A 67,815-nucleotide genomic window follows, 5' to 3' on the forward strand; every position below is an offset into this window, starting at 1 on the left:
GGGCAAGTGACTTGTTGGAAATCATACATGCTGATGCGTGTGATCCAATGAGAATTGAAGCGTGCGGTGGATATCGCTATTTTCTCATCTTCACTGACGATTTGAGTAGATATAGGTATATTTACTTAATGAAGCACAAGTCTGAAACGTTTGAAAAGTTCAAGTGATTTCAGAGTGAAGTTAAGAATCATCATAACAAAAAGATCATGTTCCTACGATATGATCAAAGGGGGATTTTCTGAGTTATGAGTTTGGCAATCACTTAAGACATTGTGGAATTGTTTCGCGGTTGAAGCCACCTGGAACAGCACAGCGTAATGGTGTGTCCAGACGTCATAATCGAACCTTATGAGATATGATGCGATCTATGATGTCTCTTACCGATCTACCGCTATTATTTTGAGGTTATGCATTAGAGACAGCTGCATTCACTTTAGATAGGACACCATATAAGTCCGTTGAGACGATGTTGTATGAACATTGGTTTGGCAAGAAACCACAGTTGTCGTTTCTTAATGTTTGGGGCTGCGATGCTTAAGGCTTCAGCCGGAGAAGCTCGAACCCAAAGCGGACAAACACATCTTCATAGGATACCCAAAGGTGACAGTTGGGTATACCTTCTATCTCAGATACGAGGGCATATTGTTTGTCGCTAAGAACAGGTCCTTTCTCGAGAAGGAGTTTCTCTCGAAAGAATTGAGTGGGAGGAAGATAGAACTTGATGAGGTTGTCGAACCTTTACTTCAACCAGAGAGTGATGCAACACAGAAAGATGTTTTCTGTGGAGCCTACGTCTGTTGAATAGGAAGTTAATGATAGTGATCATGAAGCTTCAGATCAGGTTGCTATCGAACCTCGTAGGTCGACAAGGATATGTACTACTCCTGAGTGGTACGGTAATCCTGTCTTAAATATCATGTTGTTGGACAACAATGAACCTACGAGCTATGGAGAAGCGATGGTGGGCCCGTATTCCGACAAATGGTTAGAAGCCATGAAATCTGAGATAGGATCCATGTATCAGAACAAAGTATGGACTTTGGTGGACTTGCCCGATGATCGTCAAGCCATTGAGATAAATGGATCTTTAAGAAGAAGACGGACGTGGGCGGTAATGTTACCGTCTATAAAGCTTGACTTGTGGGAAAGAGTCTTTTCACAAGTTCAAGGAGTTGACTACGATGAGATTTTCTCACCCGTAGCGATGTTTAAGTCCGTCGGAATCATGTTAGCATTAGCTGTATTTTTCGATTATGAAATCTGACAGATGGATGTCAAAACAAGTTTTCTTACCAGTTTTCATAAGAAAAGGTTGTATGTGATACAATAAAAGGTTTTGTCGATCCTAAGGATGCTAAAAGGTATGCTGGCTCCAGCAATCCTTCTATGGACTAGAGCAAGCATCTCGGAATCGGAATATATGCTTTGATGGAGTGATCAAAGCTTTTAGGTTTATACAATGTTTGCTAGAAACTTGTATTTACAAGAAAGTGAGTGGGAGCACTACAACATTTCTGATAAGTATATGTGGATGACATATTGCTGATTCGAAATAATGTAGAATTTCTGGAAAGCATAAACGGTTGTTTGAAGAGTGTTTTTCAAAGCAAGACCTGGATAAAGCTGCTTACATATTGGGCATCAAGATCTATAGAGATAGATTAAGACGCCTGATGATACTTTCAAAGAACACACACCTTGACATGTTTTTGAAGGAGTTCAAAATAGATCAGTCAAAGAAGGGGTTCTTACCTGAGTTGTAAGGTGTGAAGTAGAGTAAGACTCGAAGATTGACCACGGCAGAAGAAAGAGGAAGGACGAAGGTCATCCCCTATGCTTTTGTCATAGGATCTATACGGTATGCCATGCTGAGTACCGCACCTGATGTGTGCCTTGCCACATGTCTGGCAAGAGGGTACAAAGGTGATCTAGGAGTGGATCACCGGATAGCGGTCAAAAATTATCCTTAGAGGAATAAGGAAATGTTTCTCGGTTATGGAGGTGATAAAGAGTTCGACGTAAAGAGTTACGTCGATGCAAGCTTAACACCTATCCGGATAGCTCTGAGTAGAGATACCGGATACGTATAATGGAGCAACAATTTGGAATAGCTCCAAGTGGAACGTGGTAGCAGCATCTACGATATGACATAAAGTTTTGCGAAATACATAGGGATTTGAATATGGCAGACCCGTTGACTACAACCTCTCTCACAAGCATAACATGATCAAACCCAGAACTCATTGAGTGTTAATCACATAGTGATGTGAACTAGATTATTGAGTCTAGTGAACTCTTTGGATGTTGGTCACATGGCGATGTGACCTGTGAGTGTTAATCACATGGCGATGTGAACTAGATTATTGACTCTAGTGCAAGTGGGAGACTGTTGGAAATATGCCCTAGAGGCAATAATAAATTAGTTATTATTATATCATATTTCATTGTTCATGATAATCGTTTATTATCCATGCTAGAATTGTATTGATAGGAAACTCAGATACATGTGTGGATACATAGACAACACCATGTCCCTAGTAAGCCCTAGTTGACTAGCTCAATGATCAATAGATGGTTACGGTTTCCTAACCATGGACATTGGATGTCGTTGATAACAGGATCACATCAGGAGAATGATGTGATGGACAAGACCCAATCCTAAGCCTAGCACAAAGATTGTGTAGTTCGTATGCTAAAGCTTTTCTAATGTCAAGTATCATTTCCTTAGACCATGAGATTATGCAACTCCCGGATACCGTAGGAGTGCTTTGGGTGTGCCAAACGTCACAACGTAACTGGGTGGCTATAAAGGTACACTACGGGTATCTCTGAAAGTGTCTGTTGGGTTGGCACGAATCGAGACTGGGATTTGTCACTCCGTGTAAACGGAGAGGTATCTCTGGGCCCACTCAGTAGGACATCATCATAATGTGCACAATGTGATCAAGGAGTTGATCACGGGATGATGTGTTACGGAACGAGTAAAGAGACTTGCCGGTAACGAGATTGAACAAGGTATCGGGATACCGACGATCGAATCTCGGGCAAGTATCATACCGATAGACAAAGGGAATTGTATACGGGATTGATTGAATCCTTGACATCGTGGTTCATCCAATGAGATCATCATGGAGCATGTGGGAACCAACATGGGTATCCAGATCCCGCTTTTGGTTATTGACCGGAGAGTTGTCTCGGCCATGTCTGCATGACTCCCGAACCCGTAGGGTCTACACACTTAAGGTTCAATGACGCTAGGGTTATAGGGAAAGTATGTATGCGGTTACCGAATGTTGTTAGGAGTCCCGGATGAGATCCCGGATGTCACGAGGAGTTCCGGAATGGTCCGGAGGTAAAGATTGATATATAGTAAGTATGGTTTTGGCCTCCGGAAGTGTTCCGGGCATCACCGGTAGTGTACCGAGACCACCGGAGGGTCCCGGGGGTCCACCAGGTGGGGCCACCAGCCCCGGAGGCATACATGGGCCAAGTGTGAGAAGGGACCAGCCCCTAGGTGGGCTGGGGCGCCTCCCCACCAAGGCCCATGCGCCTAGAGAGAAGAGGGGGCAAACCCTACGGGCAGATGGGCCCTAAGGCCCATGCCTGGTGCGCCTCCCTCTCCCCCCACTTGGCCGCCACCCCAGATGGGGATTGGAGCTGCCGCCACCCCTAGGGTGGAAACCCTAGGTGGGGGCGCAGCCCTCCCTCTCCCCCTATATATAGTGGAGGCAAAAGGGCAGCCCAACACACGAAGTTCTTCCCCTGTTAGCGCAGCCCTACCCCTCTCCCTCCTCGTTTCTCGTAGTGCTTGGCGAAGCCCTGCTGGAGTTCCGCACTCCTCCACCACCACCACGCCGTCATGCTGCTGCTGGACAGAGTCTTCCCCAACCTCTCCTTCTCCCCTTGCTAGATCAAGGCGTAGGAGACGTCACCGGGCTGCACGTATGTTGAACGCGGAGGCGTCGTTGTTCGGCGCTTAGATCGGAATCAACCGCGATCTGAATTGCTACGAGTACGACTCCTTCATCCGCGTTCTTGCAACGCTTCCGCTTAGCGATCTACAAGGGTATGTAGATGCACTCTCCTTCCCCTCATTGCTAGATTACTCCATAGATTGACCTTGGTGATGCGTAGAAAATTTTAAATTTCTGCTACGATCCCCAACAGAAATCAATTACCATCCTATAACCTGTGATAATTCTTTGTGGAATCAATTCATCTTTATCATTAGGAACAACAGTAATACCACCCTTGTTAGGGACACAATGGACAGGACTTACCCACTGACTATTAGCAATGGGATAAATTATACCTGCCTCCAGAAGCTTGAGTATTTCTTTTCTTACCACTTCTTTCATTTTAGGATTCAGACGTCGTTGAGGATCACGAACTGGTTTGGCATCTGCTTCCAAATTTATTTTATGTTGACATAGAGTGGGACTAATGCCCTTAATATCATCAAGAGTATATCCAATAGCAGCACGATGCTTCAGAGTTTTCAATAATATTTCTTCTTCATGCTCTGAAAGGTTAGCACTAATAATAACAGGATATATCTTCTTTTCATCAAGATAAGCATATTTAAGATTATCAGGCAAAGGTTTAAGCTCAAACATGGGATCACCCTTGGGTGGAGGAGGATCCCCTAAAATTTCAACAGGCAAGTTGTGTTGCAGAATAGGTTCCTGTTTAAAGAATACTTCATCTATTTCCCTTCTTTCATTCATGAACATATCATTTTTATGGTCTAGCAAATAGTGTTCTAAAGGATCACTAGGAGGTACGGCAATAGAAGCAAGACCAATAATCTCATCCTTACTAGGTAATTCTTCCTCACGATGTTGTTTACTAAATTTAGAGAAATTAAACTCATGAACCATATCATCCAAGCCAATAGTAACAACATTCTTTTCGCAATCTATCCTAGCATTAACATGTTCAAGAAGGGTCTACCAAATATAATGGGACAAAAGCTATCTTGCGGAGAAGTAAGAACAAGAAAATCAGCAGGATATTTAGTTTTCCCACACAAGACTTCGACATCTCTAACAATTCCAATTGGTGAAATAGTATCTCTATTGGCAAGTTTAATTGTGACATCAATACCTTCTAACTCAGCAGGTGCAATTTCATTCTTAATTTCTTCGTATAAAGTATGCGGTATAACACTAGCACTCGCACCCATATCACATAAGCCATGATAACAATGATCTCCTATTTTAACAGAAATAACAGGCACGCCTACCATAGGTCTATGTTTATCTTTAGCACAAGGTTTAGCAATTCTAGCAGTTTCACCTTCGAACTGAATAACATGCCCATCAATATTATCAGACAAGAGATCTTTAACAATAGCAATATTAGGTTCTACTTTAACTTGCTCAGGGGGTGTATAAGTTCTAATATTGCTTTTACGAACAACAGTTGAAGCTTTAGCATGATCCTTTACTCTAACAAGGAAAGGTGGTTTCTCAACATAAGAAGTAGGAACAATAGGATCATTATAAGTGACAGTCTTTTCTTCAACTTTAATAGGTGCAACTACATTTACTTCTATGGGAGGATGATATTTAAACCACTTCTCCTTAGGGAGATCAACATAAGTAGCAAAAGATTCACAGAAAGAAGCTACTATCTCAGAGTCAAGTGCATATTTAGTGCTAAACTTACGGAAAATATCGGTATCCATAAAAGATTTAACACAATCAAACTTAGGTGTCATACCTGACTCCTTACCTCCGTCGAGGTCCCAATCTTCAGAGTTGCGTTTAATTCTATCCAATAAATTCCATCTGAATTCAATAGTCTTCATCATAAAAGAGCCAGCACAAGAAGTATCGAGCATGGTTTGATTATTATGAGAAAGCCGAGCATAAATTTTTTGCATATTATTTCTCTCGAGAGCTCATGATTGGGGCATGAATATAACATTGATTTAAGCCTCCCCCAAGCTTGAGCGATGCTTTCTCCTTCGCGAGGCCAGAAATTATATATATAATTGCGATCACGATGAACAAGATGCATAGGGTAATACTTTTGATGAAATTCCAATTTCAATCTTTTATAGTTCCATGATCTTATATCATCACATAGCCTATACCATATCAATGTGTCTCCCTTCAAAGATAAAGGGAAGACCTTCTTCTTAGCAACATCATCGGGTACACCTGCAAGCTTAAATAATCCACAAACTTCATCCACATATATTAAGTGCTCATCAGGATGCTTTGTTCCATCTCCTGTAAAAGGGTTAGCTAGCAGTTTTTCCATCATACCCGAAGGAAATTCAAAAGGAGTTTCATTTTCAATAGGTTCAGTAGGTTGAGGAGCAACTCTTTGCTCTACTGGACGGGGTGAAGATACCCCGAACAAGCCCCTCACAGAATTACTTTCCATAGTAGCAAGTGACAGTAAATTTCAGCACACTATATAAATTTTCCTTACCATATTCCACCTACCAAAGGCGCTACACTCCCCGGCAACGGCGCCAGAAAAGAGTCTTGATGACCCACAAGTATAGTGTATCTATCGTAGTCCTTTCGATAAGTAAGAGTGTCGAACCCAACGAGGAGCAAAAGGAAATGATAAGCGGTTTTCAGCAAGGTATTCTCTGCAAGTACTGAAATAAGTGGTAACAGATAGTTTTGTGATAAGATAAATTGTAACGAGCAACAAGTAACAAAAGTAAATAAAGTGCAGCAAGGTGGCCCAATCCTTTTTGTTGCAAAGGACAAGCCGGAACAAACTCTTATAATAGGAAAAGCGCTCCCGAGGACACATGGGAATATCGTCAAGCTAGTTTTCATCACGTTCATATGATTCGCGTTCAGTACTTTGATAATTTGATATGTGGGTGGACCGATGCTTGGGTGCTGTTCTTACTTGAACAAGCGTCCCACTTATGATTAACCTCTATTGCAAGCATCCGCAACTACAACAAAAGTATTAAGGTAAACCTAACCATAGCATGAAACATATGGATCCAAATCAGCCCCTTACGAAGCAACGCATAAACTAGGGTTTAAGCTTCTGTCACTCTAGCAACCTATCATCTACTTATTACTTCCCAATGCCTTCCTCTAGGCCCAAATAATGGTGAAGTGTTATGTAGTCGACGTTCACATAACACCACTAGAGGCTAGACAACATACATCTTATCAAAATATCAAACAAATACCAAATTCACATGACTACTAATAGTAAGACTTTTCCCCTGTCCTCAGGAACAAACGTAACTACTCACAAAGCATATTCATGGTCATAATCAGAGGGGTAATAATATGCATATAGGATCTGAACATATGATCTTTCACCAAATAAACCAACTAGCATCAACTACAAGGAGTAATCAACACTACTAGCAACCTACTAGCACCAATCCAGGACTTTGAGACAAGAATTGGATACAAGAGATGAACTAGGGTTTGGAGATGAGATGGTGCTGGTGAAGATGTTGATGGAGATTGCCCTCTCCTGATGAGAGGAGCATTGGTGATGACGATGGTGATGATTTCCCCCTCCCGGAGGGAAGTATTCCCGGCAGAACAGCTCTGCCGGAGCTCTAGATTGGTTCCGCCAAGGTTCCGCCTCGTTGCGGCGGAGTCTTGTCCCGAAAAGTTCCTTCTGATTTTTTTCTCATCGAAAGACTTCATATAGCAGAAGATGGACGTTGGAGACCCACCAGGGGGCCCACGAGGTAGGGGGCGCGCCCTAGGAGGGGGGCGTGCCCCCCACCCTCGTGAGCAGGGTGTGGGCCCCCTGGCCTTCATCTTTGGCGAGGATTTTTCTTTATTTATTTTAAGATGTTCCATGGAGTTTCAGGACTTTTGGAGTTGCGTGGAATAGGTCTCTAATATTTGCTCCTTTTCCAGCCCAGAATTCCAGCTGCCGACGTTCTCCCTCCTTATGTAAACCTTGTAAAATAAGAGAGAATAGCCATAAGTATTGTGACATAAAGTGAAATAACAGTCCATAATGCAATAAATATCGATATAAAAGCATGATGCAAAATGGACGTATCAGCAGCATCCTGCAGTAGTGGTAGCAAAGGGGACATCACATGATAACTAAAGGTTCACTTGAATGTCATTCGTGTAATCATAGGGATCGATACGGACATCCACAGTTCCGCTATTTATCATTGAACGAAGGGGTTTCGTTCATGTTTATGATTTACCGAACCTACGGGATCACAAGCTTAAGGTAATCACGATCTCGTGAGTGTTAGTAGGACGAGAGTATTCAGGATTTATTTTTGGAATTGTTTCATTAATATTAGGAAAAGTTTTGAGAGGAACCGGAAGCGCTTTGGGGTCACCGGAAGGGTTTGAGAGTTTATTGGGCAATACCGGGTATTAATGATAAATAATATATAGGTTGAAAATGTTTTTGGTGATGGTAAATTATATATATGTGGCTATAGTAATTGTTAGAGGGCTTTATATTTAATTTAATATCAATGGGGCTTAAAAGGCCTAATGATGGAAGGCAACTTGGGCCACCAAGGCCCAAGTGGAGGTGGCGCCCCCTTTCCTAGGAGGGGAGGCCAAATTAGACTAGGGGGGGATTCCTCACCCCCCCCCCTCTTGGCCGGCTTCCCAAGGAGGGACTTTCCCTCCTTGGTGGCAGCCCCTCGTCTGCCCTCAATCCTATATATACTAGATGATTTTGCCCTTTGGTATACACAAGTTTTGAAGACTCCTCTAGTTCATCAAGTTCTAGCTGGTCCTAGTTCACTAACCTAGTTCCTCTAATCCCCATAATTAGAAGCCTAGTGTGGTTCTATTCTCATCCCTCTAATTCCCCGGCGACAATTAGCTCTAGACGCCGAAGCGCTGCCAGATCATGAATACCGTATGCTTGCAACAAAGTAGAGAGGTTGTGCTTCCAGTCTTCCCTCTGAGGGATCATTTGAGGGCGGTTCGCGGGATCGTCATCGATGGTTAGAGGGACTCCAAGTATGATCTACACCGACTCGTCTACTTCCGTTGCACTCTGTATTAGTAACGATCGTTGATCCAAAGCATATATGCATCTTCATGTTGTTCCTGGGTGATTGTAGGGCGATTTGTTTTTTGTTTTCTACTACGTTTCCCAACTAATTGCACCAACTGGGCTACATTATTTTTTTTTGGCAGCAAAGTAGGATCAGAATGCTACACACAAAATAAATGATTTTACTTTTTCTATTTGGGAAATATAAACTGATTCACGCCAGCCATGTATGGTGCCGTCAGCTTCGTTCCATGAGTAATCCATCCATGATTCGTTGGGTGTACAACATGAAAAGTAATTAGAATGAATCTGAATTTTGCTATGATGTTTTTTAGTAGATATTAGATCGCACCTGAAATCGCCCATGTTTAACACTACCATAGCCGCGCGTGACTTCTACCTTCAACATGGGCGCTTGGCTTCTCCATGTCGTCACAGCTGCGTTTACCTTGCTGTGTCGGCCTCTCAACTTGCCGAGGGCGTGGTATGAGAGGAGGGCCCTAAGCCAACAATCCCAATTCCCTTTGTTAGGAAGGAACCGGACGATCCCAATTACAAGTTCCCCCTATTATGAAAAGGGAACCCGCTAAATGAGTCAGTTGATAAAATATTACATGTTATTTTTCTATTAGCGTTTAAAAAAAGATCCACCAACATTTAGAATGACACCGAGACTCATCACAAAAAATGGACATGTCTAATGACGGCCGAATACGTCGCCAAAAATCTGCATGAACATCACCAAAATTGCCGAGGCGCTGCCCCGGGAGGAAAACACCTGGTGACGGTGGGCCCTCACAGAAAATGATTTTAGGCGACGTTTCATGTTTGTCACCAAGATCTTGTCAGCGAGAGAGTAAATTTTGTAGTGTCTCTAGCCAACCAAACTTGTTTATTTTTTAGAGATTTAGGGAGGAGACCTTGGTCTACACTTTCACTAAAGGAAATTTGATTCCTCGTATTTCCACTTGTCGATCTTGTTACTCTTGAGTGTTTGGACACTCTAGAAGGAAAATGTCACCTCAGGGTAATATTTCATTATGGTGAAGCTCTGTGATGGTGTTGGGAGCCTCCAATTTAATTGTGGAGAGAGCCCTAAGAGCATCTCCAGCCGCGTCCCCAACAAGGCCCTCCAGGCGATTTTTCGGCTGCCGGCGCCAAAAAATCAGCCCAGTCGCGCTCCCAAGGGCCCAATTTTCGTCAGCTCAGGCCGAAATTGACGCTGGCGGATCCAACCCGAACCCGGCGCGCCGGGGGGCGCCGGGCGAATCGTTTTTGGCGCGAAAAAGCCGCGGGCCCTCCTTGCCAGCGACTCGTTTCGCTTCTCGCCGCTTCGTCGTCCTCATCGCCTCGTTTCCCGCGGCGAATCAATGCCAAAGCTGCCGCGCGCTGCCGCGCCGGTCAGCCTCCACCATTGATGCCTCATGGGCGGCGCAGTGAAGGCGTGACGACGCGCGTCCCCGCGCATGCCACGCGTAGACGAGGCTGCCACGCATGCTCGCGCCGCCTCCGCCTATATAAGCCGACCCCAGCGCGCCGGTGGCACGCACAGAGTCTCCACCGCCTACGCGGCCTCTCTCCCCTTCCTCCCTCTCCCCTCGCCATCCCAGTTCAAAGAAATGGCGGAACGATTCCCAGGCGACGGCGCGGCGGCGAATGGCTTCGGCCGCCGCCACCTTCACGAGGACGAAGCTCGGCTCCTCTTCGAGGCCGAGTACCCGGTCCCACCGGACATGCGTGTGCCCGGGGCGTGCAGAATCAGCGCCGACGGGGTCCCGGTGCCACCCGCCCACCGGGGCGACGCGTCGTGCGCAGATCGCGCGTATCCGCGCCTCTCTGCCGCGGGCGGCGAGGGAGGGGCCGCGCTACGTCCCCGACAGCCCGCTTTGGGAGCCGTACTTCCGTCGCCGTCACGCCGAGCAGCTCGAGGCCACCAACGGCATCGTGCCCTCCGACAGGCTCAACTCCGAGGGGGGCGCCGATGGTGGGGCGTGCCCGGCCGCACGCTGGAGGCCGTCCTCGAGTACATTGAGGGCGGCAACACGCCGAGGCTGGAGTACCCCTCCCCCCGTCCTTCTCTCGCCGTCGTGGGAGCTCGTGGACGCCGAGGCGCATGGACCCCGAGGCGTCATCCTCCTCGTCCGGTCGGTCGACCGGCTCTCCCTGCCTCCGCCCCGTCAAGCCGGAGCCACAGGACACGCCCGTCAAGCCGGAGTCCCAGGACACGCCTGTTAGCCGGCGCACCCGCAGCTCCGGTATCCGCATCGCCGACTCCACCCCCGCTTCCGGGCGCCTCATCCTCGTCGCGCCCAAACCGGAGCCCAATCTCCCCCCGGAGTACGAGGAGATAGCCCGGCGCGGCTTCTCCGACGCGGACGCCCTGCGATGGGCGCGCGACGACTACCTTCGGACTGAGATGACCCGGCAGACCCGGGCCCTGGAGGAGATCGCCGCCTGCAAGCGTGGGCGCGAGGACGAGCACGACGTCGTGATCCTCGACAGCGACGACGACGAGGACGCCGCCGAATCGTCCAACCCGCCGCGCCAACCGGGGGAGGGTTGCAGCAGGGACGGCGGCCACGACGGAGGCGGCCACGACGGCGGCGGCGGCGGCGGCGACTACACGCGGTTCTACAGCCTCCTCGGCATGTAGAACTGCAAGGGCGGCGGCCGGCGAGGAGCGGCGAGGCAAGCGAGACGGCGGGCGGGCCTAGTAGTGTGTTTTTTTCTTTTTGTAAAATACTTTAAATATGTATGAGCGGTAGTGTGTGTGCCGTGTTTGGTTGAATTTGATTTAAAGTCGCCGAAATATGCATGAACTCGCCATGTCTGTGCCGTTCAAAAAATCTCATGGGCGCCGCGACTGAGTGGCATCACACCCCCAGCGCGTGTTTTGCGCCGGTGCGTCCCCAGGAGGTGTTTTTTAGCGCCTCCTGAGGGGCCAACGGCTGAAGATGCTTTAACCTTCCTCAATCTCGAATAATTCTTCCTTGTAGCTAGTTAGAATAGTTCTTCCTCAGTCTTGAATTACTTGTTGTAATTCTACTCCCTCCGTCTCAAATTACTTGTCGTAATTACTTGTGATATGGAGCGAGTACTACCCTAGCTAGTTATAAGTGTGATCCACGCTAGCATCTGCGAAGAATGTAAAAATATCTTCCGCGAGCACTATTGGGGCTGTTGGCACCAGTGGCCAGACCAAGTTAACCAAACGGTCCAGACCCACTGAAGAAGCTGGCGACCTGCCTGCCCCAGGCCCTCTGCAGTGTGATGCACGCCGGCAAGGCATGGTACCCTACCCACGCACTCACAAAGTCACAGGTGGAGTACGTGTTACTACCCTACTACAAAACTGAGCAAACAACTCCACTTCTTGCAAGTCGTCATCTGCTCCTGCGGTGCTGACATCATTGCCAAACCGTCAGCAGGAGCATTATTCGTTAGCACTGGAAGTAATATAATTGTTCCAATATTCGTCTCGCCCGCTCCATCGGGTCGCGACGGGGACAGGCCGGAGAGGCGTTGCGTGCGTCATCTTGCGTCGTTCGCAGCTACGTCATGGATGCTGGCGCACGATGAGCTCTGCTCGTCGGACCTTTGGATCGATCCCCGCTTTGCCCCACCACCGACCGGCGCTGCCTTTGCAGTGTGTGACCAGGGCCATCCAACCAGGGGTACTTTCGTAAGGTGGCGGCGATCACTACACTCACTAAGAAAACAAGATTAGAAGAGGACCTCCAATCCCAGTCAGTCAGTCGCGGCAGTGCTTGGTTCTTAAACAGACAGCGCTTAGATGACGTGCGATGCCCTTGGCCATAATTAATATAGAGTACAGTAGATTACATTAGTAGAGAACTCGAGGAGGAAAAAGTACCTAGTGGCATGGCCATTATTTTGAAATTTTGAATAATAGTATAGGACGGCGCTGCAGCTAGTGCTGGCAGGGGGCACGTCCTCGTCCTCCTGGTCGGGGCCTCAAGACCTCAACGCATACAGTGCTACACTTTGACCGCGGTTACTCGGTATCCATAAGCCTGTCAGACACCACAGTGGATCGACTTTTTCATTGCCTAGAGTGGGAAGCTTGCGCTCTGCTCTATTACTGTTTTGTTTATTCTGATGGTGCGTTTTCTCTTCGTCCATGATTTGTCTGGACGTTGCTGATGCTTTACGTATGCGTCGTGCCAGTGCAATGAATCATAAAAGGTCCAAGTGCATCATTGCCACAAGGCTTCAATTTTAAGATCGCAATCTAACATAAATGCCACGCGTAGTATTGAAGACAGAAGCACGTTTCGTTACTCAGTTCGATAATTCTGAGTAATCTGAAATTCTGTAAACCTAGCTGTGGTGTTGCCTAAAATGCAGCATAAAATGTGCACATTTTTTCTCGAGTTAAAATGTGCACATTGTAGCACGTACTACAGTACAGTATATCTCTGTGTCATCCCGAATTGTCTGACGAGCTCACGGACGAAGCAAACAGAATAACATAATTTTGAATGATTATTATGCCCCGCATCTCGCAAAAAAAAGATTATGCCCCGGAAAAAGAAAAAAGAAAAACTTTGAATGATTACGACCATGTGTTCAGAATCTGAACGCTTGCGCTCCAAAATTCCGTTTACATATCGACGCAAAAGGTAAATACGACATTTATAGACATATAATCAAATAACTTGTATAAATATGGAGTATTAACAATTTTTAGCACGAATCACGGCAACCCCTATAAATTCACTCGCCATGCCTCAGACGTTACTCCGCAGCATCAAGCAGCTAGCCATACCTCGTCTCTCTCATCTCACTCCTCTGTTTCTTTCCCGTCGACCACAGAGTGACATTGAGGTTGCAATCCAGCTAGAAGGCCATCCTACAGTCTGCAGCATTGCAATGGACGCCACAAAGACAGCAGCCAAGGCTGTGGCGGCAGGAAACGGCGACGCAGACGCCGCTCCGTCGACCCGGCGGACGGCGGCGCCGAAGCAAGTACCTCGGCAGGAGGAGCCGCTGCCAGGAGACACCGCGGCTGCGGCCGACCCGGCGCCGGCGACGGCAACGACGAGCGCTACTGTCGCGGAGAGCGGCGTGGAGGACGAGCAGGTGGAGAGGTTCTACGCGCTGCTGGCCAACATCCGGGCCATGAGGGGCATGAACGAGAGCGGGGGCGACGACGCCAGCGCGAGCACGGAGGGTGCCAGCGAGGTCTGCGGCGGCGGGAGGAAGCGCGCGCGCTGGGCAGAGCCGCCGTGGAGGCCGGCGTTCAGGATGGAGGACTTCGAGGACGCCAGCGCGTCCAAGAAGGACATGAATTACGACGGTGCCGCCAGCCATCGGCGGCCGGGCAAGGAGACCAAGGACGAAGCGGAGGACGACGTGGCACGGAATGGCCGTGGAGTCGTCACGCCGTCGTCAGAGAGGAAAGTTTGACTCTCTGTCGCCGTGTCGCTGATACTGGCTGCGCGAAACACGTGTGGTCACGTGTTCTCCGTGGGGCGCGTCGGTGGGTCGTGGAGGAAAGCTCCATGCTTGCCAAAATGCCATGTCCATCGACACATTTTTTCTTTTTTTTAGCATCAGTACAAACACAAGCGTTCATATACACGCGCATACACTCATTCCTATGAACGCACACACGCACACCCTATTCTTATGAGCACATTCGAAAGACTGAGCCGACATATCATCTTGAAATTTACGAAGTCACCGTAGGTGCCTCGTCGTCGACGGAAACGTCTCCTCCCACTGAAAGCGCATCGCCGGAAATTCTGAAATAAATTCAGGAATAATGCGAGCACCAAGATTCGAACCCTGGTGGGTTGGGGATACCACCGTTCACCTAACCAACTCAACCACAGATTGATTCGCATCGACACATTTTACCTGCTGTTGAAAATAATTTTATAAATGTTTAAGCCCACGGGTACATGGACGCATGTGCGATTCTTTCCGGAATAAAACTTGCCCTGGTTCACCAGCAAAGCTAAAATCTTTATACTGCACGCAGAAAAGATGTACCCACGGCCCACGATAAGGAATTCGAGGTTATACATGCGTCCACTGGATCAGAGTGTAAGTCGTTTGCGTGTACCTGACGAATCGTATGAATATCATGGGTGGGCTTCGGCAACTTAGATGCTATGGTGATACTAGCTTTTGGGAGGTTGGATCTCCGATCCTATGGCATCCGAGCAATTTTTGTAGTTATTCATAATTTTCAAACTCCCTGAAGGCTTTGCCGTAAAAAAATCAGACATTTTTAGAGCCGCTGGATCTAAAATCCAGGAGGTCTTATGATCGTATCATCTATAGTGCGGGAGCACTGGCATTCTTCCTGCATACCAAAGTAACAGATCATCGTAAGTGGCACCGCTCGGTAGAGCATCTTCAAACGCAATTACCAAACGGACGCCTCAAACGTCTGCGGACATCTAGCCAAGCGAAGGCCATCCAACAATGTTTTTGAAACTTTCCTACTTTTAAATGATAAAACACAAATTGTGGATGAAATTTAAGCTAAGTATGATATACTATTACATTACATGCAAACTAACAAAATTAACGAGTTTGATATATACTACATGCAAACATTCCCAAATTAAACTAAACTAAACTAATTTGAAACTAAGTAGCGGGCAGTGACCTATTAGGCATGGCATCCGAGGCCACATGGACTGTCATCGCTGTCGTCGTTTGTCGTTGTTGCTGTCGATGCCCGGGATGCCACGGGGACGTGCTCGTGCGTCAGGTTCCGGCCTCCGTGTTGCTTCCCGCGTCCACCACCGCCTTACGTAGTCCCTGCTCCTTCGGAGCTCGCGCTCTGACTAGACGCCGCCGAGAAGGAGGACGCCTTCGCTGATCCGCGGTTGCAGGCATCGGTCTCCTTGGTGGTCTTGGACCGATCCAAGGCCCACACCACCACGAGCTCCTCGTCGGAGAGAACTTAGGGGCGGGGCCACCTAGGTCTTGGCGAAGGAGGTCGAGCGCACTATAGGGGGCGCTCCGTCTGAGTGAGGGCCTTGGAGCCCCCGACAATGAGAAGGATGTGTCATGCGACCTGCCTCAACTAATGTAGTACTCGAGGCGGGTGCGCGACTTCGGTGAGGATAGTGGGTCCTCCTTCCAGACGGTTGTTAAGCGTTGCTTGGTGCCTGGCTAGCGACGCTGCAGGGACGATAACTCCTCTTAATGCAACGTCTGGTCTGGATGTCGTGGTTCAACGGTGGGGGCGCTGGCAGCTAGCTCGGAGCGTTGAGGACAGCTGCGGCTAGTCCGGCAAGAGCTGTTGCTCCTACTCCATGGTGTGAGGCATCGACGGCTATGGCCCGGCGGCACCTCCTCGTCTAACCTCGCCATGTTCTCCCAGCCCACGCTGTCATCATCCACTAGCATGTTTCATCAATTTCATTGCCTTATCCATATACAAGAGGAAGATTAGGATGCTCCCAACTTGAGTTGAACCGTAATCGAATGGCTAATAGGTGATGTCAGTAATTTTGTGAGGGTTAATATGGTCTTTGTTCTTTGTATAAATAAGAAAGAAAACAATTATATGAAGTTACAGGACTGTGCTAAGCTAGGAAACATATAATTGATGCCTTGAGGGTGCCACCTTTTCATTTTGGAGTGTCTAATAAACATCTAGCTGATTTTCAGTCATGCAATGCATGCTAGTTGGAGTAGATCAAACATTCAAAATATTTTGAATGATGCCAAATCAAAAAATCAGCTAGCTCAAAGATAAAAAGGCCCATTCCATGTTTTGTTGTTCCTACATGACACGTCCTACCATTGCGTTATATTTCTATGTTGATCATTTTCACCATATTTTTGTTCAACATGTTAATTGCCATTAATCTGCTATCCTTTAAACCTTATTGAGATCTTAGTGCTCACCTAATACCACAGGAAAAAAAAGAACAATTTTTTTAAATAGAACATAAATTCAATTTCCTGTCTGAAAAGAAAACCAATTTCAGTAACCAAAATACTGATGAGAGGAAAATAATCCAGAGAGTTATTAAGACATGAAATAAGCCTTCATCTCACTTTTATAAGTAAGCAACACAATTTAGGGATACAAAATAGTGAGAAAACCGGCTTACAAAGAAGATCAAAGAGAAAACCAACAAACAAAATCGTACAACAAGAAACATGCAAGTGCAGTAAAAACGTCACGACTATGATGCCAAGCCTAAGCACAAAGGAGCATGAGGATGGCGTCACGCCACGTCCTAAGGGACCTGAGCTCCACGGCGACGTCCCATGAGGATAATGACACAAAGTGCCGCTGCCACCAAGTCTGAATGGACGAACATCGGTTTTCACCTGGAGCCCTGGCACGGGGAGGAGAATCGCGACGACATCCTTAATAGGACAACAACACACGCGGCTGTCACCACCGTCACTGCCAAAGTGAAGACCTTTGGCTTTGTGACTTTCCCGTGCCACTACAAAGCACCTAGGTCACCGACCCAACTAGGCGGACCGCCACCCCGACATCCAGGACTCCAACTTGCTCACCACCACCAACTGCTGACCCACGATCATCACAAGAGATGCCTAAACCTAATGGAGGGACAACCTAACCTTAGACCATAGGCACGACCGGTCTGACTAGGCCTTGGACCGTTGCCGATCCCATCTAACCATGTTGGATCAGGAGAACAAACCTCTAGCCTCTTCGAAATAATACATGCCTATTTAAACCAAGATAAAATCATAAGTTTCGGAAACTAAAACTCAATAGTTGGTGTGCCCTGGTGCAGAACCCGACAACTTTGTGGATCGCTAAGCAATCATATGGTCTGTGAGGGCTGGGCATGTGCATGCCCCTGCGAATTTCCAATCCAAAGGTGCATCTTTGTAGACTTTTTCTCATGCCATCAACCTTGGTGAATTCTTCAAAAAAATTGAGGGAACAGTTGAGTGGGCCATAATTCACTCCCTGCTTAAGAAATATATGCACTGAGTTAAATAGCGTTCGAGGACAATATTACATACTATTGAAATTTAAGCACGACTATATTAGATCAAGCAATTGTGGTGAGCTTTAGCACTACTTTTTACTAGTACTAGTAATAATGTACGTGCAATGCACGTTTATATTAGGTAAGATATTAGTTGCACGTTATATTAGGTAAGATATCTCTGTTGCACGTTGGTATTTGGTAAGATATCAATTATTTTTTCGCGGAAATGCTAGGATATTAATTACATGGCAGATTTCAAAGGATAGCGTTGAGTCAAAACGTGTTTATAACCAATGGCAGTGGTGGGTAATTAGAGCGTTAAATGTGTTTGGTGCTCAACATTGAAGCGATTTGAACCGCTAGATAACATGATTTGACGGCTTAGATGGTTTGGATCTGCCCATTTGGGCCTTTTTATATTGATATAGATAAAATACCCATATGTTGCAATTGAGTCAACTTTATTCTAGTGGTTCACTGTAAGAGAATTTTGATTACTATTTTTTGCGGGGATTTTTATTAGGTTGAGATTGAGATATGTTGAGGGAGGGAATCCATAGGCAATGGTAAGAAATATATGATGTGATTGAGACTGTGCGTGTACAACTATGCGAGTTGACATTGTTGTTTGTTTGCAAGGGATTTCTTGCTATTGATGATTTATTTAATTTTTATTGATATCTTTGCAAGGGATTTCTTTCCCTGCAAACAAGGTGGTGCGGGGTCGGTTTGAAAGAAAGAGTTAATTGGTTTATAGCGCGGTTTGAAAAAAATCTATGGAAGGAGGCATGTATCAATGGGAGTTGTGGGGACGATGAAAGAGAAACCAACAAACTCCCTTTAATAGTAGATACTATCATCTTCAGTGCATTTTCCATTATAAATAAATGTTTTATTATATCCAGATCAAGCAAATATTTATCACAACTTTTTAAAACCATTCAAACTATGTATACAACTCATTCATTATACATTGAGGGAAAAAGGTTAAAAACTCCATTCATTGATCACAATTTTTTCTTGGTAGCTTACCAAGTCGACAGCCAATTTCTCAAATCTCAAAAATAAAAAGAGCGGACAACCTGATTGAAAGATCTACCCAAATGATAAGTGACATACGTGTAGCATGAAGTAACACCACCCTGACATTTTCTTGTCATTCAAAAAAAACAAAAAAGAAAACTTGTCATCCAAACAAAAAGTTGTCATGTTTCACAACTAAACTTGCCATCTTCGGGTAACTAAATTTGCCATAAAAAACATCAGGGCAGAATTGTTTCGCGCCACACGTGAGTCACTTATCAGGGTATCATACAGTGAAATCTTCTATAGCGGGTTGATTAGGACTCGTCGTACTTGCACTAACTGTTCAGTTTCAGGATTCTTAGAAAAAAAACTGTTCAGTTTCATTGGGCCGCGACCCAACTAACGGCCCAAAAGCTCCGGATCCCTAATTTGTAGTCGCCCCACTAGCAACGCATCCCGACGGCAGCCACGTTCAAGCGAGGCCATAAAACCCCCTGGCCAGTTCGGCTGCCGCCATCGCATTTTCTAGGGCTTATCTCCGCCTCGATCGCTCCTCCGCCACCTCGGCGCTCCGTCGTCTTCTAACGTGAGCGTGCGAGAAGACACAGGAACCGAGCAAAATGGTCAGACCCTAACACGGACTAGAAGAACGTCCATGCCAACGGATAACATTTCCGTAACTTTAAGAGTTTAATATTAATCATGTTAATATTACATTTAATATTCTCATACATATCAAGTGACATTGGCGATCTTTTTACCATCAAATCTTCACACACACACTCTTTCCGTCCCTCTTCTCCACTGTCTCTCCCCCTCTCCCTCTCTCTCTCTCTCTAACACATGCACATATCCATTTTATTGGGTATGAGACCATAATCCATCTATCTCACATACACACGCTAGTGCATAACAATATGGAGGTGTATTATATTTGCCACCACAACTAAGGGAATTAATTTCATGTAAATTGGCCAGTCACAGCTTCGTGACAAACAATGCATCTAAATTCTCAGCGTTATTTTTATGTAATATGCTCTCTCTCTCTCTCTGATATTATAGGACCAAAAACTTTTACCAATTACCATACTGTAGAACACCACACTCCTTACTGCATCGATGGGTGGTGGGTGGTGTCTCTCCTCTACCGCCGTGGACCTGTGCTGGCTTGAGTCCATGTCCGCCGTTGGCCGCTGCTCGCATTCGTCCCACCCATCGCCCAAGCCGGCATTAGGAGCAAACTCAATAGCCTTGCCCACTGTCATGGCTCCATTCCACGAGATCAAATCAAGCATCATAGAGTTCGGGGAGGAGTAGCATTTCCACCGTCAGCTCCTCGCTGATGTATCAGCGTAGAGTGCGGGGAGGACACGGAACGTAAATACCTGGGGTTTAGCGCTGGTGGCGGGAACGACCGACACGGTCTCCTTGCGCCGCTCCTCGCTGCCCGCCCTGCTTTGGGGATCCTAGCGCCCTGCCCTAGGGTTCCGCGCTGGCGGCGGCGGTGGCGGCGTTTCCCTCAAGAAAAAAAGCACGTCTCATGTCCGGCTTGTGCAGGAATCCATCACCAAGTAGGATCAGTAGTTCTGTCCCGAATCGGTTATGTTGCAAGTCCTAGCTATAGCTATATATACGTATTACCCTGCACCCCTATAAACAGTACACCCAGAGACCAATAGAAAGATCAGCGGGCACGAGGCATGCCTGTGTGTATCAATTGCTTGCGCGTATCCGTGTTGCTTCTAGTAGATCGATACTACATCAACCGTGGTTAGCCAGCTACGTCCAATCTATTCGAGTGTTTTCGTCTGCGTACGTGTTTTTCTGGTATATACTTGAGAATTCAGTCAGTCGGGGGCGGGATGTCTAAGCAAAGAAGGCAGGGGCGAGGAGGATGAGCCCAACTACTACCACGACCGCAGCGGCAACAAGGAGAAGAGCCTCTATCTGGTTCTAGACGACTGGCACAAGGGCTTCACCATCCGCAAGATCGATGCCGACAGTCCCGACCTCAGCGCCCCCCCTGTCCTTCGGCTAGTGTCACCTGAGCGTGGCCGTGCCATGTAGTTCGCAGCCCTGGGCAGCAACATCATCGCCACGAGCAACATACACGCCGGAACCCTCTTCTACGACACTGACACCGCCGGACTGCCCGTCGGCCCTCCCGTTCGAGACGCACTGCTTTGTGGCTCCAATACCTTCCTGACCTCCGGCGCCGGCGACGCGCTGTACGCGTTCGCCTTCCACTTCATGGAGCGGCCTGTGTCCTTTGAGGCGATGGCGAAGCCACCGACGACGGAAGACGACGACCTGCTGCCCACGTACTGGTCCTGGAAAAGCATGCCGACGCCCTTCACCAAGGACGAGATGATCTTCTCCTATGCGCTGCACCCGGACGGGCGCACCATATTCGTGTCCTCGTGGAGCAGGGCGGTCTGCGGCACGTACTCCGTCGACACCAGGAGCTGCAAGTGGAGGCGCCATAGGGAGTGGATGCTGCCTTTCAGAGGCCGAGGCTACTTCGCCGCCGAGCTAGACGCATGGGTCGGGCTGCACGAGGACGGCTACGTCTGCCCCTGCCAGGTTGCCTCCCGCAGCGGCGGCACCACGCAGCAGCCGGAGTGGAAGATGGTCGACGAGCGCAGGATGTGGATCCCGTGGCATCAGCTGGAGTTTCGCCTGTGTCGGATGTGATGGCGCGGGTGGAGTACCGAGGAGTCGCCGGCGTCGGCCAGGGCCTGGGGCACAGAGGAGTCCTCCTAGTCAAGGAAATTGGAGAGAAGAAGATGATGGTGGCGCGAGGACACATGAGGGTAGACGTCGAGAGGATCGGCCGTCCAGGCTCGTGAGGAGGGCAGCGGTGGGAGGATCGAGTTAATGGTACCGTATACAAAAAATCCAATCAAAACAAGTAAAATATACCAGCAATGCTTGATTGATTCTGATTTAATTTTTATAGGCATTTTCGGATTTGTAGGGCATGTGCCCTGATACTCGCACGCTGTACCTTTTTTTGACGTGTATGATTCATGATAAAAAATGAAAATCACATCAATGTAAGGAAATATCCCATCAATGCTTGATTGATTGTGATTAATTCTTTTATATGGTAACTAATCCGATGGCTTTATGTGGGCGGTGAAGCGAAAAGGTATGTGGGAGGGGAGACGAAAAATAACCGGTCAGAAAAAAATGAATTAATTGTTGCCTTGTATGTTTGGTTTTCATATTTGAAGATTGATTACCATCCGTTAGTTGGGTTACCAAAGAAGAAATCAATCACCATATGTGAATTCATTGTATTACCAAATAAACGTTGGGTTTGTCCGGCCAGTGGGAGGGGGGCGAATAAAAAACCGATGAAAAAAAACCGAAAAAATTGGGAGGTGGGAGCAGGTATCAAATAAAACCATGGTAGATGGGACGAAAATAAACCATACGAGGCTACCAACTGCTTCATTAGGAGTAGAGATTGGTTGGTTCGATTTTTTTTGCGTGGAGGGAACTACCTGGAAGGTGGGAGGGAGTACGAAAATAAACCGTCTCGACTGACGAGAGGTGGGAGCAAGTACCAAAGAAGTACCAAAAAAGACCGGGTGAGGTGGAACGAAAATAAAATCCGGAACGCGACCTACCAACTGAGACATTAGGAGTAGAGATTCATCTCTGTGCTCTCCAATTGGTAGTGAACATTTGTCTTTGGTGCTTTGCTCTGCATGGCCTGTTCTTGTTCGATTAGCCTAGTTGACCTGCAATATGTACTCAGTTTGCATTGCCCGTGTCTTGGTCCGATCGGTTGCTTATTTCTTGTCTGAGGCTTTAGAGCACAAGTTCGTTTTTAAGGTGGCATTCTTCTTGAGACAAATCTCTAATCTTCCTGTCATTTTGATCTGCATGTAGAGTGAAGTGCGGTCATTCCTGTCAACAAGATACGTCGATCGACGACCGCTTGGTGTAGTGCATTTTATACGCATGATTCTTGTGATGAGATGTTCTTTATGTGTTCTCGCGCCCTCATAGCCATTTTTAATTCAAAACGTTGATTGTGTGATATACAAGACTAGTCACTGAATCTTCCTCCAAAAAAAAGACTATTCAGTGGATCATGACCGCATAGTGGCGACTGCACTGCCTGTTATGTAGTTCTAAATACCCTGTCTGTCGATTTCAAATTATGACGGATGCAAGTTGGATGAGTATGAGAATTTTTTTTTCCTGGTTGTCCATGCCAATGGGCACTGTTTTTTTCTTCTTCTGAAATTTTGATTGCTCTAGTAAAATCCTAAAGGAATTTATCCAATTAGGATGTTGGGATGGTTTAACAGCCAGTTTCGTTCAGTTTCTGTATTATTTATGTGACGCTTCCAAGCTATCGGGAATAATACACCACTGCTCTAGGGGTAAAGCTTACATCATTTGTGATGTTACCGCCCATTCTGTTGTTCAATCTCTGGTATGGTCTGTAGAAGTAGGACAAAGGTATTAAGTTTTTTTTTCAGTAAAGCAAAACCGTTATTAGCTAGATTGTTCTACTTGTGCTGATGGTTTTCTATGCCATTGAGTCACATAATTAAATGATTAGTCCTCACATAGATAGAAGCACAAGGAAGTAAGGATCAATTTGTAAAGAAATCACTGGGTATACATTTCTCTTTTCTTTCTGTTGACAGGCAAGGGGTCTGAAGAAGCATGTGAAGAGGCTCAATGCCCCTAAGCATTGGATGGTTGAAAAGCTTGGTGGAGCATTTGTAAGTATATTTGATAACTCTATATGATGTTCAAATTTTAAAGAATAACGGGATGCACACATGTTATATTTGCTCAGTACTTATGATAATTTCTATTGAGCAGGCACCCAAGCCGTCTTCGGGCCCCCACAAAGCTAGGGAGTGCTTGCCATTGATCCTTATGCTCAGGAACAGGCTGAAGTATGCTCTGACCTATCGTGAAGTTGTTTCGATCATGATGCAGCGACATATTATGGTTGACGGGGAGGTTAGGACGGACAAGACATATCCTGCTGGATTCATGGGTAATTTTTCTTTCTTGTGATTGATCTAGATTTTCCTTTCTTGCTTATGAGGTGTTTCAGACTCTGTTATTAATTTACTCTGTTCTGCAGATGTTGTGTCAATTCCGAAGACAGGGGAGAACTTCCGCCTTCTTTATGACACCAAGGGTCGCTTCGTCTCCACAGCATCAAGGATGAGGAGGCTAAGGTAAGCATCTGTACAATTTTCCAGAATACAGCTGTTCTTGCTTTGTATGCTTCTCCGTGATATGGTATTTTTACATCGATCGGTGCGCTTGTGTGATATGCTAAATTTGCCACCGTAATTTTTCATGTTTCGTGTGTTTCTTTGATGCAACTACGGAACTTGAAGCCAGATTGTTAGAAGTCCAAGTCATTAAAAAAAATCATACAAAACTTATATATCGATTAAGTTGCTTCCCTAAAGCCGACTGTCATTTTGATTTTTCTAGTTATTTGTTTGCACTATTTTCGGTCCAAAATTCCCAATGCGGTTACATCTGTATACTTTGGAGTATTTAACAAAAAACTACCACAATTCGTGGAACCGTGTCTATAAACTACCACTTTACAAATTTGTGCGAAAAACTACTATTTTTTCACTAATCTTTGACTAAAAACTACCATGTATGAAAAGTGCCCGATTCGACTCGTTTAAACTCGATTATGAAAAAATAAAAATGCAATCAGGTCCCTGCAAAGACGGAAAAAAGCAATCAGGTCCCTGTTGCCGTCAAGCTCATTCCCGCCTCCGCCTTGGCTAGTAGGTCGCCGGAAGATGCCAAACGAATTGTGGTAGTTTTTTGTTAAATACTCGTATACTTTGCTCAGGTTGTTTTCTGTTTTGCTTTTCAAAAACTATACTCATTAAATGGTAAAAAGAACATATTCCTAGTGATGATTATCTTGTGGCTTGAGAATTGTATCACTTTTTTCCGGAACCCTTTTCTGTTATTGAGTTTGTAATCTGTTCTGCAGTTCAAGCTCTGCAAGGTTAGGACTGTGCAATGTGGGCAGAAGGGTGTCCCTTCCCTCAACACCTACGACGGCCGCACCATCCGCTACCCTGACCCTGCCATCAAACCCAACGACACCATCAAGATTGAACTGGATACCAACAAGATTGTGGATTTCATCAAGTTTGAGGTCGGGAATTTCGTGATGGTGACCGGAGGCAGGAACACCGGGCACATCGGGGTGATCAAGAGCAGGGAGAAGCACGAGGGCAGCTTCGAGACCATCCACGTCGAGGATGCCCTCGGCCATCAGTTTGCCACCCGCCTGGCCAACGTCTTCACCATTGGCAAGGACAGGAAGGCGTGGGTCTCTCTTCCCAAGGGCAAGGGCATCAAGCTCACCATCATCAAAGAGGCGAGGAAGCGCATCGCCGCGGCTGCTGCTGAGGCTTGATTTCAAAACCCTCCGAGAATAAATAAATGGATTTGTTGTGAGTCATTTAGATGTGCCTGTTGGAGATGAGCCATTTTTAGTGCTGCGTTTGACTTTTTTGGGAGCATTTTCCGCGTTTGACTTTCATTGAACTGTTCTAGTTGTTGCCTTACTTTGAGCACTGAAAGTGATTGATCAAAAAAATGCGGATCTTTTAGCAATGAGAAGTTTTGTTTGTGCGAAGTTTAATTAGTTCTCGCACAGAAAATCTAAGCTGCCCTGCAATGTTTGTTGATCTATATTATTAGAACATTTGCTATACCATTCCATTTGCATGTGGACTTTGAGGCGGTACACTTTTTTTTGGCAAATACACGTGTTTTCGAATCGTGCAGGAGAACTGTTGAGGATATAACCTCTGAGGGTAAACCGCCCAGGAGGGGCCGGTTCACCTTCAGCTATACTGAAGCCCAAGGAAACCCAGAAGATGGCGCTTTACGGATGAAGCTTAAAGGCCCAGATCCCGCAGGCGATTTAGGGCCCATAATAGTAAACCGCCATGATTGTATAAACTTTCATTGTAAGATAGGAAAGAAAAGACCGAGGCGGACACTTGTATGAGCCAGCCTCGAGACTTTGTAGACCGGCCGGGGTCCTCCTGAGTATATAAAGGGGTGACCCGGCGGCGGTTTAGGGACAGAGAACAATAACTCGAAGCCAGACAAAGCGGATTCGCTCCCTGGCCTTCGAAACCCCAGCAATACCAATCACAACTAGACGTAGGCTTTTACCTTCACCGAAGGGGCCGAACTAGTATAAAACTCTCGTGTTCCCTTGTCCGGTTTAACCCCTTCAAGCTAACCCGTAGCGATGGCTCCACGACTAAGTCCTTTCATGAGGACATCTGCCGTGACAATTCCACGACAGTTGGCGCCCACCGTGGGGCTATCGCACGATGGTTTGGAGTTCTTGAAGGGCAGCTTCGATGGACTCAAGGGATACGCCGTGGGCCGGATGACGAAAAGTCGCCGTGGAAAGCTCTACATCGACAACGCAGGATGGGGTCCCGAGGCCGATTCAATCGAATACGGGTACCGGGTCCCCTTTGGTGGGATTCACGTCTTCATCGGCAAGATCGGCGAACCGGCCCCCGAGCCGGGCACCTACACCGACATCATCGAAACGGCTCGGCGTGCAAGTTCTTCACCGGTTCAGCCCGAGGCAAGGCATGTTTTTCATAGGTGTCGTCCATGGTTCAGGGTACGAGGAGGAACCGGCCTCCGACGAAGAAACCATAATCCACAGCGGTGACGAGTCTTCTGGAGAAACCGAATCGCTTTACCAGTTGCAGGACGGCCGGATTGAGGGAGGATCCGAGGGCAACAGTATTCCGGAGTCCCCCGGCCCGCCAAACCGGTCCGCTGTCTTCATGGCCGGCACACGACCAGCGTCTCATTCATCTACCGCCGCAGCAGTGCTCTCCGGTTCAACGACGACCACGCCAGCAGGGGCAGGAAGCTCGGCGCCGCCTCCGGCCCAAGTCTTGACTGATTTGTTTGACGCTCTAGCGGCACTGATGTCCGCGGAGGTAGACGCAGCAGCCAGGGATCAGCACGATGCGGAAATTCTAAAAGTGAAAGATCAGATAGCCCAGGCTAAAGCGGACCTGGCAGCAGAGAATGCCAGGATGGCCATAGAGTGGCTGAGTTGGAAGCACAGGCTTATCGGATTAGACTGGATCAGAATGTCTCAGAAGAGGTCATGAGACGAAGGTACCGATCACGTCTCCCATCGGTTTACGAGCCGCGGAATCTTTTCAACACGCCAGGTGCAGGAGCTGGTAACCAACCCGCGCCAAACCGGGCGGGGGCACCGGAAGCAGGAGCGCCGGTTCAACCACGCGCAACAGACCTGCCTCGCCAGAACAACATTGTACCATCAACGCCGCCCGGGCATTATTCCAACCTGTTGGATAATATCGTGGCTGCCGCTTCACGCCTTGCGGCCCTCCCAACCGACGGTGAATCACCAGTTGCAGTGGAAGCGCGTCGGGCCAGGGATCTCCTTCAGACAGCATTAAATCAACAGCAAGCGTATTCACACAGTCGTGAGAGGATTCATTACACTCCCCGTCAAAGCCAGAGTTATAGCAGACACGTGGAGGACGAACCGGCCGTGTCCAGTAGCGCACGCCACCGAAATTCGCCACGGGGGAACAACCCGGCCGGGGAGGTACTAATGCGCAAGATGTTGTGGACCATGGCCGCGCACGACGGGAGGCCGAGTTGACAGCTCGACACGAAGCACGACAACATACTCCGGTTCACCCCACTGCCTCCGTGGAGCCAGGGGTGATGTTCAGTTCCCTAGGGGTACCATGTTTAACTCCCGCATTTCGTAATGTGCGACTGCCCAAGGATTTCAAGGGACCTCGTAAGGTACCAAATTACACCGCCGATTTGCAGCCAGAGGCATGGGTGGAGAGCTATGAGATGGCAATGGAAATGTTAGATGTGGATGAGGCGGTATGTGCTAAATATTTCACCATGATGCTGGAAGGGACAGCTCGCACTTGGTTGAAGAGCTTGCCAACCAACTCTATCGATTCATGGGCCGAATTAAAGCGCCGGTTTATCCAGAACTTCAAGGATACGTGCAAGCAGCCGATGTCAATTGTAGATCTGGCCACTTGTGTCCAGGAGGAAGGGGAGTCCATGACCCATTGGGTTAAACTGGTCTCGACGATTTTGCATTCATCAGATCGTATTAATGCAGACACCGCAGTATTAACGTTAGAGGGCAATTGCCGTTTCAAGCCGTTGAAACAGAAGTTGGGAAGGCTCAAATGTCATTGCAACGACATGTCAACACTCATGGCCGCTTTAGTTAAGTATGCTGATTCAGATAATACCAAGGATCCGGATTCAGAGGAGGACAAACCAGAGAAGGGAAAGAAGAACGGCGGTGCAAACGGGCAGCACCACAACCAAGGGGGCCATGGGAATAACAGTAAGCGTAAAGCGGATAATTCAGATTTGGTGGCTAACACAAATATGCAGCGTCGCAAAGGTAAACCGCCCCAGCGTGGTGGAGGGATGAATCTGGAGCATTTGTTAAACCAGCCCTGCCCGAAGCATGGAACCAAGGAGGCCCCTTCAACACATTTTTTGAAGGATTGTCACATAATGAGGGAGTTCAAAAATTCTGATTTATACCGATATGATCAGGATCCACCGGGCGGTTCAGGCCCAGGTTTCCATGGGGGCGGCGGTTCAAGCTCTGGATTTCAGAACAACCAGGGCCATCAGAACAACCATGGTAATAACCAGCAGAATAACCAAGGGAATCAGCAACAGTTAGGTTACCAGAGTCACCCCAAGCAGTTGAACAGCGGACAGTATCATGTGTTCACTACCAGCCTGTGCAAGCGGGATCAGAAACTTCACAAGAGGGCAGTCAATACTGTTGAACCGGTCGTACCACATTATCTACGATGGTCGGAGCAGCCTATTGTGTGGAGCAGAGAGGATCACCCGCCCTGGGTTGACAATCCGGGCCAGCTAGCCTTGGTGGTAGCGCCGCAGGTGGGGGGCTATAAGTTTACCAAGGTTCTGATGGATGGAGGGAGTATTATCAACATCCTGTACTATGAGACTTTCCGTCGCATGGGGTTGACAGATAAGAGTCTTAAACCGTCAAACACTATTTTTCATGGTGTAGTACCAGGTAAATCGGCATACCCTGTGGGAAAGATCGCTTTGGAAGTCGTGTTTGGAGACGAGCTTGATTCTAGGTCTGAGACTTTGACCTTTGAGGTGGTGAAAATCCAGAGTCCATATCACGCGCTATTTGGATGGCCGGCTTACGCGAAGTTCATGGCGAGACCCTGTTATGTTTATCTACAGCTCAAAATGCTGGGTTATAAGGGGACGATCACAGTACATGGGAGTCGAAAGATTGCCTTGGATTGCGAGGAAGGTGAAGCGTCCTATGCTGAATCAGTTTGTGCAACAGAGGAGCTGAAATTCTATAAAGACAATGTTGATCCGGCGGACATGACCCCTCTGAAGAAACCTACGACTGAAGCATGACCCAGCCCTGACGTTCAAACCGGCTAATGAGACTAAACTCGTTGACTTCGTCCCTGGCGATTCATCCAAGCAGTTTAGTATCAGTGCAAATCTGGATCCGAAATAGGAAAGTGCGCTCATCGAGTTCATCCGTGAGAACCGGGACATCTTTGCATGGAAACCTTCTGACATGCCAGGTGTACCGAGGGAACTCGCTGAGCACACTCTAAATATTGATCCTAAGTTTAAATCGGTCAAGCAGTACCTTCGTCGCTTTAACGAAGAAAGACGCAAGGCCATCAGCGAAGAGGTAGCCCGGCTACTGGCAGCTGGGTTTATCGTCGAAGTGTTTCATCCCGAATGGTTGGCTAATCCGGTGCTGGTTCTTAAGAAAAATGGCACTTGGCGTATGTGTGTGGACTACACTTATTTGAATAAAGCTTGCCCGGCAGATCCTTTTGCTCTCCCGCGTATTGATCAGATCATTGATGCAACGGCGGGTTGTGAGCGCCTGAGTTTTCTGGATGCTTATTCAGGTTATCATCAGATTAAGATGGCAGTTAAGGACCAGGAGAAGACAGCTTTCATCACTCCCTTTGGAGCCTTCTGCTATGTTTCTATGCCCTTTGGGCTCAAGAGTGCCCAAGCAACCTACCAATGTTGTGTGCAAAATTGTCTTCACACACAGATCGGGCATAATGTTCATGCATATGTGGATGATATTGTGGTGAAATCCAGGAAGCAGGAAACCCTGATAAATGATCTCAAGGAGACGTTCGACAATCTTCGGGTTTACAAAATGATGCTCAACCCAGACAAATGCGTTTTTGGTGTTCCGGCGGGCAAACTCTTGGGTTTTCTTGTGTCTAACAGAGGCATTGAGGCAAATCTGGAAAAGATCAAAGCAATCACATCCTTGACTAAACCGGCGTGCATCAATGATGTTCAGCGTCTGGCGGGCCGGATTGCAGCTCTCAGCCGATTTATCAGCCGTTTGGGAGAGAAGGCGATTCCCCTGTATCAGATGTTGAAGAAAACGGATAAATTCGTCTGGACTGACGCCGCCAATGCGGTATTCGAAGAATTGAAGCGGCAGCTAGTTGAGCCGCCAGTTCTCGCTGCTCTAGTTGATAATGAACCTCTATTGTTGTATGTGGCTGCCAATGCCCGAGCGGTCAGTGTAGCGATTGTGGTTGAGCGTAAGGAGGCCAAAAAAGAATATCCGGTTCAACGACCAGTTTATTATATCAGTGAGGTACTGATCGAGTCAAAGCAAAGATATCCACATTAGCAGAAGCTAGTATATGGAGTTTTTATGGCAAGTAGGAAACTGAAACAATATTTTCAAGGCCATCCTATCACAGTGGTTAGCTCTGCTCCCTTGGGCGATATAATCCAGAATAGAGAAGCAACTGGCCGGGTTGCGAAGTGGGCGATCGAGCTTGGTCCCCATGGTTTGAAGTATACCCCCCGAACAACCATTAAATCTCAGGCGCTGGTGGACTTCATCAATGATTGGACCGAGTTACAGGCACCAGAGGACAAACCGGATAATACATACTGGACCATTCACTTTGATGGATCCAGGCACCTGGAAGGCTCGGGGGCTGGCGTTGTCCTCACTTCCCCTCGAGGAGATGAGATTTGTTATGTTCTCCGCTTAATTTTTCCTTGTACTAACAATGTAGCGGAGTACGAGGCCTTGCTCCACGGCCTTCGTGTTGCTAAGGAGATGAACTTAAGCCGGGTTCGGTGCTTTGGAGATTCTGATCTGGTGGCTCAGCAAGTTTCTGGTACTTGGGATTCTAAGGACCCACTCATGGCGGCTTATAGGCGCAAGGTGGATATTGTAGCAGGTCACTTTAAGGGTTATCAGGTGGAACACATCGACCAGCGCAAGAATGAGGCAGCAGATGCTCTAACCCGGCTGGGATCTCAGCGTAAGCCGGTACCACCCAATACCTTTCTAGATGTCTTGCATAACCCATCTGTGAAGTTGCCTACAGAGGAGGATTTAGCTATTCCTGATCTGGAGGCCTAGTTGGTAGCCGTTTTACATGCCACTCCAGATTGGACGGTTCCATATTTGGCGTATCTGAACCGGGGCGAATTACCAGAAGACGAACTTTTCGCCAGGCAGATAGTCCGGCGGTCCAAGTCTATGGTTGTTCACAATGGCGAGTTGCACCGTTCTAGCGTTTCAGGCGTATTCCAACGTTGTGTTTCTCCTGAAGAGGGACAAGAGATTCTACGGAAAATCCATGAAGGGGATTGCGGTCACCATGCCGGCTCAAAGTCCTTGGTTGCTAAGGCTTTCCGACACGGGTTCTACTGGTTGACAGCTCATTCTGATGCGGAAGACTTGGTAAAGCGGTGTGACGCTTGTCAGAAATTTTCACGTCGAGCTCATGTTCCTTCTCAGGAGTTACGCATGATCCCCATCACTTGGCCATTTGCTACTTGGGGGCTTGATATGGTTGGACCCTTTAAGCGTTCTAAGGACAAGAAGACCCACCTGTTGGTGGCGGTTGACAAGTTCACCAAATGGGTTGAAGCGGAGCCCGTCAGTAAATGTGATGCAGCCACGGCGGTTCAATTTCTCAAAAAGATTATTTTCCGTTTCGGCTTTCCACATAGCATCATCACAGATAATGGTATGAACCTTTCTAAAGGTGAGATGGAGGAGTTCTGCCAACGAGAGCACATCCGGCTTGATGTAGCGTATGTGGCTCACCCCCAGTCTAATGGTCAAGCTGAGAGGGCGAATCAAGAAATCCTGAAGGGTATCAAGCCTCGGCTCATGGTCCCTTTGAAGCGGACGCCGGGTTGTTGGGTGGAGGAATTACCATCTGTGTTATGGAGCATAAATACCACCCCAAACCGATCTACGGGATATACACCCTTTTTCCTGGTCTATGGGGCTGAGGTTGTCCTCCCAAGTGATATTCGTCACGACTCGCGCCGGGTCGCGAATTATGTTGAAGCGGACAACGAGCAAGCACGCCAAGAGGCGCTGGACCTGTTAGATGAGAAGCGAGACATGGCTTTGGCTCGGTCGGCGATTTATCAGCAAGACCTGCGGCGTTATCACAGCCGCCGGGTTAAGACAAGAACCTTTCAAGAAGGCGATTTGGTACTTCGGCTCATTCAAGACCAGACTGATATGCACAAGTTATCCCCACCTTGGGAAGGGCCTTTTGTGGTCAGCAAAAATCTGCACAACGGATCATACTACCTCATTGACGTTCGAGAAGACTCACGTAGCTCTGAGGTGGAGACCCGGCGGCCGTGGAACATAGCTCTCCTACGGCCTTATTACACTTGAAGCCACAGGCTTTTCATATGTACATATTTCAACAATGTATATATTATGATCAATATAATAAATTGGCATCCTTGCTATCAAGCAAGGCCTCCGCCATTTTTCCTTCAAATATCTGTTAACTTGGGGGCTTCCTGTTCAAACATAGGTGTATTCACCAAATATAACATGGTGTTACTACCCTCTTGATGCGGCTATCACGCCACAACAAAGCTTGGGAGCTTCACACCCAAGGGGCCAAAGAGAGTCTTGTTGCTACGCACAACTCAAACATAGGCACCCATTGAGCACGGCTCACAAAGTTACTTGGGGGCTCTTTGCGTTAAATACCAAAGAGTTTGAAAGGACCCTTGTAGCTGGGTATCGACCCACGGCTTGGAAGCCTGGTGTATTCACCTAAAACCCCGGGTTAACCTGCCTTCATCAAGTAAGCCACTCCTATCCAAGTAATCCTGGCACGACCCTTCGAACGTTTGACAGTTACTCTCATTGAGACCCTGAACTTGTCAAAGTTAAAATGATGATTGGTTAGCTGGAGGGCCATCTTAAAAGGCTTTGTCAAAATGGTTTAACTCAGTGGCCTGGCAGCCCATGAAAAGCCTCGATTTGGGCCTGGCAGCCCTTGAAAAGCCTCGACTACGCTTTTTTGCCAAGTTTTTGTTTTTTCATGAGGTCTACGTTAACCGGAGTTTTTTAACCCGGCATGGCTTATGGATCTTCTGTTAAAGTATACAATTAAAGGTAATCCGGCATCCTTCAAAACCGGTCTGGCTTTGACACTTTGTCTCCAGCAATCGGCCGGTGTTCATCACAACCCGGTTCTATATCATATATATATATACCAACATGGCATGGTGGAAGTTGGGTTTTCACCCTTCTTCAAATCACAATTGGTCAACCAATAGCAATGTTTTATATCACAGGTATGATTTATTATTGCTGCAACCATAGTTGCTTACCAAGTTGTGTTGGGTATTTTTGACCCGTCCGGTGGTAAACCGCCTGGACAGATTTTCCTTATGCAGGCACAGGGATTGCATAATATTGTAAAAATACATAAAGCAGTACTGAAATTCTCATGACAAATCAACGCAAAGTGTATCCCGCTGCACGAGGGCAACAGATCAAAGTATTTTCACTAGCTTATTACAAGGCGCTTGAAGGCCCAAAATATGGTGTTTCCAGCAGAACAAGGTTTATGGAGCATCACTCTGATTGACGGATCAAGTCTCATTACCATGTTGATGCGAAGTTGATGGGTCATCTGGCGTCGGCTCAGCCTCCTCTTCCCCATCTAGCGTCTGGAAGTTTGTAGTGGTCCAGTCAATCCGGGTTAAGGCCTGAAAGATAGCTTCTTCACTAATAAGTTCTGACGGATCAATGTCAGGGGCATAAGTGTGCTTACGGATTCCTGAAATAAGATTTTGCGCCTCCGGAATGACAGGGTTAACCCGTTTGTTGTTGGCATCATAATAAGACCGGTGAACCGTCAAGTTAGCATCTTCTGCCAGCTGACTCGCCAGAGGACGCATTTCCCTTGTCACTCTTTTAAGGGTTGCATCATCGAAATCTGCTCTGTTTTCTTGTGTGCTTGGAAAGCCTTTGGCAAGGTCGACCAGATCCAAATCAGCTATCCACGCTTTGGCTCGGGTAAGTGCCAACAAAGCGCCAGCCCTGGCAGCAGATCGCTTCACCTCTTCTAGTTGTGCTGGTACCATGGATAGGCTTGCCAGAGTGTCCTTGATCAGTGTTGGGGCTGGATTGTCATAGGATGATGCGCAGATAACCCGTTGAGCACCGGTGTATAGTTGTTCAAGAAGAGTATATGTTGCTTTCAGCTTCATCCGTACATCTGAGCCCAGATGGGTAATGCGGCTACCTGCAACGGTTTAAGAATTTCATATTTCAACCGGCTCCTTACAAGATGGATGTTTCAAATACCTTGCCAGGAGTACTTACCAAATACTGCGGAGGTCATGGCGTTCACTTGACGTTTCAACCCAGAAAGTTCTTCTGCCACCGGTTTAAGAGAAGATTCGACATCTTCAGCCCGTTTCAGCAATGTGCCCTTCTCAGTGTCCCAATTGGCACGTTCCATCTTGAATTCTTCCTTCAGTCGTTCTATGGAAGTTAAAGCAGCTCGAAGTTCATCTTTGGCTTTGGACGATTCTTCTTGATGAGATTTGATACTCTCTTGAAGATCAGCAATCTGCGTCCGTTGATGGTTTATGTCAGCCTGTCAACATCAGAGGAGCACATCAATATTTTATCAAAAGTCCCAAGCATACAACTGGTTCTACACTTGGCACTTGAGGGCTAATGCGGATTGCTTCTTTCTTATTGCTTATTCAAAGTCCCAAGGATTAATACAAGTTTCAATCTTGGCACTTGGGGGCTAATGCGGATTGCTTCTTTCTTATTGCTTATTCAAAGTCCCAAGGATTCATACAAGTTTCAATCCTGGCACTTGGGGGCCAATGTGTATTTGTTCAAACTACTTAAAAGTCAACAATGTGCAGTTTGGAAATTCAAAGTCCCGGTTTGGTTTTACAAGCTAAACCGACCCTTGGGGGCTACAGGATACAAGGCAGTTAAAATACAAAGATAAGGAGGAAAATGTTTACCTCATAACGTTCCTTCATCAGATTTACCAAGTCAGCCTCATTGTCTCGGCTTGTATAAAGCCGGTTCAAGAATCCGGAATGAAGATCCTGGGCAGAAAGATTAGCATATTTTGACATATCAGTTTCCGTCTTCTTCTTGCCCATTGAAATAAACTCATCCTTGGCGGTATGTTTTGCCAAGATAACTGGATCGCCCGGAGTGGTATAAGCAGTGCCAGTAACAATAACGTCATCATCTTTGGCTGGGCTTGGCGGATTAGCACTTGACTTCAGTGGATCAGCAACCGGGCTTGCAGGTATAGCATGTGGACTGGAGGTATTCTCATGTATGGCCGGATCAGCTTCCGGCGGATCAGCATTGATGGTTGGCGCTGGTGGGACAAAATCATCCATGAGATTATCAAGATTTTGATCAGGATTTTCAGGAGCTTTCTCCGGTTCAACTTCACCGGTAGGGGCACTGGTCTTGGTCTTCTTACTCAAACGAGCTTTAGCACTAATATCAAAACAAGGATTAGCATGGTCAACTGAGTTATGAAAGAGAAGGGAAGACTACACACTTACCCAGGGACGGTTTTCAGTGGAGGCAGCTGAGTGGTTGATGAACCGCCAAACGAATTAGAAGATGCCTGATAATTTGAATCGGATGAATTGAGAGGGCATCGGAAGAAACCTTTCAAAAGATAACATTTTTCAGGAGAACAAGCAACCTCTGGACGACATTTCCGGTTTGGGGTATGAGGTAAACCGGAAGAAGTGACCTGTTGACCACTGTGCCGGGTTGTGCGACGCCCTTCGTTTTGCTGTGTCTTCAAAGAAAGTTTTTGATCCAAATGAGCAACAGGGTGAGAGCATTTCACTTTCCGAACTACACGGCGAAATCGTTGAACCGGCACAAGTTCTGAGTCAGAAGAAAGATAAATTACCTCAACATGATCTGCATGGCTGGCCTCCGCATCATCCTGGGAGTAATCATTATCAGTAAAATATATGGATAGAAGTCAAGGGAGTCAAACTTTACCTCTTCAGCCGAGTCATCGACATCTTCTGGTGGTTCCGAAGACTCAGCAGTTTTCTTTTTGGCAGCTTTCTTGATGACCTTGGTCTTACCACGAGGAGCCTTAGCTACTTTGTCTTGAGATTTCCTTTTCCAAAAGGAGCTACTAGCCTATGGGATTGCACAAAAGGATTATTATAGCAGTGTCAAAGCGGAGAAGGATCAGGAAAAGTACAAGGTTAAAATCTTTACCGCTGGCGGTTTGTTGGAGGCGTAAAAAGGACGCAGACCAATTTGAGTACATACGGTGAGCGGTTCGTCAAGTATTTTCTTTACACTTTCACTGACTTCATCATCAGTCAGTTCTATTTCATTAAACCGTTGTGGATCATTGGTGTTGCCGGTATATTCAAACATCAATCCGGGCCGGCGGCTTAAAGGAAGAATGCACCATGAAATCCAGCAACGGACGAGATCAACACCAGTTAAACCGTTCGCAAGGAGAGCCCGGAGTTTGGCGAGTTGAGGTGCATAGGCTTGTCGATCTTTGGCAGGCAATCTCTGAGGTAAAGGGTGATTATTGCTGAGCCGGTACGGACGGTAGCCCGGCAAGGGATTCCCTTCAGCAGGGGCAGTATTCTGACAGTAGTACCAGGTTTGGTTCCAGTCTTTTGGATGGCTGTGAAGTTTGGCGTGAGGAAAATCAACCTCTTTCCTCTTTTGGATTGACACACCGCCAAGTTCAGTATTAGGTCCATCAAAAAATTCCGTCCGACGGTTTAAGTGAAAGAGATCTAGAAAGAGGTCGACAGTTGGTTCTTCTTGCAGATAAACCTCGCAGAATACTTGGAAATTGCATATGTTGGACACATAATTTGGTCCAATATCTTGAGGATGAAGTCGGAGCCTGGCAAGAACGTCCCGGAAAAACTTTGATCCGGGAGGACTGAAACCTCGAGCTAAATGTTGCAAGAATACAATCACTTCTCCATCTTGAGGTTCAGGGGGCACTCAGGGCCAGGAACTCGCCAATGGAGGATATTTTTTGAAGCTAAAGCGCCGGTGGTGACATATTCATTGATTTGCATTTCTGTGATCCGAGACGGAACCCAGTTGCAAGCAGCAAATTGCTTTGTCATCCTACAAAGTCTGTAAAAGGAAAATGGACGGTTTACGATTGGCGGTTCGTATGTGTTCGTCAAATATTAACCCGGCAATTCAAGGTATACGTATGAAGTAAACCGGGCATGGCTGTTCAAAGTCTAGATGGTGGTTTAAGAGAGGGGTAATGACATACGACGGATTATCAACATTAAAGGATAAACCGCCCTTTGGAGGCAGAACCCCGAACTGAAATTTTGTTAAGTGTTGTGGAAACAAGTTTCATAAGAAGGTGATATAATTTTGGATCTACCGTTGTTCAAGAGACAAATTTTTCTGAGCTGTACAATGGTGCTAAACAGAACAGAGAAGATTCAGATAATGATTTACACAGGAGCAGTAAGATGCTGTAGTATGGCAGATTAAAAGCCACAGATCCGGCCGCAAGGGGAAATTATCAGGTTTATCTAGATTTAGTATGATGCTAAAGGAAAAAGCAGAGGAAGGGCCGATGTACACTGACGAACACCGAAGAAGCTTCGAAACCCTAATACAGATTCAACAAATAATGGGAAGGAGTATGTACCAGGGACACGCAGCGGCGGAGTATCTTCAGAGATCTGGTACGAACAGGGTGATGCAGCGGCCTGGTTGGTGCGGACTGGAAGATCAACGACGACGGCGGCGGCGATACTTGAGGTCTTCGGGTCGCGAGAAGGAAGACGATGCGGTTTGGAAAGGGGGGAAATGGAAGGCGCCCCGGTCTTATTTATAAGGAAAGTGGGGGAAAACAGCAGGAGCGAAAATCGAGGAGTTGGAAGCGGCAAAAGAGGATGCAGCTGTCGCCTCGATCTTCGGGAACTAATTAAAGAGAAAGGAATCTTTATAAAAAAATTTATACAGGGATGACGTTGCAATGATTTACTACAGTAACAGAAGATGATGTCATGGCGATTCACCAAAGTTCACAGGGAAAAGACAATATGGCGGTTTACGAGAATTGCCAGAAATTTAAGGATTGAAGACTGACATGAACAGGTTCAAATCAATCTGGGGCCTAATGTTGAGGATATAACCTCTGAGGGTAAACCGCCCAGGAGGGGCCGGTTCACCTTCAGCTATACTGAAGCCCAAGGAAACCCAGAAGATGGCGCTTTACGGATGAAGCTTAAAGGCCCAGAGCCCGCAGGCAATTTAGGGCCCATAATAGTAAACCGCCATGATTGTATAAACTTGCATTGTAAGATAGGAAAGAAGAGACCGAGGCGGACACTTGTATGAGCCAGCCTCGGGACTTTGTAGACCAGCCGGGGTCCTCCTGAGTATATAAAGGGGTGACCCGGCGGCGGTTTAGGGACAGAGAACAATAACTCGAAGCCAGACAAAGCAGATTCGCTCCCTGGCCTTCGAAACCCCAGCAATACTAATCACAACTAGATGTAGGCTTTTACCTTCACCGAAGGGGCCGAACTAGTATAAAACTCTCGTGTCCCCTTGTCCGGTTTAACCCCTTCAAGCTAACTCGTAGCGATGGCTCCACAACTAAGTCCTTTCATGAGGACATCTGCCGTGACAATTCCACGACAAGAACCACATGTGATTAATTATAGGAGAAGATAAAAGATCAAAGTCTTAAAAACATACAAGAAATCTGCCACTCACTCAGCACGGCACATAAGGGAAAACACTGTGCCCCCTAGTGGGTGTTTGATTGGGCTTTTACTGGCCTTTTCAATTCAGCTTATAAGCAAAAAAAACACCTATCACGTGCTTTCAGCTTTGGCTTTGATTACCCCTAAAAAAAGCTTTGGCTTTGACTTTGACCTATTTAGAGACAAAAGCCAAAGACCAAAGCACCTAAATAGGTGCTTTTCTGGCTTATAAGCCAAATGCAACCAAATTGACTAAGCGACCAAAACGCCCATGGTGTTTAGCTTCATCCGTCCACTAATCACCAAACGAGCTACAAATGATGGGCACAATTGCTAGGAGACCAATCGAATTGAACACCCTACTCCATCACATGCAAGATACCGAGCAACCCATCAAAAGGTGTTCAAAATCCTCAGGTTCTGTGTTGCTTGACAAAAAAAGACAGACTCATGGGTCGCCCTGGCGGGTGGTTCGGGAGAAGCCCTAGCCGCAGTTGAAAGCACCTCTCCCCGTCCCCCTTCCCTCGCCTCCGTCCAAGGGCATAGTATGGCGATGCCCACAGGGTGTCAATGGCGGTGGGGGTTCAGAGACAACACGGGTCGGCGTACCCTTGATGAGCAGATCGCGGTGCCAATTTGTCTGCGGCGGTCCTCGTACGGGGTGGGGTGACGTTGATCTGATCCCGTGTGGACGGATTTCTACTCTTAGTGGTGCCCTGGTGGCGACGACTGTGCGGCTTTGTCTTATGGGCGGCATGGCGTGGTGGCAGTTGTCCTGATCTGCTGGTGGTGCACGAGTTTGGGGATAGGTGTTGAAGGCCTTGTTTTTCGACAGTGACGGCACCATGGTCGCGTGGACAACGCGTCGGTCAGATTTGGAGATGGTGATTACTTTTTCCAAGGCCAACATTAGTATGGGACGCCCCCTCCAACTCTAGATAGGGTTCGATCAGGCTCGCCAGGTGCTACGCACGACGACTCTTCAAGATCTGCCAAGTCATGCATGTCGTTGGCAGGTGCTACGCATGACGATGACTCATGTGGAGGCGCCAAGTCATGCATGCTGCTAATAGCTGCTAAGCGTGGTGGCTCCTATAGATGTGACAAGTCATGCATATTGTTGCTGGATTGAAGGTGTGTGATGTGAAGGAAGGTGAGGCGCTATGGGACGTTTTTGTTTTCGGTATCTCCTCCGGAGGTATCTGGCTATCAAGGTGTCGGTAGCTGGACAAGGGATGATGGTAGAGGCGGCTTCAACGACGAGTATGCACAATTCAATGGAAACACAACATCTCCGATCATGCAATGTTGGCGCGTGCCTGCATCATCTCCTTGCTAAACATGGTGAATCGAAACTCGGCAACATCATCATCTAGGGTTGGGCTCATCATCATCGGCACACATGCAACGTTTCCTTCTTGACGATTTAGCTTAAGAGTTGTGTACTTTTTGTTTGTTTTGTATTTTATCATAGGGTTAGTGGTTCTCTGGTGGAGCTATTGGCGCAAGGCACACTACCTCGGGTTTTCTTTTCTAGGTCAAATTTATTTGGCTACTCGATTTTGTTTCTTGAATGACATATGGTCGTGTGCATCTTTAAATGGGGAGGGGTTGTCCTCCTTTTCCCCAAAAGAAAAAAAAAGGTTCAATACTGCAACAGACGCAATGTTCATTATGTAGATGTTTCACATACCTTATGTAGTTCTCCCACATGAATTCTAAGCTACCCTCCAATGTTTGATGATTTACATTATTAGAACATTTGCTATACCATTACATTCGTATGTGGACTTGAGGCGGAAACCTTATTTGGCCAATACACGTGTGTTTTATTGATAGAAGATTTGGAAGTGATTATAACTCTTTTATACATATAATTGTTTGTGCTTGAGTTTAGGTATTTGTGCATCTTTACACCATCTAATTTTTTTAGCAGTGTTATAGCAATGTGATGTTATGCCACTTCTAAACATCATGCAAAAATATGAAAAATGATCAAATGTATCTGGACAAAAAGTGGAAAATATTCAACTTAACTTTTAAACATGACATTGTGTGATCAAATTTGTTTTGAGATTTTTCTCACAAGTACATAGACCGTAGATTCAACAATCCACTCTTGTACACGCATTTGCTTCTCCATTTGTAAAGTCCTCCTTGGGTCGCAATATTGTAAAACCACCTCAATTAGTATGAAAAAAAGTAGGATTGGTTTGTCATGACGTATTGAATCCTATTAAAACCTTTTTTGTGGGGTGAATCCTATAAAAACTTAAAATACATGAATCTATTATAAAAGTTGTCTGGTTGCACCATAGGTTAAGGCAATTCCTATATGAACTTTCTTTGAACCAAAAAAGGCTCTAAATTTCCTACATGGCAAACAAATGCATAAGCCAATGTAACCCCCTTTCAATCTATTTTTTGTGCGTGGGTTGTTGCTACATGTGTTCATTACTGAAACCGAGAAACGAAAACCCCCCGGAGTCACCTAATTACGTGTGCATCCTGAATCCCCTCAAACGGCCGTTGGATCTGAGATCCAACGATCCAGGTCCTTCTAGGGCATGGGAGCATATGAGCTGCCGAAGCACTTGATATTGTTTCCTGGCTAGGTCCACTCTATTTTCTGCTTTGGACGCGTCTTCTCGTGGGTTCAGCATAAATGCATAGTAGCTTCTACTACTGGCTAGGAGGCTGAGAGCAGCGTTGCAGCGCCCGAGCACCAGTGCTCTCTATATTTGACTTTTTCAAATTCGTACTTTTGAAGTTTCAAAAAAATGTGAAATTATTTCCCAGGATGCATATACACATTCCGAATACCCGTTGCAAGTTTCGGTACAAATCTCGTTTTGTTTTGGACTATAGAAAAAAAACAAATTTCTGACAGTATATAGGAGAAAAAAGATGCCATTTCTGTCAGAAATTTCTCTTTTTTGTATTTTCCAAAATACAAAGTATTTCTTCTCTAGATTTCTACCAGTCCTTAGGAATATGTGTACGTATTCACATATTTGTTTTCAGATTTTTTTAAGCATCGGAAATATGTTTTTCAAAAAAATTCAAATATCAAGAGCAGCGGAGTTCGGCCTCTTCGGCCACTTTTCGCTAGGAGGCTCGGCTTCCTGCCGAGAGAGCCGCTACGGCTACCTGTTTGTCCATCGGTGACCATACATCCGCTGACCTGCGCCGCTGCCCGACCCTGATTCCCCTTCCGTTAGCCCGCTGTAGCAGTGCCATGCCGCTGGGCTGATAGCCTGGCCTGCCATCGGCTTGACGTGACAAGACTCCTGTTAGCTAAGCAGCCGGCCATAGCTGCACTTGCTCGCGCGATTGGAGGAGCAATGTCTCTCCCTCCCCCGTGGGCTATGGCCGGCCCTACCGTGCTACACGATCGTAAAAGTAGTGTATCGATTCCAGGAGGGTGAAATGAAATCACGGGAACGATTATCCGATGAAATAACGATCTGGTGAGGCTTAATTCAGGTTGTGGCAGAGTCGCTTGGTGATGTAAACTGTCAAATGGTGTTAACCTCTTGTTGAGGGTTCGGCTAGAGTCCTAGAGATGCTCTTAACCTATCGGTGCTCAGTGAAACAGGCATGCCCCTACTATGTCCAGGATTAGGCATTCAGCCTATGACAACTCCTAGTTTCGCTCTAGTAGTACTCCGTATAACATTTCTTTCGAGAAAGCAAAGGCTGAATTTCTGAGCTCTACAGTCTACTGGTGTAGTACCCCATTTACTTGCTTTCAAGTTCTGTTCATGTGGACCCACCATTAAATTCACTGCCGTCTCACCACAGCCTCGGATCCACCATGTCCTTGAGAGGCGCCATACCATGCTGCTAGTTCTACTGCCTGTTTGTTACCACAAGAGACAAAGCTCATGCTCGGCTGCTCAAGCTGCTTGTTGCAATTTGATCCAACATGGATTTCTCACATTTGTTGCCTCTATCCTAACACGCTGTACTAGCAGCAGTAGATGTCTTGAGCTGTGGATGCAAAATCTCTGCTTGAGCATGGTGGCCTCTGGTCATGGTCATGGTCACTCTGCACCACGGCCCAGGCCAAAGCTGGTCTTGCCATGCACTGCCCTCTGCATCATTATAAATGCACTTGCCATGTTGGCTTCAGCATATCCTGCCGTGCCAAAAGGTGAATCTAGTGTTGCTTTTGCTGGGTCATTGCTCTGGTTAGGCCATTCAATGGGGAAGAGGACAGTGTCAACTCGAGCCTTCTCTTGTTCCCTTTTTCTGAAGGCACGAAAAATGAATTAAGAGGGGACAAGTCAGGGTAAATCAGAGGTGAAATTTTATGATCATGATCAGGTTAATGCATGGAAAGTGTTGTCTCGATTCGATGGCAATCAGAAGCAACATGTTCACTTCGCCCTTTACAGTCCTGTCAATCCACATCATGCAGGTTTCTTACGTGACGTAAAACACTGATTCAGCTAAGGCAGTCTTCTGTTTTTGGAGTCGGCAGTTAAGTCGGTCTTGACATGAACATGTTGACCAAAACTGTGATTGCCAAATCATCACATTCCAACCAACTCTCATGCAATCGAATCACGGAGCTCATGACAAACTACCCTTCCTTGAACGTACTTGTTGGCAGTATTTCTTTTTTGGGAAAGTTTGGGAGAAATTCAGGATTCATGCCAAGGCAGCCATCTCACTACATTTGGCAAATAATTTGCATCTAGATACAACAAGAAAATGAAAAGAGGAAAAGATAAACCTGACCAATTAAAGACACTGATGGCCAGGTTACCTTAACAATTTTACAAAGTTGGGTCATCACAAGCACAAGAAATGTCACCTTACAAACTGCTTCGAGCCTGGACTCGCGTGATGAACATCAGAACCTCGTGATGTTTCTACTAGTAGCACAATCTACTAACTATCCTTAGATAGACTCAACTAACTTGACGGTAAATTAAGGTTAAGCCAATTCTTACAGCTCCCTCACATCACGGTGCAGGAGTTGGCATTGTCGTCGCTGAAAAGATCGGCGTAGGAGTAGCGCGCCGGCGAAGCCGCGCCCGTCTGCGGCGCCCAAGGCGACGGCTGCGAGTAGTAGCAGCACGGTGGGTACGTGTACGGGAGCTCCTGCGGCGGCAGGGACCTCGCGTCTGGCGCTGCCGTCGCCGGCGCGGCGGCGTAGTATGCCGCGCTCGCGCTCGGCCGCGCCATGCTGTAGCTCAGGACGTGCACCGAGGGCGGCGGCGGCTGCTGCTGCAGGTGTGGTGGCGAGTGGCAGGTGTGGCTGCCTTGGTCCGATGCTGCCGCCACCACCACCGTGGCGATGGCATCGACCGGTTTCTCCTCCTCCGGCCGCAGCTGCTTCCGCTTCCTCTGGGGGCCGTTGCATTGCTCCGCCGTGGGCTCCTTGCTGCGATGGCTGACATCGTCGACGCCGCCGGCGTCCGCGTTGGTGCTCTCCGTGTCGTCTTGAGCTGGCTTCACGGTCTCGCGGGCGACTTTGTTGGGATCTTCTTCAGGGGTGGCCTTGGAGTTGCTCTGCCCTGCGGCGCTTGTCTCCGCGTCGCCGGACGCCGGCTTGTGGGCGGTGCCAGTGCCACCGGGCTTGTCTGGCTGGATGGAGTCGTTCTTGGTTTCTCCGGGTCTCTGGGTTCCTACGGCCAGCTGCTGCTCCGGCCACTGCTGGGCATTCTTGCCCGACCTGCGGAGCCTCTTGAGCAGAGCGTCGGCGCTGACGTTCCCGCTGACGGCCACCGTCACCTTGTTGCTCCGGGCGTCGATGTCGCATCTGTACACGCCTTCAGAAAAAAGGCGAATCTATGGAATGAGAGGAAAATCCCATTCACAGGAGCAAGCAAAATAATTGGAGAAGTGAAGACATAGTGAAAATGTTGGAGATAGATAGACTAGACTGAGGTGACAGCACACCATCGACGCTCTGCAGCACTTTCTTCACCTTCTTCTTGCATCCCTCGCAGTGGATGGACACCCGGAGCACCAGAGTCTGCACGCCAAGAAATCAAGGAGACCATGAGGGTAAGACTCGAGTAATAATAACACGGCGAGCGAGAGTGACAGTGCTGGGTTTGGGGGAGGTACCTTGCACTGCAGAGGTTCTGTTGCCATGAGGAGGACGGTCTGTTCGGTGGGGAACGAAGGAAGGTGGAGGGGGAGAGGGAGAAAGGGGAAGTGACGCCGGATTGTTGGGAGTACCTTTCCACCTTGAGGAGGGTTTGATTGATGCTGCCTCCGCTGTGGTTGGGTTCGGGAGATATATCGGCCGTGTTTGGTCACTTGCAGTTGCAGATGGAGTAAAATGCAAGAACGGAAGAACCCATCACATATGACAGGTGGGGCCCGCTCGTTAGGAACTGACTTGGCAAAGAAAGGCCACCTGTGTGCGTTGACTAGTCCTCCGCCATCACCACCATCCCTTCCCTCGGGCAGCCATCCCATCCTCTCTCCCACTTCCCGCCGCGCTCCCTCCTCCTCGACTCCCGCCGTGGCTTCGTCTCCGTCGTGCCGCCCTGCTGACACGGCCCGCCGCTCGCTAGCACCCCATCCGCCTTGCCCCACTCTACAGATCAGGCCTCGAACCAGGCACGCACCGCGAGGCCTTACGGCCGGCCGACCAGCAAGCCGCACCAGAGCGAGCACTGCGACTCGTGCACCGCGCGCGCATCACCGTGGTGAGCTCCTGCCGGCGTGCGTGCGTGACGTGTGCTTGTGTGCGCGCTGCCTTCGTGTGCTCTGTTCGTGCTTTTGGGGTGCATGCTGTGATGGGTATGGGGAGGCGACGAGCTGCTCGTCCGTGGTAGCTCGGCGACATGGTGACGGGAGCCAGCTGGGCGGCTCGGCACGGAACCAGAAGTGCGGTCGGGCCCGACGGAGCTGCTACACACCCCTGGAGGACGAGGTGGCGAGTTGTCCCCAATCACTAAGATGAAGCGCGGGAGCCTCGCCTCAACTCGCCATTGAAGCTCGCTCTAGCGGCGGAACTTCGATCAACGTCTCCCTGTCGACCTCCAGCGGCAAAGCTTCTGTCGACGGAAGGTGGCGAGACGACGCGCTCGCGTGCATGTCGTGTTAGTCTAGGAGGAAGCTCTAGGTGCTCGGGCGGCTGCATGAGAAACACCGTTGGACTCTGGCGAAGGCCGCCGCCCCAAACTGCTCCTCAAAACGCACACAAAGTTGTACACATGTAATGCATTCATGCATAACAGAGGGGCACGCACACGTGGCCTTTTTTTTGCCAAGTCAACTCTTACAAGTGGGACCCACCTGTCAGAAAAGTGTTCGGAGCCCTCTAATCCGTCGGCCACATGGTTTACGAAAAATACTTACCATAGATATTTTTTGCCAAAAAAAGAGTCATAAAACCATTCTTTCTACGAATATGTCCCTCCAAGTGGTCGTGCGGGGCCCATAGGGCATGTCTCCGCCGGAACGAGACTTGCCTGCTCCCCCGGCGTGTGCCCATCCGTGCTCCCACGTACGTGGCTTGATTTGATTGGAACAAAATAAGTCCCGGTCCCACCCCCTTAAAATCAGGGGGAAGATGATTAGATTAGAAAGAAAAGAGAAAAAAAAACAACCGTAGGATGAAATGGGAGCACAGGGAGGCAACAGGCAAGCCGGATCCGTCTCCGCCTCTCTCTAGCACTCTTTGTCCTATACTACCTTAAAACTTCTAGAAATAATTGATTTTTCGCTGCCATCTTCAAGGAAGAAACAAAAGGGGGTACTTTACACTCTCGTAGGGCTAATCTGTCGGGGTCCTTCCCCTTCAGGTGGGGGAAGTCAAAGCCATCGACATCACCATCACTCCGTTCATCATGGGGAATATCATCGCCGAGCACCATCTCCATCATCGCCTCCATACACCCCTACTTTCCAACCTATAAAACTATTACCTTGGATTTGTTGTTGAGATCACTTCCTGGTGTTATTTGATGTTTGGTCGTTGATGCTTAGTGGTTTATTGGTGAAAATTTTGCATGTTTATATTGTAATTCATATCATTACCCCACTGATCATGATCAATATGATGTGTTGTGAGTTGTTCGTGACATTCTTGAGGACTTGGGAGAAACTTTGTTGCTTGTAACTTATGAAATTGAGTAAAGTTCAGTGTTATGGCATTATGTTATGGTGTAATTTTCTATTGATGATGTGCAAACATCTATTGCATGTCAAGTCACCTTTATGGGCCTTAGGAGAGCATTACGTGATATGTTTTCTTAGGATGAGTGGTTGGTGGGACAAATATTACCATGTCATGAGTTTGTGAACTGTTGCATGCTCCCCCATCCCAAAATAAGTGTTGTTGATTTAGTACGACTTTGTACTAAAACTATACTACACCATCGACACTTATTTTGAGACAGATGGGGTATGTATTTTGTTGAAGTGAAAGTGCAATCATGTCCTTAATTATATTTTGATGTTGATGACAATCTACATATAGAGGACTAGCAACTTCAGATTGAGATCATGGATCACTTCCGCGCGGTAGGGATCGTAGCACTTTTGGTCATGAAACCAATCATGCACACTTTGCCAAAATGGCGTGCCCTTTCCCTCCGCACCATGAAACAGATCCACACTAGTGACCAACCATGCTTCACACATCAAATCATCTTCCTTGTTCGAGTAGGCGGTTCCTCTCTTATTCTTTAGATCGACACCTGGCGGCCAGTTGTTGTCCGACTCAAAGTATGGCTGCTTAGTGTATACCTACTGAGCGTCCGACGGCTAGATGCCTAGTTGCAACTTTTGCTTCGGTTGCGAGTCATGCACTTGTCCATCTTCGTTGTCGCCTTCATTGTGGATAATGTTCATCATCACCTTGTCATTTTTCGTTGTCGTGCTTGGTTGAGGCATTCTGACAAACAATGACCGGTTACTAATGGTTGAGGGCTCCACAACGGGAATCTGCAACCGAACATGCTTCCACGACTCCGTGAAGATGTAGCCGCTATTGAGTTCAACGATGAATGACGCTCGTCGGCCGAAGTTGAAAGGAGGCCATGGTCTGCTGCGACCATTGTTGCATGCCAGGCGTATCGAGATACTAGGCGGCGTAGTAGTACGACATCTTCAGCTTGGCAGACTAGGCATTGCGATTGGTCGAGCAGCACCAGCAACGACAATGCGCTTTGGATGACGAGCTACATCCTGACCACCCGCCACTACCTTGTTTGCCTTCTTCTGCACTCTGAAGCACCGTCGTTGGTGTTATGCGACGCAACCTTGCAGGCGACCTCCTCCGGTCCAGGGCATGTAGGATAATGAACATCGTCTCCAGCTTCTCCGGTGGCTCCATTGCTGCAACGGATGGAAAGGCGTGTGTGGGGGGTGGCGATTGGGGTGGAAGCAACGGGAAGGGCAGGTTTTCGGCCAGGAGGAGTGGCATGACGCGTGCTCCGACTCAATTTTGGATGGATTCGATGTGGTGGATGTCCAGACTCCCCAAATCTCCCCTCAGTTCGATGCCGTTTGAGGGATCCCAAATGTCCTAACTAGTTTGAACATCTTAGATGAGTTGTGTTAGAGCATCTACAGCCGGACACCCCAAACCCGTCTCAAACGCCCGAGCTGTCCAACCCGGTCATTGACCGGTCACGAAAATGCGACCCAGATGGGCACCTTAAACGGGCCTCAAACGCTCGAGCTGGCTGGCACCCTTGATATCCTGCCCAAATATGGCGCGGATATGGGGGCGCCCGGGCGCGTCCAACACGCTGGACTGACGCCAGGGTTACACAGGAAAACACTCCGAAACCCGACGGTCCGAAGCTCGTTTCTACCGTCGGACCGATGGTGCCGCGTAGCGCCGTTTCGGTGGGTCATGTAGTGCCTAGCCCGGCTATAAGCCGACCGCCCGCACCGAAACCCTACCCGTCCACATTTCCCCCTCCTGTCTGCTATCGCCGCCATTTTCTACTCGTCGTCCGCCGCCACTAGTAGCCATGCCCCCACACCGTCGGGTAAAGGAGCTACCCATATCTAATGCCGGAGTGCTGGATGCAGCTCCTTGAGCAGGCCCGGGCAAGGCGCGAAGCCCAGGTCGCCGCGGGGGCTACTTCTAGATGTGATGGATCCGGAGGAGGATTTGGAGGAGGATGAGATTGAGGAGAAGTAGGAGGAGGAGGAGCCGGAGGAGGACGTGGGGGACGCTGGGGACGCGTATCTGCAGGCGGACCAGTAGGCCATCCTCGATTCCCTCCGCTTGGAGTTGGATGCGGAGGCCATGCGTAGTCGTCGGCAGGAGATGGACGCAGAGCAAGCTGCGAAAGTCGACCAGATGCTCGCATACATGGATGAGGAGGAGCTGGAGCCCTCCTATGCGCCCGTCCATCCGGCGCCCGGCACCTACGTCCTGGACATCTCCGACGACGAATCATAGCTAGCGTGTCGTAGTACGTAGTTTTTTTTTTTTGCGGTTTTGTATGGATTTAGGAGATGAAATGTGAGAGACTCGGATGCAGAGAAGGAAATTTGAGACGTGACCAGTTACTCTCAGCGGATGCACCCGACCGCGTCCGCGGATATTTGAGGGGTTTCGATTTGTCAAGTTCGACTGTATATGCACTAGATACCTCCATATTTAGACAAATCTAGACAAGTAATTCGAAACAGAGGGATTACATGCTAAGAGTGTTCGTACCACCCGAACATTTATGCACAATCGATTTTGGGTGATCCCGTTGGAGTTGGCTTTAGAATCGAGCCGAGCTGAACGGGCTGGTGGCTCTGTTCGGCCCCGGTCCTGAAAATCGAGCCGAGCGTGACTCAACTTTTTAAAGAAAACAAGAACGGAAAGGAAAGCGAGCCTTGGGCTCGGGACGCTCTGAGCTCGAGCTCGGCTCGGCCAGCTCACAATGCCTAGCCACAAAACAAGCCGAGTGCAGCCCCCAACGCGTCTCTCTCTTACTCTGCGCCCGTCCCTATCCCGACCCCCGCCGCCGCGCCCGCGCCCTTGCGCGGCTTCCGGCCGCCGCCGTTTTTGCCACTTCGCGGTCCTCCGCCGCTCCATTGCAGGGCGGGCGCGACTTCCCCTGCTAGCCACCGCTCCCTGACTGCTCCTCCCCTCTGATCCTCCACCGACAGCCGCTGGTGACGTTGCCGCTGGGGGTGCCGCAGCCACCGGCGTCTCACTCCAGGAGATCGATTAAGCTCGGGTTCTGCTGGTTGCCATACTACTCCCCCTACGGCAGATATAGCGTAAGTTGTTTCCCGTAAGTTGCTGTTTTGTGATGATGCAGTGCTACGCTCTGTATCAATCTGGTTGATGGTAAATGGTACAAGTAGTTTTTGTTCAGCGATAATTAAAATTCTGCAAGAAAAAAATTGTGTACTCTAGTCTTGATATGTTTGATATCTTGTAGCGGTCAGGCTGTTGCAGTCCAGAACCTTAACTTTATGTTATAGAGATAACATGTACAGAGATCAACAAGGCCAGAACATACAAGGATCATAGACTAATCTAAGGTGGGAGAAAAGCAATCCACCTGAGCAACCTGTCTATGAACCTAGGCTTAGCCCTATGCACCACGAGAGATATTTCATGGACAAAATTGCAATGCGAGGTTGCGAAAGACGCCTGAATATGTTTGTAGATCTTGGCATTGTGGATTAGCCAAATATGCCAGCATGCAAGGAAAAGCATGTTTTTGTTGTGATAAGATAACTCCATGTGGTTTTTGATATCTTTAGAGAATCATAGTGGTTTGCTGATAAACTGATAACCAATGCTAATCATGCGTATTGCTTTGTTGTGATAATTGATTGATGTTCTTTAGCAATCTGCTCTTGCGATGCTGTGATAATTATGTATTAGGGTCACTTGTTTTGAGGCTTTGCCAAGAGAGCTAAAACCCCCCAAAATGCAGAGCCTCTTATCATTAGAGAATATTTTTCCCACCACCCAGAAAATTGTTGAAACCAGGAAACTGCTCGGACCCAGTCTTCCGAGCTTCTCGCCTCATCAATTTCAGAAATGCCCTCCGAGTTACAAGGAAATTACCTCCGTGGCTCCGTATGCCACCGCTTGCCTCCCTGTTCCCAAACCCGACCCTGCATGGTTATCTCGTTGTTCTCTCACAACATCACGGGTCTCCTACGCTAGGAGATCGACGCTGCCAAATGCATCCACCTCGTCTCGCTACAGGCTAGCTCGACGTCGACCCATGTGTTGCTGCTTCCCAGCTCGTCCTCCACCTCCAGTTAGGTGCTGCTTAGCTCGACCTCGGCCTCCAGCTCACTTCCGACCAGCTCGACTGCAGGAAAAAGTTGGTCGAGGGCACGTCTTCTCCTTTATAGCATCACATGATTGTTTTTATACCTGGGAATCATACTCATGCTCAAGTTAAGCTATTTTTGTTAGAATTTACAAGAATGGCTGTCATCTACTCTTTTTTTTTTTGCATTGGTGGGCCTTGGAGAAACACAAAGTCCCAGCAAAGTACATTACCCTCATCAAGGACATGTACGATAATGATGTGACAAGTGTTCAAACAAGTGATGTCGACACTGATGACTTCCCGATTAAGATAGGACTGCATCAGGGGTCAGCTTTGAGCCCTTATCTTTTTGCATTGGTGATGGATGAGGTCACAAGGGATATACAAGGAGATATCCCATGGTGTATGCTCTTTGCGGATGATGTGGTGCTAGTTGACGATAGTCTGACGGGGGTAAATAGGAAGTTAGAGTTATGGAGACAAACCTTGGAACTGAAAGGGTTTAGGCTTAGTAGAACTAAAACCGAGTACATGATGTGCGGTTTCAGTACTACTAGGTGTGAGGAGGAGGAGGTTAGCCTTGTTGGCCAGGTGGTACCTCAGAAGGACACCTTTCGGTATTTGGGGTCAATGCTGCAGGAGGATGGGGGTATTGATGAAGATGTGAACCATCGAATCAAAGCCGGATGGATGAAGTGGCGCCAAGCTTCTGGCATTCTCTGTGACAAGAGAGTGCCACAAAAGCTAAAAGGCAAGTTCTACAGGACGGCGGTTCGACCCGCAATGTTGTATGGCGCTGAGTGTTGGCCGACTAAAAGACGACATATTCAACATTTACGTGTGGCGGAGATGCGTATGTTAAGATGGATGTGTGGCCACACGAGGAAGGATCGAGTCCGGAATGATGATATACGAGATAGAGTTGGGGTAGCACCAATTGAAGAGAAGCTTGTCCAACATCGTCTGAGATGGTTTGGGCATATTCAGCGCAGGCCTCCAGAAGCTCCAGTGCATAGCGGACGGCTAAAGCGTGTGGAGAATGTCAAGAGAGGGCGGGGTAGACCGAATTTGACATGGGAGGAGTCCGTTAAGAGAGACCTGAAGGATTGGAGTATCATCAAAGAGATAGCTATGGACAGGGGTGCGTGGAAGCTTGCTATCCATGTGCCAGAGCCATGAGTTGGTTGCGAGATCTTATGGGTTTCACCTCTAGCCTACCCCAACTTGTTTGGGACTGCATTCGTTCATTTAATTATAGTTTGAAGTCATCTGAATTTGATTTGGGGGATGTGCCATCACTGCCATGTGATGTATCTGATTCGCATATGACTGTTAATGCATGTATATTAATGCAGCCTATTGTGCAATCGAAAAGCATGTGTGATGCGTGCAACTTATTGCTTACGTCAAAATATGACACAACTGAAATTCTGTTATGCTGAAGTTTTATTTTATTTTGCTTCTGCGGTTAAATAATGGAAAAAACGAAATTATCTAACAAAAGGATGTGATTAAAGTTCAGGGACATTGTAGACTTTACATTAGTTGACACAGAAAAGAAGCCTGAATTCTGTAAGCCAAAAAGAAAATGAAAAACAGTTTTTCAGAGCTTCCCCCTACTGGAGCTTATTTCCACCGCAATCCATAAGCCTGTTTCTGGAGATGCTTAAGCTCAAAAGAAGTAATCAATGCTGTCTTCTGAGGTTGTGTGCAATGAAGGTATGTTTCCTTAAATGTTTGCTAATGATGCATTCTTCATAGGCAAAGGCTAACTGTCTTGTACATATATGCTAAAATATCAATGAAGTTAATGGCAATCTTACTACCAAGTTGACAACGATTCACAATTTGAAACTGAGATAGGCGCTGACTGAGCGACTGTGTGTGTCAGTTGTTTCATTTATGACAACGCACTTGTGTGTCCCATGTTGTTTTTGGAAAAATAAATAAATCAGGAAACAAATATAGGACAAATACATAGTGGTACACGTCATGTTTCAACAATCACCAAACAAAACAATGAGGAAACCAACCACTTATGTGGTTCTAAAAGTCATTTCTGACACGTGAGTTTCTTATTTTCTTGTCTTAACATTCCGGTTATTCTTTACAGGGCTATAAATGGCAGGGAAGCACCGCATAAGTCGCCAGTACTATGAGGAACCGCGAGGATTTCGTGATGGTCCTCCTCCTCGACTTGCATGAGAAAGGTCTATCTCACCACGTCGCTTCGAGGGAGAGCTGTCTAGCCGCCGTGATGAGATACGCAGAATCCGTGATGACAACCAACATCTGGTGGATGAAATTGTTGGACTCAGGCAAGCAATGTCCCATTTGAAAGAAGATCTCTATTCCTCGAGTCAGGCTATACCTAAGCTCCGCGCAGAGAAAGAACTTGAATCGAGGGAGCTGACTCAGAGGAATCTGAAGCTGGAAGCTGAGCTACGCTCTTTAGAACCTCATAGGCAAGATGCCTTGCAGCTACGATCTGAAGTAGGCACGCTGCAGTCTTTGAGGCAAGAGTTGACTGAAAAGGTGCAGGGTCTAACAAAGGAGGTTGAGCATCAGAACTCTGAAAAGCAGCGCATATCTGCCATGGTAGCTGAACGAGATGGTCTGCGACAGGAACTAATTCGTACGAGGTATTGAACCATTCTGGTCTGCGTTTCTGGTTTAGTAGATGCATCATGCTGTTTTTTTGTCAATCTAACTTGGTGGCTCAGATGAGGAATTTAATCCCGCCCCTTCTTACTTTAGTGTAAGAGTAGCTAATTATTAATATCACTGCAGGGCCGCTCTTGATTATGAAAAGAATGCAAAGGCAGAGCTGATGGCACAGGTGCAGGCAGTGGAGAAGGATCTTGTAACTATGGCTCAGGAGTCTGAGAAGCTTAGGGCTGAGATTGAGAAGAGAAGGCCACCTAGTAGGTTTTGTTTCCTCACTTGCATCCAAGTCATCGAAATCTGTTGTGGTTAACCCATATCATACTTATAATTTTAGGTTTCAGCGGACATGGAGCTTACGGACGACCTATGACAACTCCTGGGATGGGCTTGCAAGACATCTACGACAGCGGCTATTCTTACAGAGAGAAACGCTACGATGCTGGACCATGGGACCCCCCTGGCTATCCGCACCCATGATTTGCGCTTTTGATCCTTGTCAGAGTTCATCACCGTCAGTACTTGCGACAAAGTTCCTATCTTAGCACTGAAACTTGTGGTGACTGGTGTTTTCGTGGCGGATTTGAGTTTTGCTATAGCTTTGTTGGCAAATGCGACAGCATTGTACCAGCGCTGCTTATATTGCACCATTCTTCAGAAAATCATAACCGTTGTAGAAGGCGATTGATCACATCATAGAAGGGAATATATAATTTGAACTCTAGAAAATTGCAACAGGGCGTGAAGCCTTCTGAAGGCAGATTGCTCTTTCGTGACCGGTTTGATGCGGTTGCTACTCTTTTGGTTTGGGTCGAGCTCTTGCAAGCTTCGATTGCATGAGGTGAAATATTATCACCTGCCAAAAATGAGGACTGATGCCTAGTTGTGCTTCCTGCATTGCTGCTTTGCTCATGTTGAAGGTGGTGAAAAGAATAACAGCAATCCCCTTTGTCATGTCCCGTCTTATTTTTGAATTTTTATTTTTATTTTGAGTGGTACAGCCATCCCAATTTACATGTCATTTTCATATTTCGTGATTTTTAATTGACCATTTTGACCGAACTATGAATGTCATGTGTTATACAAATGTTTCCATTAGGCATTTTTGTGGTATATAACCCATGTTTTATTGGTTGAATTGATTGTCAAACTTGAACTGGAACACGAACCCATCAACATTATGTTCTAACATAAAAGCAGTTAAGTACTCGTCAACTAGTCAGCCTGTGCGGATCAACATTCTGTTCTAACATAAAAGTGTCATTTTATTTGAATGCTAAGTTTGAGAGTTTTTATCTATTTTTTTGCCAGGGTGTGTTCCCTAAAAGAGTGGAGATGGGGATACTGTGCTTTTGACGTTTCTTATATGTCCAAATCTGAATTATATTACACATGTACATGTAAATTTTCATGGAAAAAAGGATAAATTGTTTGGCTTGTGTGGGGAAAATGATGCCCCGAAAATTGCCTTTTTAGAGCACTGACCCAAAATGCTGCCTCTTCCATTGCTCGGGGGATTGAGGATTTCATGATTTAAATTCAAGAACTGTAACAAGTATAGCGCATTTGGTGTAGAGGCATCATAGTACCCTCCCATGGTACTGACCAGGGTTCGATTCCCTGGATGCGCAACTTTATTTTTTTTCTTTGTGTAGGAAGGTTTTATTAGGCTTGACACTAACATGTCCTTTTTGGACATGGAGTTTCTGCGCGTAGAATTTCATGATGAAATAACGTTCGTGGAGCTCAGGGCAAAAATAACAAAATCGATGCTCCAATAAGTCTTGGTTGCACAACTATTTTTTTGAAAGCTTGATACGCACTATGACTGTTTCTTTACAGTGTCCTTTTCGGACATGGAGTTTCTGCGTGTAGAATTTCATAATGAAATAACGTTCGTGGAGCTCAGAGCAAAAATAACAAAATCGATGCTCCAGAAAGTCTTGGTTGCACAACTATTTTTTTGAAAGCTTGATGCGCACTATGTCTGTTTCTTTCAGTGCTGCAGTTTCAGTTTCTATTGGGCTTGACAATAACATGTCCTTTTTGAACATGGAGTTTCTACACTTGAGCTCAAATGCATCCTTGTGAAGAATGAAATAAAAAATAATAGTAAGCAAATTATAAAAATCTGATTTATTTGGCAACAAGCATTGTCAAATTATCTTCGTGCATGCAAAATATCGTGATGAAATAACGTTCGTGGAGCTCCGGAAAAAAACAACAAAATCGATGCTCCACAAAGACTTGGTTCCCCAACTTTTTTTTGGGTGGGGGGGTGGGGGGGGGGGGGGGGGGGGGAGGGATGGTGTTGATCCTCTACTATGACTGTTTCTTTTAGCACAAACAGTTCTTTTGGGCTTGACACTAACATGTCTTTTGGCCATGAAGTTTCTACACTCGTGCTCAAGTGCATCCTTTTTTTAAACAGAGCTCAAATGCATCCTTGTGAACAATAAAAAATAGTAAATAAATTTCAAAAAATCTGATTTTTTGGCAACAAACGTTGTTGAATTATCTTCGTGTGTGCGAAATTTCATGATGAAATAACGTCTGTGGAGCTCTGGGCAAAAATAATAAAATAGATTCTCCAAAAGCGAAAATGCTAAATGGGTCGTACTGGTAGATGGTACTATTATCTGGGCCGCCGGTCCACCTCGAGATGCCCGCCACTAGTAGTATTTAACGTGGTATTTCGAATGGGCGCTCTGTTTTGCACAGTTCCTGCATGGTTTGGCGCTAGTCCTTAAATTGGCCCAACAACTCTGGCACTCTACGGTCTCGGTCTTGCACCACGCTAGGTGGACCGTTGTACTCTCGATTGTGGGCCGTCACCGGCATCTTCCCCCCGAAGCCTCCGTGTTATTTATTATTCCCCATCGACAGATAGTCGCTAGCCATCCCCACCCCCTCCCCCTCCCCAATCCACTGTGCGACCGCATCCAACTCTGTACCACCCATGGCGTCGTCTTCGTCCTCGATCCCCCAGGCCGTTGACATGGATCCGCTCCCGCTCATTCCCTGCCCCCGTTGCGGTCGTCAAGTGCTCACCGACATCTCGTCCGGTGGGAAGAGGCCTGGGAACCGCTACTACAAGTGCATCCTCCGGAGCGTGAGATCCCTAAATCTTAATCTCCGGATTTGATGTTGAATTTTTAGTTTTCCTTTCAAAGCACATCCTGTTCTTATTCCGTGTTTTTTTGTTTGGTTTCATCCTAGTCTGGCCAGTTCCCCTTCTTCGAATGGCAGGAGTCGTACCGTGCTGTACTAGAGGCCGTTCGCGCTCGAGCTTTGCTCGCCCCGCCATCGCCTCCTTCCACTGGACTACTTCACCGCACTCTTCGGCAGGAACTCGGCACACAGCCTGCTCCATGCGCCCCGCAAGTCTGCGCCCCCGCCACGCCGTCGGCGCCGAGCGGCGATTTGTCCAGGGTTGCTATCATGCTCAGTGCCACCAACCTTATGATCACCGTCATCATGCTGGGCATATGCGTCCTCATTCTGGCGATTGTGTACTTCAAGTGATGTAGTGCACACGCAGCAGCTCACTGAATGTAGTAATGTGGTCCGGGCTTAGTATTAGTAGCGCCGCAAGTGTACTGCTCTGTGTTTAGATTTCAGGGCATAGTGTGTTCGCAGAGTCAGTTTGTCCTCACGTTTGTAGTCAAGTTGAGCTCGCTGTCACTGCTTTATTAAGTTCTAGTGTGATCCCCATGTAATCAGGCTTCATTTGTTAGACGTATTAATATTATGTTATCTCGAATTTGCCACGCTAGAAGTTTGTTTCTGGTTTATCCCATCGTGTACATCTACCTGCTGTCCAGTGCATTTACACAGTCAGGAGACACCTTACTCGGTCCGTGTAAATGCTGCCCCAACCACCACCCACCTCCATCAGTGCTTCTGGCGGTGCTATCTCTACCCTCACCCGGCCTCACCCACCATAGCTCCTCTCCTCCAGGTTGACGATTTTCTTTACCATGGTTTGGTTCCCTCTAACAATAATCCTGCCCCTCCATCCCCGCTCAATTTTTGATGCTTGTCTCTCATGCTTGCTGCGTTTGTTTTGCCACCAGATGTCTTGCTCCGGGAGTTGCGAGGGAGATGATGATGCAGTTGACCAGCACCATGCCCCTCAGATCCAGGGTTCAGATCTGAATAAGGAAGGTGTGACATACACTTCAAGGATCTTTGTGAAGCAAGTCGTCAGTGTCATCGAGGGGTTTACCGAGTACAAGAAGTGGCTGGTGGAGGAGATCAGATTTGGAGGTATACTTAAGCTACATAAGTACCAGAAGTTGAATCTTAGACTTAGTTCTTGGTTAATGAGCAAGGTAGACGTGCATCGGCGTGCTATATGCATCACCGAGAAGAAGGTGTTGAGGTTCTGGGCAGAGGATGTAGCTAAGGTGTTCAGAGTACCGGCTGGCAGTCGCGATGTCAAAGGCCGTGATGCAGACATCAACCCTGATTCAGTTGAGTTCATCAAGCGCACGCTTAGGATGGACCAAGCTGGAGCTCACAGCCTTAGAGCAGCAGAGGATTTCTTGAAGAGGGATATAATAGAGGACTCTGGCAAGCTGGAGAAGGATTGTTTCCAGATAGCTTTTGTCATATTTGCGATGGGACATCTTCTAGCCCCGTCTACGAAGCACAATTACGCCACAATTGATTTCTGGGGGGCTCTAGCTAATCCTGAAATGATCCAACAGTTCAACTGGTGTGAGTACGTCTTGCAATGCCTGATCGACGCGGTTATGAAGCTAAGGAGGGACATTGCTATGGGCACACAGACAATCAATTTGACCGACTGTCATCTCTTCCTGCAGGTACATTTTTTGTCCACAATATCCAATTTTGGCTACCTCCAAGCTGCGAACTGAACTAACCATCTCCTCTGTTTATGTGCCTCCTCCTAGGTGTTCTTCCTTGACAACTTGGATCTCGGGATCTTCAACAAGAAGCATGATGCAATGCCTCGGATAAGTGTTTTTGACCAGGACACGTTACGGCGCATGATCACAATGGCAACGGATGTTGGCTCTTCCCCATATACATACTCATCTGCTCCGGTATGGCACGAACTACTTGTACCTTGTTGCAATTTATTTTTCTTTCTCCTTTAATTCGTTTGCATGACTACGTGCGACAGCTTAGGGACTCTTCACTAGTTTGCTATACGAGGGGTAATTTCACTAGCTCTGTCCACCGACGTCGTGAAGTTGCCCATTCACCACACCGCCCTAAGGATTTATGTGTTTCACATACTATGTCGCGCGTGAATGTTCCGGGCGAGCCTTCTCGGGCCGGGAATTCTGCATCACCGCTCACCCTGGCTCGGAAAGTCACTGCTTCGGAATACAGTCAGCATGTGCAGCGACATTACCCCCAGATGGTAAGACCAGATTCATAACTTGATTTCTCTCTTCTGCCCCAATTATTACATTTTCGATGTAGTTGATGCAGCCCACCTCTTCTTGTAGTTTGGAGATCCTCTTGCCATACTAATGCGTCAACAGAATGCTCGGGCCCTTCTCCACATCAACAATGCCATGCAGAACATTCAAGCCGACATGATACAATTCACGGACAAGGTTTTCGCAAACATACGGTCCCGATGTGTTTGTTGTTCAGCAAGAGGTTTCACAGACTGCCCTATCAGAGATGAGTGTGATTCTTCCGACCGTTACCTTCATCGCTATTCACCAACCGTCGCAGCTACTAATCGCAATACCGAACCGCCATCCGGTGTGAATGCCCAGTTCAGAACCCTAGCATGTAACAAGATCCTAGGCCGGCGCCTTGACATGTTCGATCCAGAAGGTAACTACCGGTCTTTACTAAACTCCTCCTTCTTCTTTCTTCAGTGCGCACTGAACTCTTTTTTCTGGATTGTACACAGTTGACGTTGACTCAGGCGTTTTCAACTCTAACACCAACGCTAAGCAGGCATGCAGCGACCCGATCGCAAATCAAGTCCACAAGAGGGCCAGGCCTGCCTCCACTGACACTGCCCCAGCCGGCAGCGCTTCACTGATGTTCGAGAGCATCAAGAAGTTTGCTGCCTCAGTCGCCCTATCCTTGGTGGACCGTTACAAAAAGCTCCCTCCACAAGCCCCTCATGTTCATCTGTTCGGGACGTCCACTCGAGCCATTCCCAGGAGAAAATATGTAACCGCCACTGGTTTTGCATCTGATCCATGGATGAAAGGATATTTCCCCCCACCAGCGAAAGGGCCCCCCCTCACGCAATCACTCCAGGAGTTCACATGCACCGCCAGTCCTGAAATTCTTAACAGGTCCGTCCGAACATCTGATTCCTCAGTACATCCCGTACCTGCGCTAACCATTCTGTCATTTGGTGTCAGTCCCTGGATCATCCACAATAGCCCACGCCACCTTTCCGTCACAGGTGCTGACGTCAGCCATCAATTACTTGCTGTAATCGAGCTCGATCATGAATTATTTTCTGCTCTCCCGCGACGGTTCACGCAGCTGTACATGGAAGATAACCCCGACAAGCCTTACATGAGCTACGCTCACTTCATGGATCTTGATTTCGCCGTATGATGCTGCCATCGACAAGCTTTTTTTTCGTTCCTACTTCTGTGGACAATACTAACCTGATTTAACTTTATATGTGCTTGCAGACACTTGTTCTGGCAGGACACGACTACACTCGTCTAGCTCACATACAGGACCAGTTCATTGGCTCGGAAATCATGTACCCTTTGCATGCTTGCCAGCTGGTTAACACCTTCCACCTTTCATATGTGTTCAAATTCTTTACTGTTCCAATTTCCATTCTTCGCTAACCTTATCCCTCACCAGTTTTATGTACCATCGTCAATGTCTCATGGTTGCGTCCTATACATCTGGGACATGGTTACGTCAACCATACATGTCCTGGACCCAATGTCTGGATCAGTGGTTGTACTCCTTCAGTTAAAGCGAGGCACGAGGCTGCTATTTCAATACTCCATGACGGGCTGTTTACATGTCTAACAGAGTTCTTCTCTGGGTGGCCAGTTGATAAAGCAAAATGGTCCACTAAGTACCAACGTGTAGCTGACACACTCATCACCAGGTACGCTTCAATTTGCAACCCCGGACCACATCTTGCCCAAATCTCCAAAACTCATTATATCACTCCTGCCGCATTCCACAGGGAAGACTCTGCAGTATGCGTTCTTCTCCTCTTGAAGCATTTCGACGGCAAGAAGTGTAGGGTTCCATTGACCAAGGTGTGGCATGACACTCCCCGCTAACTGCCTTCACTTTCTCATCGTCCCAGTCCGTTTTACCTCCTTATCTCACATGGTTGTCCCTTTGGTTGTTATGTCTAGGCAAACATTGACAGAACTCGGCAGTTTGCATTCTACGAATTGTTCAGGCTGCAAGGGAACAAGTCATCTGTTCCAGCAGACATCATGTGGCGTATCTTGGCACCACCGGAAATGTAGGACCAAACATCCTCAGCAGCCGTGTAGCTCGCCCCCTGATCTGATGAAATCTGCTAATGCTGCCTGCGCCGGCTGAAGCCCGCCCAATCCCTTGTTATCGAGCTTTGTTACTGGCTTGTACAGTTTTTTATCAACCAGACCGCGCCCTTAATTCGCATGCTACCTATCAACGAACCTACTTGTTTGGTTTTATCTGCTTCTTATTTTGCATACGGTGATGTACTCCGGTCGTCCCAAAATTCCGGTCTTCAACTAGTCTACATACGAATTTATCTATGATTGAAACATGACTTCACACAACCGTATGTACAATCTTATATGTCAAGAATTTTGGGACGGACCGACTACATTAATCCATGCCATATATCAACCCTTCCCAACCCGCACCCACCACGGGCAATGTACATCTGTCTGAACTGCAAGGTATAGCAAGTAATCAAGCTCCGAATGACCGTCCGTCCTATCACAATTTTACACTTCATGCCTGCTGTGCTGACCAACTAATTCATTTAAATAGGATAAATGGCCTGGACCGATGTATGCAAATGTCCTGACGATGACGCATGGACTCCCCCTCGGAAGTAATGTTGTCAAATATGTCCGACAATGGACAAAGTCTTACCAACAAGCTCGAGTGCATACCCCGTGCTCCAGGTTAGATTATCCGGGACAAGGTGTCTCAACCCAACTTTTTGCAGATGCATGATCGCATGCGCCATCACGGAGCCATAAGCAAATGTAAATTGCAAACTACCGTCCCACTAAGCACACGACTTGTGCAAGTCTGAATTACCAATATTACAACCACTAGGTCTTAATAAAGGGGGTGTTCGTTCGCTCGCCTATGGTCTACACGGGTACCAACCCGTCGACCAAATATCTACTAGGGGGGGGGGGATTTAGGTTGTCAGCAGAACTTGCAACATAGCTCTAGCTGCATTATGAGAATGCTCTCAACCCCAGTCACGCGTACGCCTTCTCATCGACCATATGCCACCAAAACTATCTTCCAAACTTCGACCTTCAAATTTCCACTTCAATCTTGAGGTTTCAGTCAATTTTGATGAGCTTGCTCTCATCCACAGCCCTTGAAGGCCTCATGCTTGCCATCTTCGCCGGCAGCTCTCCCCTGTTTCGTCGCAGTGTGCACACCTCATAACATAGCTTCTTCCGTAGGTATTTCGCAGTTGCCTGTAAGCACATTTCAAATGTTGTCAGTTCCAAGCTACCATACTCCCCACACCAGGTTACCATGTCATATAGTTCATCTTCAAGATTACCGGGGTTATCTCGTTTTCCAGCCCAACCCCATTGTACTCCTTCAGGATGTGCACGCAGTACATGGCCGACTCCTCACTGCAAGCACACGCAAACAAAATCAGTCAGTTCCCGTTAGGTTCATAACACATTGACTCAGCTTCTGCTTTGCTAGGATTCTTATTTTACCTTGCACAACTTTCGTACAAATCTATCTTGAAGCCAACACTCCACCCGACCCTGTCCATCTCCCAGGTTGGGATGCATTCGTTGATGATCCGAACTAGACCTCTAAGAATTATTTTGCCGTTCTTCCAGTGGATCTCCTTTGTTTTATTCCTTATCGATGTTGCATCGGTCGGGTCCAGGATCTGCAAAACTCTTTCCTTGAGGTCGATTGCATAAACGGACCACGTCTCCAGCAGAGGGACCAGCATTAGCAGCTGCAACCAAAAGTTGTTTGTCAATACACAACATAACACAATGATCTTACCAACAAGACACGGTACATGATTTCAGTCACCTGCCGCACAGACTATAGGTTGTACCCTATAAATTCCTCGCATATCATCGTCCTAACATACTGGAAGTCTATGTTATCCGGGCGCTCTACTTTCATAATTTCAACCTGCGTCAGTTTATCATATATCACATATCTTGCAATAAAAAAACTGGAGCGAATTGTCCTCCTGTAGTTCGGGGTTTTACCGCCAGGTTTGGATTGGGGATCGCACGCCACCTGACGTTTGATCCCTTGTACATCTTGTTCTCCACATACATTACAGCTCTCCAAATTGCTGACATGCCAAGCCTGTCAACAGCTCCATCCGGACCTAGCTGCTCCTTTAGTTCCTCCCCTGTAAGGATCATCCACGTTGGGTAGTCATGGATGAACCATCTCCTGCACGGAAAAACTTATGTCAGCTCCACCAAACTGCCGGAAAAGTTACTTTCTGAACGAAGCATCAGCTTTGTGACAACTTACTTGCCGAGCAGAACTTCATCAGCACACCTCTTGAACAGTGCATAGAAAGCAACGACATGCTCTGCTCTAGGCTGTTCGTGATGAAGACCTAATTCGCCAGGGTACTTACCTTCCATCTCAACCTTCATTTGCTGTAACCCAGGTTGCACCGCAATGGAATTATTTGCCGGGGCAACGGGTTCTGTTGACATTGCTATAAATTGGTTAATTGAACAACTACTAAAAGTTCGAAATCCACAACTTTTTCGAATATCCAACCTTCAGTCGCTGCTGTGCTCTGATGTATCGGAGCTTGCATGGACTCATCATTGTGTAGGTTCGCAATCACGTGTGCTGCATTCAAACCATCACATTACTCTACTACTCGCCACATCCCCTCCCACATATGAATTGCCAAAATAAAGTTACCCCTATCATACCATTCGAAGCTTGTCCATCATCTGATTCAGTAGTTCCCCTCCTCTCATGCACAACAATCGTTCCACTGCTGCCCCCCAGACCTGGGCTACCTGAGCGTTCTTCCTCTGCCTGACTTGTTGATGGTACAGTCACCATTGCCCACCTGGCAGCTACAAGTAACCAACAAGACAACTCTAATGATTCCTCCTGTCACCGATAATAAAAGAAGCGAAACCCGTTGCTATCTATGCTGTTCAACTTACCTTCACTGTCGAGAGCGGGATAAGCTTGACCACAGTCAGTTCCCATGTTGCCATCAGGTATTTCATCAAGGAACCGAACTTTCTTTCTTTCTCTTCTTGGCTTTAGGCGTCTATGCATAGCCGCCCTCTTTGTGCCCACCGCGCCCCCTTTCGTGATGCTTCCTCCCACCTCTGCATCAGCTGACCCCTCATCTCGTGCACCTGCAACTGCTACAGCTTCAGCGCACCCTCATAGTGTTTCACAATTTTTTGTTTCACAGAAACGAGCAAGCCCACGTACAACTCTTATAAAATCAGGGTTACGATATGCTACACACCTGCTCCCTCGTTGACCTCACGCTCCCCTATTGCCTGAGTCTGGATGGTTTGCATCTCCGTTTCGCAATCTCCTACAAAATTTATGTTAGTACCCTTAATTTTAGCAATTTTAATTCCCATATGTTCACCGCGCAGGGCGCCGGCTACCTGATGTTCGTGTCTTCATAGTTGGTGGAGAATCTGCATTGCTGTTGTCATCTGGTTCTCTTCTCTGCTCTCCTCCACCTTCACCACCTAGTTGCATCAGCCCCACCGCGGCCTCTCTTGAGGTTGTACCATGTGGTGCAGAATCATCATCTCCTCCGCCACCACCCCCCGCTCTAGCTGCAGTTCGTCACAACGAGTTTGAGTTCCTTTTTTGCTTTGTAAACACTGAACCTTCCATGATTTCAGGAATACAACAAAAGTTTTTACCTGCTTGTTTCGAGCGTGTCACAGCGGTGCCGTTCTTTCTTTCGGTATCTTCATCTCCTGTTGAAGGAAATCCAGTTCAGGTCAGTTAACTCCGGTTCCGATCACTCACAAATAATGCTACACATAATATCTTCTACGCGGTACCAAGACTAACCTGTTTCCTCTATATCTGCCATACTGCAGCATCCCATGCTCATCAACAGTTTTGTCAGGATGTGCGGCTTCGTGCCGTCGATTGCTTGAAGGGCTTCATCCACGAGCGCCTCCCGCCTACATTCGCTCATCACTGCTTCACCCTGCCCAGGGTTCAGGTCACTTGCTAGTTGAAGTACTATGTTCTTTATCGTGGGAATGACATCCTCGTCCAGCACCCCTCCAAGCCGCACCGTCCTCTGTAATAAATATTTATGTATTTCTTTTGTCACATTGGTTACCAATGAGTAGCTAAATGTTAACGTCATCATCCTTAATCAGGAGTGACTAATTACTGAGAAAGCACGCACCTCTTTTACTGTCCCGGCACTTGCGATCAATGGATGTAATCTTCTCGCTCTACTGGCCATGCTCTCAACACTCCTCGTCTGCAAAACAAGTTGTCCAGATTGTCAGACCTTAATTGTGTACAATAAGCAGTGTTACAATGATTTAGTTACTCCAGCATTGTATTGTACCTTATATCGTGGAGACTTCAGCAACCTGTCTTGCATCTCCAGCTTGATTAGTTCTTTGATCTTCTCAGTTGTATATGCACCAATTTTGGGGACTAAGTCTGTGTCTAGGCTGTGCTTCCTAAAATCTGTCCACTCCAGGCAGTACAGCTGAGCACACACCAAAGTAATTGTTAGCAAAAGGTACGTAACAAATGCAACAGTCATAGATGCAAGGCATTATTCAGGTAAACCATGCACATACCTGCAGAAACAAGTTGGACCCCCCAGAAGTCAGGGATGGAGCTCCTTCATTCATCTCCTGCTGGAATCTCTCTGCACTAGCTCGAAGTACATCTAGTATGTACCCTGCCTAGTCGTACTCACCTATCTCAACTGGATTCTGCACGCAACGTAGTAGTTCATCTGGCACGTTTGCGTTCGCTGCCCTTGGAGAGACCAAAGTGCAGCAGGAAAGCAGGGTGTATGCAGCCAGACATCTCTTCCAAGTCTCCCGGTTAATGCAATAAGCATCACAGATCTGCATAACCTTTTTAAGGTCTTCGACCCTGATGCCCCTGTTTCTGTTCACAGGTAACCCTAGCACACTTTGCACCTTCTCTACTAGCCTACCCTTATCCTTGGGCCTAGTAAGACTAATTTTCCTTTTGCCGGAAGCCACGCCCATGATATTCTCCATATCGGATCTACCTATTTCACGTGTCTCACCGTCACGAAACGCGAAACGCAGGGTATCACAGTCAGATGTGTCAACCCGCACGAGGCAGTCCGCGTAGAAGTTCTTGTCCAGCGGTCCAGAGGCCCTGACGGTGAGCATCGGGGCCAGACCCGTCTTCTCCACCACCGGATAGCACATCGTCCCCACGCCTAGTAGCGGTGCCGCAGAAAAAACTCCACGCATCGATCCGCTTCGCTCCACTTCGGTTGAACCCTCGCCTAGCCCCAAACTCCCCCACGAGCTGGCTCGCTTCGGCGTTGCCGGCGAGCGCATCCGCCTCGTACCAGCAGCCAACTCTGAAAAGGACGCCATCGACGACCAGCTTGCACATGCCAGCAAGACCTTGTTAGAGTTCTCCCCCCAGTGCCCCCACCCCACCCGCGCAACAAATGTAGAGACTACTAGGGAAGGTACTCACCAGGGCTTCTGGCCGGTCCTCCCGCGCAGATGTCGCCGGCGCTCACGCCGGAAACCTAGGGTTCCTGTAGCAACCTCGCTTCCCCCCTCTCTATTCCCCTGCTTTTCTTTCTCCTGTGCTTGAGAAAATGGCTACTGTTGAGGAGGCAGAGCAGCCCCTCGTCTCTTTATCGCCACCCCAGCCCAGCTACCAATTACTCTTCCTCTCTCTCGCAGCACTTACTGGCCCCGCCTACCGCGCCATTGCCTGCGAAAATACCCCGCGCTTTCTTGTGTGTGAGCCGCTGCTTTTTTTCGACACGTCTCATAGCACGACATGCATGTCTGCCCGAGCAATGCAGCCCGCCACACACCATTCGTAGCTGTGCTCTTACGTGCATTTGCTCCTCCCGTTTTTTCAATCCATAACACCCGGTTCACGTGTCAGTAGAGCCATATGGTCCTATCCACCGGCTGGTTCCAGATTAAACGCTGACTACCTGCGCGCACTCCCAATGCAGAAATGGGTGCCTCATGGGGACCAGTGTTTTTGCCTGTTTTAGGAACTGAACTACTGTTCGTACTGTTCACCCGACACTGCTACAGCTCCATGACAAGAAAATCGCATGTCTCGAATCAATCCAAAAAGCGTTAACACCACATCCCAAGCCTTTCTTGCGTACTTTAGCCTGCATGCACTCATTGAGACTTTTCGTCCTTTGCTTTTGGTCCCACTAGCAGTTGCACGATACTACATGCAGCTTTCACAAAACAATTATTCCTGCATGCATGCATACCTTCCATGCTCCAGCTTAGGAAATGCCACATTTTTTAATTGCAGACTATAGTTGCACTCTTTTC

At 47.5% G+C, this 67,815-nt stretch overlaps 4 protein-coding genes and 2 pseudogenes across 5 annotated transcripts; 4 read left to right on the plus strand and 2 right to left on the minus strand.

Annotated features, from left to right (window-relative positions):
- Positions 1-13,607: 13,607 nt before the first annotated feature.
- Positions 13,608-14,993, plus strand: LOC125534665 (uncharacterized). Its single transcript, XM_048697829.2, has one exon. The coding sequence runs from the start codon at positions 13,741-13,743 to the stop codon at positions 14,422-14,424; it is 684 nt and encodes a 227-aa protein (XP_048553786.1). The 5' UTR covers positions 13,608-13,740; the 3' UTR covers positions 14,425-14,993.
- Positions 14,994-20,111: 5,118 nt separating this feature from the next.
- Positions 20,112-21,686, plus strand: LOC125532883 (uncharacterized; annotated as a pseudogene).
- A 1,982-nt stretch (positions 21,687-23,668) lies between these two features.
- LOC125534674 (small ribosomal subunit protein eS4-like) lies at positions 23,669-25,434 on the plus strand (annotated as a pseudogene).
- Positions 25,435-34,028: 8,594 nt separating this feature from the next.
- LOC147991456 (uncharacterized) lies at positions 34,029-36,843 on the minus strand. Its single transcript, XM_087538675.1, has 6 exons — positions 36,679-36,843; positions 36,451-36,597; positions 35,994-36,391; positions 35,430-35,925; positions 34,765-35,041; positions 34,029-34,684 (listed from the first exon to the last, which is right to left on the minus strand). Exons 1-6 carry the CDS (start codon positions 36,841-36,843, stop codon positions 34,029-34,031), a joined length of 2,139 nt encoding a protein of 712 aa, XP_087394801.1.
- A 6,969-nt stretch (positions 36,844-43,812) lies between these two features.
- LOC125534685 (uncharacterized) lies at positions 43,813-45,421 on the minus strand. Its single transcript, XM_048697841.2, has 3 exons — positions 45,264-45,421; positions 45,093-45,168; positions 43,813-44,962 (listed from the first exon to the last, which is right to left on the minus strand). Exons 1-3 carry the CDS (start codon positions 45,288-45,290, stop codon positions 44,148-44,150), a joined length of 918 nt encoding a protein of 305 aa, XP_048553798.2. The 5' UTR covers positions 45,291-45,421; the 3' UTR covers positions 43,813-44,147.
- Positions 45,422-50,078: 4,657 nt separating this feature from the next.
- Positions 50,079-55,171, plus strand: LOC125514784 (protein FLX-like 3). Of its 2 annotated transcripts, XM_048680144.2 has the most exons (5): positions 50,079-50,390; positions 52,927-53,128; positions 53,523-54,051; positions 54,200-54,333; positions 54,411-55,171. In XM_048680144.2, exons 3-5 carry the CDS (start codon positions 53,735-53,737, stop codon positions 54,551-54,553), a joined length of 594 nt encoding a protein of 197 aa, XP_048536101.2. In that variant the 5' UTR covers positions 50,079-50,390; positions 52,927-53,128; positions 53,523-53,734; the 3' UTR covers positions 54,554-55,171. The 2 variants fall into 2 exon arrangements, with proteins under 2 accessions (XP_048536101.2, XP_048536095.2); XM_048680138.2 differs by lacking the exon at positions 52,927-53,128.
- The last annotated feature ends 12,644 nt before the right edge of the window (positions 55,172-67,815 follow it).

The sequence above is a fragment of the Triticum urartu genome, chromosome 1A (genome assembly GCF_056163025.1).
Source record: "Triticum urartu cultivar PI428250 chromosome 1A, HENAU_Tu73, whole genome shotgun sequence".
NCBI lineage: Eukaryota > Viridiplantae > Streptophyta > Magnoliopsida > Poales > Poaceae > Triticum > Triticum urartu.

Excerpts from the sequence above, each read along its gene's own strand:
- LOC125514784 (XM_048680144.2), top strand. The coding sequence starts at position 53,735 with ATGTCCCATTTGAAAGAAGATCTCTATTCCTCGAGTCAGGCTATACCT. Across the intron at positions 54,052-54,199 it reads CAGGAACTAATTCGTACGAG|GGCCGCTCTTGATTATGAAA; the intron begins GTATTGAACCAT and ends ATATCACTGCAG. Across the intron at positions 54,334-54,410 it reads TGAGAAGAGAAGGCCACCTA|GTTTCAGCGGACATGGAGCT; the intron begins GTAGGTTTTGTT and ends TTATAATTTTAG.
- LOC125534665 (XM_048697829.2), top strand. The coding sequence starts at position 13,741 with ATGCCTCAGACGTTACTCCGCAGCATCAAGCAGCTAGCCATACCTCGT.
- LOC147991456 (XM_087538675.1), bottom strand. The coding sequence starts at position 36,843 with ATGTTTGAATATACCGGCAACACCAATGATCCACAACGGTTTAATGAA. Across the intron at positions 36,392-36,450 it reads TCGATGACTCGGCTGAAGAG|GATGATGCGGAGGCCAGCCA; the intron begins GTAAAGTTTGAC and ends GATTACTCCCAG. Across the intron at positions 34,685-34,764 it reads CATGACCTCCGCAGTATTTG|GTAGCCGCATTACCCATCTG; the intron begins GTAAGTACTCCT and ends AAACCGTTGCAG.
- LOC125534685 (XM_048697841.2), bottom strand. The coding sequence starts at position 45,290 with ATGGCAACAGAACCTCTGCAGTGCAAG. Across the intron at positions 45,169-45,263 it reads CAGAACCTCTGCAGTGCAAG|ACTCTGGTGCTCCGGGTGTC; the intron begins GTACCTCCCCCA and ends CTTGGCGTGCAG. Across the intron at positions 44,963-45,092 it reads AGTGCTGCAGAGCGTCGATG|GCGTGTACAGATGCGACATC; the intron begins GTGTGCTGTCAC and ends TTTTTTCTGAAG.